This window comes from Bombyx mori, chromosome 16, assembly GCF_030269925.1.
Source record: "Bombyx mori chromosome 16, ASM3026992v2".
Lineage (NCBI taxonomy): Eukaryota > Metazoa > Arthropoda > Insecta > Lepidoptera > Bombycidae > Bombyx > Bombyx mori.
Genome location: NC_085122.1, coordinates 8,175,567 through 8,231,735, shown reverse-complemented (window position 1 = coordinate 8,231,735; position 56,169 = coordinate 8,175,567). Strand labels below are relative to the sequence as shown.

Genomic DNA, 56,169 nt, shown 5'->3' with positions numbered 1-56,169 from the left:
CATCAACGGACACAACGGTAGGCAGCGGCTTGGCTCTGCCCCTGGCATTGCTGAAGTCCATGGGCGACGGTAACCACTCACCATCAGGTGGGCCGTATGCCCGTCTGCCTACAAAGGCAATAAAAAAAAAAAAAAACACATTTTTATAAATATGAATTTTATTTATAAACCGAAAAAAACATTTTAATATTGACATTATAATTTTAGATGTTTTATAAATGCAAAAAAAAGAAACAATGGGATAAATCAATAAAATAGTAGTAAAAATAAAAATGATGAAAGGTAAAATATGTGATATTTTTATGCTTCCCTCACAGTGTTAATCACAAATTCCTTTATTTTCCTTCTGTCAATTTTAAGTTGAGGAGTCGTCGGCATTTCTTTTAGGAAAATAACTCCGCCTCTCAATTGTTTTGGATCCGAAAGCGAATCTGCAAATTTATAAAATGACACGCGTTGTACATGACAATCTACGATCAAAAGTGTTTTAGGTAAAGAGGCAACGTTTTGACAGAATAAAAGAACGAGCATCTATATATTAATACGTGAAGCAAAAACTTTGTATCCCTTTTTACGAAAATTGCGCGGACGGAGGAGTTTGAAATTTTCCACACTTATACAGAATATCGAGAAGAAGTGCACAATGCTAATATATTTTTTAAATAATGCATAAAAGATACATTAAATCAATAAAGAAAACATTACACACACCATTACCATGTATTTGACGCACACACGCATGCATTATATTTATTGTCAAACTTTTGTTCTTGACGTCTGTTGTCAAATTAAGAATAGTTTAAATATTGTTTGTCTTTATTCATAAGTTTTTATAGTGTAGCCTTGGCGAAATTTGTGATTATAGAAGTATAAAATACAATCATAATAGTGTACAAACTTACAATTCCAATTAATTATAGTCGAAATTCGACTACTGCGGGACCTCTGGTTTATGGAAATTGGCATCAAGCATTTATGTCAATCGGCGTAGGGGGAAAATTTAAAACGACTAGATACCTACTTAATTTGTGTCAAGTAATTCACGGCGCGCTTTCATTTTTATTTAACATCACATTAGAACATGGCTAGAAAGTGTCATCTGCGAAGACTCCGGAATACGTTATGAGTCGCTTCTGACCTTTTTCTGTTTGCTGGCGGGTCAGTCGCACTAAACTTTTTTTTATTGCTTAAGTGGGTGGACGAGCCACAGCCCACCTGGTGTTAAGTGGTTACTGGAGCCCACAGACCTCTACAACGTAAATGCGCCACCCACTTTCAGATATAAGTTCTAAGGTCTCAAGTATAGTTACAACAGCTGCCCCACCCTTCAAACCGAAACGCATTATTGCTTCACGGCAGAAATAGGCCGGTTGGTGGTACCTACCCGCGCGGACTCACAAGAGGTCCTACCACCAGTAATTACGCAAATTATAATTTTGCGGTTTTGATTTTTATTACACGACGTTATTCCTTCACCGTAGAAGTCAATCGTCAACATTTCTTTGGTACGTATTTCATTAGAAAAATTGATACCCGCCTGCGGGATTCGAACACCGTCGCATCGCTCGATACGAATGCACCGGACGTCTTATCGTTTAGGCCACGATTACTTCGACTACTAATCTCTACTAAACTAATCCTCATGCGATTTATATTCACCACTATGTATCTATTTACATTACTACGGTCATACTGCAATCGTATGATACCTTTAACCAAGTCCTTGATTTCCTGTTCGGTGACGCGATGTCCCTCTTTAAGCACGACACAAGCGCACGGCAGCTCCTCGCGCTGGACGTCCGTGACACTGGTGACTATGACGTCCAACACACCCGGATGCTGGCGAATGACCTTCTCTATTTCAAGCGGTGATATCTAAAATTTGGAAAAAATCCTGGCTTAAACTAGCTTATTAACTAGACTATAAGTAAGATTGTTTAGTATTGGCTGTTGTAGATGCAAATAAACTGTTAAACGCGTCTCGTAGTTCTTAACCCCGGAACCTTAGCTTTGTAAGTTTTTTTTAGGTCATGTCGAAAATCGAACGGTTGGTAAAACTAACAATAAACAACAAATTGTTATGTTTCCATATTAAAAAAAGATGTGTGGTGTCGTGGGACACCGGATAGGAACGAAGTTCCTTATTATAAAAATATTAATTTTAAATTCTATTCGAGGTATAAAGAAAATAAAACTGGAGGTTTCGCAACAACCCACGGTCATTCGGTAACGTGCGAACTTATTGTGGTACACTTCATTCACGGTTGTTTGCATAAGAGTTAGTGTATTGCGCAAACGAACGCTCTGAGATCGTGGTCAATGAATGATAAAAAAACATGTTATTTTTTGTACGTTATTACAAAGTTAAGTCGTACACGTGTGCATTACTAATAAAAATCTTACGTTACGGACGTTTTTTCTCGGTTAGGGTACCCCTCCGCATCGTCCCATAAGGAACTTCGTTCCAAAAACAAATGGATGCTGCGATATGATATACTCAAAGATCGTACAACGCTCTCCGTGTTCAATATAATAACGCGTTTAGGGTACTGGTGGTGCTGCCCCGCTTTTGTAGCGCATCAGGGATGTTTGCAGACGCGCACATAGATTGTTTTTACGCTACCATGCGTAAGAGGTGTGCATCTCTGGTAAGCAGAGTGAGGGCCAGCTCCAACAGTATCCTGAGCATGATCGCAAGCAGGCTGGACTGTGTATACATGGGTCACTGTGGTGCCATCTACCATGGGATGTTACGACAGTAATTCATTGTGATGTAAATATAACTACTAACATAGGTCTTATTAACAATTTATATGAGTCATGGTTACTTGCAATAAAAACATTATTATTATTATTATTATGATATAAATTACACCAATTTTTTTTTGTTTTTAGGTATTTGGATTTCAAATTTTATGCTATAAATTACCTGATAATTCTTATAGTGAATTAACAATTGAACTCGATCAACAAAGAAGAAATTATAATTTTCATCTCTGTACATAATATCGCCGGTTTTAAACCAGCCATCTTCTGAAAATGCTGCTTTTGTATTTTCGGGGTCATTGTAATATTCCTGTAAATGTTTTAAATAAATTGTTAAATACACGGTTTTTTATTTTTTATTTGCTCAAGTCGTATGTTTTCGTTTTGTAGAAATTGCCAAATATTACTTTCAAATCTAATAAAATTAAATAATAGGCGAAAATAACATTTGCATGGGAAAATAAATTAAGTGTAATAGTCAAATGGACTAAAACTGCTTCTAGCTTTGTTATTGGGCTTGTCTGTGGCGACAAGCAAACTGAAGTCGTTCCTACGTAAAAGGCTTCAAGATTATATATTTTTAACTTAGTTGATCTTGAAGTAATTCTGGCTCACTCTTAAAAAGTAATAGGGGTTAAAGTATGAAATTGCCATTTTATTGTAATAGGTATTTCAAATGACATAAGCCCACTGAGTTTCTCGCCGGATCTTCTCAGTGGGTCGCGTTTCCGATCCGGTGGTAGATTCTGCGAAGCACGGCTCTTGCTAGGGTTCGTGTTAGCAACGTCATCAGGTTTGAGCCCCGTGAGCTCACCTACAAACGTTAGGGTTACGCTGAAATAGCCTCTGAAGGCTCTCAGCTTAGGTAGGAAAAAAAAAAAAAAGAAAAAAGACATAGAACCTTCATGGTTTGAGATTTTTGGGTGAAACTTTTTTCAAATTGAAATCATTTAATTTCTTTTTTTTTATGTTTGAATGATTACTGGTGGCCCGGAGGCCTTTCCAGTTTCACCAGGACAGGTGGGCGAGCAAAGGCTCAGCCAGAAGGGGTGGGATTTGCTAACACCTATTCGAGCGCCTCCGAAGGAGACCTAACAACTCAAGAGCAGCTGCTTCGCGAATGAATCTACTACCGGATCGGAATCGCGACCCGCTGAGAAGATCCGGCGAGAAACTCAGCGAGCTGATTCATGGGTTAGGTTGCACGGCGAACTCTTTGTCGAGTTCGACGAGTACGGTTACCGGGGTCCCTAAGCCTGCTCCTAGTGTTAGAGCTAAAGGCGTCTAATGCAAAGATTATTGGATCTGATGGATCCGTAAGGACGTGAGATTTTAATAGTGCACATTAGCGCGTCGGTGTGTAAAATTGTATGTAATTTTTGATGTTGAATTATATTTTGACGCATAACGTATATTCTATTCATTTGGGTATTTAACCATACCAATATCAATCAATTTATGTGTATGATATAGTGCAATAGTGAGAAATAATAAATAAGTTAATTGAAGCGATTGAATTTAAATACTGTTTTACCTTAAAGATCGTGGGTCCCTTCAACCATAATTCGCCCTGTATATTGGGTTCTGTTATGTCTTTTTGCGTTGTAATATCAATCAACTGGAAAAATATTTTTAAAAAACGTTAACATTCTCATTTTTGTATAGTAATCTTAATTTTAATTTTATTCAATGAAAATGTAAAGAAAAATCTCTTTAGTTTTAAAAAGATTTTTCTTGGACGGGCTCACTCAACTGTTATTCAGTAAAGAGAGTGTGTTACAGTCATGCACAGTTATTAATATTGTTTAAAATTTTGATTTAAATGACTTTAAATGTTGTTTTCTTATTTATATTACAGGTAAGTGAATATATTGTAAGATACATTTATTATAGTTTAATTTTTTTTACTGTCAATAAAATCTTATTTATATTACAGAAAAAGCAATTAAGTCTTTCATTATATTCATTCATGCTTGAAGTATTTGAAACAATTACCTATATAAATTAAACGTGAAGATGTCAAGAAATATTAAATATAGCCGTTTGAGAAAGGGCTACTGGGAATTACAAAACAATGTTCGTACCTATATCAAAGACTAGCCTTTGGATATTACTGGGAAAGATATCATGAAAAATGTCCCAAAAAAAAATTTGTCCATTTTATTGCTTAGATGGGTGGACGAGCTCACAGCCTACCTGGTGTTAAGTGATTACTGGAGCCCATAGACATCTACAACGTAAATGCGTCACCCACCTTGAGATATAAGTTCTAAGGTCTCAGTTTAGTTACAACGGCTGTCCCACCCTTCAAACCGAAACGCATTACTGCTTCACGGCAGAAATAGGCAGGGTGGTGGTACCTCCGCGCGCGGACTCTCAAGAGGTTTTACCACCAATATTGAAATAGAAATAACACAAGTTAAGAAATAATGCAAGATTGAAAGGGCACGGGCAGTGTATGTACCTAACTTAAGTTCAGAATGAAAGCCGATACTAGCGTAGCACATCTAGTGCGTCTACATCAAGCACATCCGGCTGTAGGAGTAGGAGTTGTCTGTCCAATTTGTTAAAAATGGCCTTTGAATAAGCATTGAGCAGTCTAATAAATCAGCCCACAGATGTCCACCGCTGGACATAGGCCTCCCCCAAGCCTCGCCACAAAGACCGGTCCTGCGCTGCCTGCATCCAGCGGATCCCCGCGAACCTCAATAGATCGTCAGTTCATCTTGTGGGAGGCCTACCCACGCTGTCTTCCGGTATGCAGTCGCCACTCAAGAACTTTCTGGCCCCAATGGCCATCCGTTCTACGAGCAATGTGTCCTGCCCACTGCCACTTCAATGCCGAAATCCTTTGGGCTATGTCGGTTACCATGGTTTTCCTGCGAATCTCCTCATTTCTGATTTGATCTCCGAGCATAGCCGTTGCTCTTTGGGTGACCTTGAGCCTTCTCATAAGGCCCATTGTGAGCAGTACTTTGCAGAATTTACCACCGGATCGGAATCGCAATCCACTGAGAAGATCAGGTCAGAAACTCAGTGGGCTGAGAGAATAACTGGTGGTAGGACCTCTTGTGAGTCCGCGCGGGTGGGTACCACCACCCTGCCTATTTCTGCCGTGAAGCAGTAATGCGTTTCGGCTTGAAGGGTGGGGCAGCCGTTGTTACTATACTATATCTCAAGGTGGGTGGCGCATTTACGTTGTGGATGTCTATGGGCTCCAGTAACCAGTTAACACCAGGTGGGCTGTGAGCTCATTCACGCATCTAAGCAATAAAAAATATATATTGAGGAACCTTCGGTCCAAAGGTGTGGAGGGACTGACAAGTGGGGACCGCTCAGTCCCACGGGGGCACTCATTGGTAGCGCTACTATACTACTCTGGTTGGACCAACCTCCCTTGGCAATTTCCAACCATCAGGTGATGTTGCGTGCTATGTTGTGTAGGTGCTCGTGGGGTCCACATCAGCCCGCTCGTACATAACATGAGCTCTCCTCCTCCCTGCATCGATAATCTTCAATGCTGAGGGTCGTGGCCTCCTCTAACAACTTTCTCCTGTATTATCCTGCGCCATTCCTGCCTATCCTCGGCTGTGTGGATAGCGACGTTGACTGAAGTATTGAGAGTGGAGCGTATCTGGTCCGACCAAGGGATTGGACTTCTGTCTCTGGGCCTTCTTCCGCATACATGAGCTAGTCTCTGGGTGGATCCCTCGAGCGAAGCGAAGATTAAAAAAAATCTATGCCTTTATGAACTTACGCGATAGTTGAAGTTTGCGATTGGCTGTCCTAAAGATCCCAGTGGAGGTGATCGACTTTAAAATGCAACACTAGCCGCCTCGCTCAGTCCGTACCCAACAGTCACGTACACGTTTGGTAATGTTTTCTGTAGACATATAAAATTGCTAAATGATAAATGGACATAAAAGGGAACCAACAAAGAAATCTCTTAAACACCGTTGTACTGGGATATAACTAGCTGGACCCGTCCGCTTCGCTGGGCATTTAAAATTAACATTATTATTTCTCACCCCCACAAAGATTCTCATCATTAACACCCCCGCAACTGGTGTAAGGAGTCCAACAGTCATATAAATATCCATTAAGTACATGTATTTTCTACATGGATACCAAGTTTCAAGTCAATCGGATGCATGGTTCAATAGTTATAACAGAACATCCGTAAAAACCACTGTAGATTTATATATTAGTATAGATAATTAGTTATTGAAAATAGGTAAACAAAAACCAAGCATGTAGAAGTTTATTTGTCCTTCTTTCACGGCGAAACGAAGCAACGGACTAACATAGACAGGAGAGAGTAACATAGGTGCGGTTTATTCCGGAAAAATTACATTACCACGTAAAGCTACACACATACATATATATACTGCAGTTGACATTTGTCCTGTACCGGACTGGACCGCAGATGAAACCGCAGCCGACAGCTAGTTAGAACATATAAATGACTAGCTTTTGCCCGCAACTTCGTCCGCGTGGAAATAGTTCACAAATAATGCTTTATTTTAGAACAAATTTGGTTAGCATAAAAAACGTTATAGTGAGCCAACCTTAACATATAGACATAATTATGCTGTCGCGGACTTTTTTTAGATCTTTTAAAGGGGAATCATTCTGTCCTACATTATTTTAACGAAACTTTAACCGTTTCTGCAGCGCACGCAGCGGAAGCTCTCAAAAGGGGAACAAAAAGGGTTTTGTAACACTATTTATTGGTGCTCCGCTTGTATTGGCCTTAGCGTGATGTTATATAGCCTATAAGCTTCCTTAATAAATGGGCTATCAAATACTGAAAGAATTTTTCAAATAGGACCATTAGTTCCTGAGATTAGCGCGTTCAAGCAAATAAACTCTTCAGCTTTATAATATTATTAGTATACTTACTTAAGTAGATAGTATTATCTCTCTGGTTCCTAATAAGAAATTTGCTCCTGCACGTCCTCTGGCACTTTTGATAAACTTATACCTTACGTGTTTTATCACCCCAATACTAAACACGCTAGTTCAGTATATTTAAATACTCACGTTTAAATAATCTGATACGTCTTTTGTTAGGGGACAACCGCCGACATGAATGAATTCAAAACTGTCGAAGTCGCATTGACCTCGGTTTTCCAAAAGCGCAAGGATATAGGGCGTAGTGGTTATCAAGTGTGTTGGCTGTAAATTAAGACCATTTTCTTTTAAAAATCAATGAAATAAGGGTAAACAAATTACTTTCTTTATATCATTGATGAGTGTACGGGATTTAAGATCGATAATTACGATACCCTGCGGGTATAATAAGATCGAAGTTTCAGTAATATTGAGTCACGAATGACCTGCCTATCAATTTTTCTTCTTTTCCTTTCCATCCTGATATAGATTATTTCAGCGTTGCCCTACTGCTTAGGTGAGTTCTCGGGGCTCAAACCGGAGGTGTTGCTAACACTGACCCTAGCAAGAGCAGTGCTTCGCAGAATCTACCACCGGATCGGAAACGCTTCTCATGAACCCACACCATTGAAAATGATAGCCGATAGACATCTAAAACATAAATGCGCCACCCACCTTGAAATATAAGTTCTAAGATCTCAGTATAGTTACAATGGCTACCCCACCCCACAAACCGAAACGCATTACTACTTCACAGCAGAAATAGGCGGGGCGGTGGTACCTACCCGTGCAGACTCACAAGAGGTCCTGCCACCAGTGATTACGCAAATTATAATTTTGCGAGTTTAATTTTGATTACACGATGTTGTTCTTTCACCGTGGAAGTCAATCGTGAACATTTGTTGAGTACGTATTTCATTAGAAATAATTGGTACCCGCCTGCGGGATTCGAACACTGGTGCATCGCTACATACGAATGCACCGGACGTCTTATCTTTTAGGCCACGACGACTTCAAAATTTATTATATCTTAGATTATACCTTATATGTATTAATTAGATGATAAACGTGTTCTCTAGTCGTTGGCTTTGATGACTGAGTCCTCGTGTATCGCAATATCGGCGAGAACACGAAATGCAATCCAGCCGAGATCCAATGAATCGGTGTTAGTATTAACGGTGACCTTGTAGGTGTCGGAAATTTATCAAATCGTAGCCTAAAACCGAAAATAGGCTTTAAAGAATTATGTATAACGAGAGAAATCATATCGAGAAGTGAGCGGCTGTTTGGTTTAACCGACAATTCGCTTAATACGCTACATTTCGTCTTCTCGCATTAAAGCTGCACTAGAGGTCCCGCAGTAGTCGAAATTCGACTATAATTAATTGGAATTGTAAGTTTGTACACTATTATGATTGTATTTTATACTTCTATAATCACAAATTTCGCCAAGACTATAAAAAATATTAACAAAGACAAACAATATATTAATCTATTCTCAATTTGACTACAGACGTCAAGAACAAAAGTTTGACAATAAATAGTATGCGTGTATGCGTCAAATACATGGTATGTAGTGTGTGTAATGTTTTCTTTATTGATTTAATGTATCTTTTTATGCATTTAAAAAAAATATATTAGCATTGTGCAAAATTTCATACTCCTCCGTCCGCGAATTTTCGTAAAACGTTATTGCTTCACGTATTAATATATAGATAATGTCAAAACGTACTAATTTTGCAGGAGAGTGTTTCAAAGGCTTAACATGTGATATATTTTATAATATTAATCATCTTTTCAACATTTTATTTCTTTATTTTTTACCTGTTACATTATCTGCCTTTTAAAGTAAGATAAAATTATGTATTAATTTGGTTAATTATTAGTAGTCAAAACATAGGTTAACTAAAAAAAAATTAAAACTAAGCTACGCTCTTTTAACAGTATATATTAGAAAAATACTGGTGATTGATTGATCACTGATTGAAATACTGGGGATACCAAATGATTCCGCATATTAACTCAATTTCGAATATTATTGGAAATTGTATACTTTTAATGCAAAAAGACGATTTATCCTTGTAATTAAAGCTCCGTTTTATTTGGTATCAGTATCAACAATTCGATGTTTTTAATTGAACTTCAGTTATGTTTTCTCTATTCAAATAGTTGAAGAAGCTTTTTAGTATATTATTTTTTCCAACTTTTAAACTTTAAATGGCTCTCTTGTAAAGTTGCAAAAAATAACTCTAACTGTCACTGTAAAGTTGTCACTAAAACTAAATAGCCCTCGATATGAGTATTCATATCATAAATACATACATAACTACATAAATAGACAAAACATGTACCATTTTTTGCTCTGTTAACCACCGATTTTCTTTTTCTTTTTGTATTAATCAGCTTAAATGTTTTCATAAAAAAACATTGGAAATATTCTAGTACCTTTTATAGAACTAAAAAAAATCTTGAGCTTCAGTGAATATTGTAGTATTTATATCATTAGACGAACACTAGTTACAGAAAATTCTTTTTTTTTTCATTGTTATTATTCGTTTGAATTGTGTTGCTCAGAAGATTTTTTTTTAATAATTCTTCGTTTTTAATATTTCGATATGTCATTCATGGTATTATAATTTTATTGTACCTACATCGAAATTACGTGATTATCATTTCTCACTAAATGAGGAATTTTTGCGGTTTTTTATAATTTTTGGAGGTTTCGTTACTTTAATCGAAAATATTATAACTTTCTGTTTCTCTTTCTGTTTCCATGAAGACTATTTCGGAAAAAAGGAAAAATAATCTTGTGATTCCTGATTGAATTCTAGGGATCTTTTTAGAAGGCTCAAAGTCGCGCAGCGAGCTATGGAGAGGGCTATGCTCGGCATTTCTCTACGTGATCGAATCCGAAATGAGGAGATCCGTAGAAGAACGAAGGTTGCTGACATAGCCCGTAGAATTAGTGAACTGAAGTGGCAATGGGCCGGCCACATAGCACGAAGAGAGGACGGTCGATGGGGCAGAAAGATCCTGGAGTGGCGACCACGTACTGGCAAGCGCAGTGTGGGACGGCCACCTACTAGATGGACCGACGACCTAGTAAAAAGCGCTGGGTCTCGTTGGATGCAGGTGGCAATGGACCGGTCGCACTGGAAATCTATTGGAGAGGCCTATGTTCAGCAGTGGACGGCGATGGGCTGAAATGATGATGATTCCTGACAATCACTGAAAATTCGCGGTTTTTAAACCACGTTTTTTATGCTATTTTGGGCATGCAAAACTTCACTTACATTGAGTGTATTTCATCAACAAGAAAAAAGATATTCAAAGAATTATAATATAACATTATTATCAACAAATTGTGCATAGTTACGAATTGTAAGTATGGTCACAATTATTTTCAAGTTCATTATATCTATGGTAGGTAAGATGTGTGTTATAATGTTATTAACTCACCAATTAGACTTAATTGCCATTTGTAAATTCTTGTGCGTAAGAGCAGCCCCTTTCGGAGCACCGGTGGTACCACTGGTTTCAGTGATGAAAGCGATTGTTTCCGCCGGGTCAAGATCTGTTGGCCTTGAAAATCAATTTGATATTAATTTGTTTTTTATATTTATTGCACTAAAACATCTTATTCATCTAATTGAACTAAGACGTAAAGGTGAGAGGTTGACACCTCAATCGTAATTAGGCATAAGTGCATCGCGGTAAAGATAGTAAGAAGAATAGTAAAGTCCTTATTTCCACATCTCCTTATTTCCTTGTTCAAATAAATACCATTAATTGTGCAATTAAATGTGCCTTTTTTATTGCTTTGATGGGTGGACCAGCTCACAGCCCACCTGGTGTTAAGTGGTTACTGAAGCCCATAGACATCTACAACGTAAATGCGCCATCCACCTTGAGATATAAGTTCTAAGGTCTCAAATATAGTTACAACGGCTGCGCCACCCTTCAAACCGAAACGCATTACTGCTTCATGGCAGAAATAGGCGGGATGGTGGTACCTACCCGTGCGGACTCACAAGAGGTCCTACCACCAGTTGATGGTAGGACCAGTTGATGGTTTGATACACAAAACAAATTACAGCCATATAAATTATAAGTAATATTTAATATAACAATCTGGATTGCAATTTCAATCTTATCTCTTCATTTCAAAATACGTTAAGTAATATATGCCTGAAGCTAGTTAATTGAATACATAAAAAAAGTGGTGTCTGAATATTGACAAATTCAGAGACAAATCCAAATTCAAAATCTCTCTTTTGTTTCTCTTGAGTTTTCCAATTTTATTACAAATATCCAATAGTTTTTTCCCCTGCCCCTTCGCTGGTATGCTGCTTTGCAGAATCTACCACCGGATCGGAATTGCGACCCACTGAGAATATCTGGTAAGAAATGTAGTAAGCTGAGTCTATGGGTTAGTTCGCCTAAGAGCTTAAGAGCATCGAGAATGGATCCGTGGAATCGGAAAAGGATCAGTTGTACCTCTCATCGCCGATCATGCCTTCCGATATAAATCTAAATCTATTTTGTGGAAAACCCACGCTTTATGAGTACGTCATAACAAGACTTCGAATTATGAAACTTACTTAAAATTTTCAATCGCTTCATCATTCTTGTAGCCGTTCATGAGTTCAGAGAAATTTAAAACGTCCCTTTCATCGTTGTCATCGAAAGAAACTAATTTGACGTCACCCTCGTAAGTCTTCAGTGAATTTTTTATGTCAAGTATTTTTTTGCTCTGACTAAATATGAGTTTTGGTTTTTTTGAGGCGAAAACTTGCTCGAGTGAATCTGAAAAAATGAATAACCAAGTAAAAGTGAGAGTGGTGATATTTCTTTGGTGACATAGAGAGAAATGGTGCCTCTCACTGCGGGAACTGATCTATTACAATTAAATTAAATTTTTTGGTACAAATCAGATCAAGATACAAAAATTTTGAACTGGTGGTAAGAACTCTTGTGAGTCCACACGGGTAAGTACCACCACCCTGCTTATTTTGGCAGTGAAGCAGTAATGCTTTTCGGTTTGAATACAAAGACCTTAGAACCTATATCTCAAGGTGGGTGGCGCATTTACGTTGTAGATGTCTATGGGCTGTGAGCTTGTCCACCCATCTAAGCAATAAAAAAAAATACTTACCTACTCCCATCTCCATATTTACATTGAAAATAACAAGTCCTAGATACAAGGCAGCGTATAATGGTATTGCCAAGTCCAAATGATTGTATCCCATAAGGACGATGAGATCATCTTTCTTTAGTCCCAGCTCGGTCAAGGAAACGGCACACTGTATTGACCTTTGCAACACTGACTTGTTTGTTTCGGATTGTCCTGTTCCTCCATCAATCTGTAATTTTGACACGAAATATCCTATGGTCGAAATATCGGATAATTGTATAATGTACTTACTCCAGACTCGTGAGACTCATCAATACAGATGCGCATGGCCGAAATAATTTCTGCCACCCATCCAATCAGAATTCCTTAAGGCTTCTGCAGTTTGGTAGGTATAAAAATTAGCAGAAAAGGAAGTTTTATGGAACCTGCGTTAATTTATTATGCAAGGCAGTAGAAGTCAAAAATTGGAAGCTTAAATATTTTAATGATCTCCAGTAGTTCATAAGCCATCGGGAGTAAATGATCAAGGTCTTATAATAGCTTTCATGAATTGAAATGAAATGAACCGACCATGAATAGATACCTTTATAATGAATAGATATTTTATGAATAGATTTTTTTTTAAGATACCTTTTAAAAAGATACGACTCTCGACGATAAGTCTACGACTCGTGTAAATCGAGAAAAATACTAAGATAAAGTAAACGATAATCTGCTCCTAGATAGCTGTATAAACGTCGAACATATCTATGCGCAATAAAGGGTTTTGACCATTTATCTATTCCGTGGTTCTGACGGACTAGATTGAGTTAAAAAGCGGCTTCAACTATCTTAAACTGATAATGATATCGGAAAGTAGCGTTATGGGTAACGTCATTGCCGAATCACCTACGTTATTACAGAGACCTGAGCTAGGAATCTACTAAACTAGCCAACCTTTGATTTTCAAACTAAGCATCCGAACCCCTATGACACAGCAATTTAAATGGCAATGTATAACTATTCGATAGGCATTATTTAGACGAAATAATGTCATGGTATAGATAAAAGTTTTTGGTAATTTCGAGATACCTAATTTATTATCTTGACAAGAACCCAATTGTAAGTTCGAGAACCTACGAATAAATAAATACTTATTATTTATTCGTAGTCGAGAACACAACAGAAATGCCACTAAATATTTCATAGATTTTGAAGCTGTTTTGACGTTTGCATAATCAGGCGTTATTTTGTGATATATTTTCAATAACAGACAATGATGTGGATTTCACTGTAACATAATATATGACTTCAGGTGAATTTTAATTTCGGTATATATGTCGCAGGCAATTTGTAAGATTCCGCCGTTTACAAACGGCGTCGTCATTATAAAAACGCTCGCCGTTATGTAAAATGCCGAAGGCAAAATGTAAACTGCCGTGTCACTTTATAATATGCCACAACATAGCATCGACAATTCAAACGCCGTTTTCATAATGCCGCGGCAAATTGAAATGCTTAGTTCAATTTTTTACCACGCGCGCCACTGTTGATCGACATAATAACAACCACGTCAAAAAATAACTAAAAACAGTGCAAATATATCGTGTGGAGAAGACATTTTAGGAAAGAATTCTGATTTTAAAGGTATATATTATAGTGAATTAAAAAAAATATACAATTCTCAAATGGAAGCTGTAAAAAAGCCTTGGACAAATAGTAAGATTTTTGAGGTTATTCGGCACCTAAAAAATGCTAAGGTGGCCACAGGATCTGGTTCGCGGAGGACTCCTGCAGATTACTACTGGTCAAGACAATACGAGGTCATGAGCATCAGTGAATTGGACTACCTTATTTTAAAAAGGATAGCCCTGATCCAACCGTTCGTGTAATACCGTTAAACGAATATTCCGATGTATTGTTAGAGATTCGGACATGATGATCGAGACAAAATTCAGTATCAAACGAAGGATAGATTTATTGGTGTGAGAAAAGCGATTGATTTATTCGTATCGTTATGTCCTGTTTGTGAATCCAAACGTAACATATCAAATAAAGGTATCGTAGTTAAACCGATTATATCTCGAGATTTTAATGAGCAGAGTCAAGACCATGCTTCAAACTTCAAAATAATATGGTTTTACTTACGACCTGTTTGTTTTATTTGAAAGTGTCATATTATCCTTAGAAGTTTTATTATTGTCATGAGTATATAAAGTGTGTAATTTAAATGTTGTTTTGTTACTTAAATATTTTAACTAAGTACTTTAAGAGAACCAAAGCACATAATTTAGTCTTACTTGAAATCTTCATTAGTACCTGATTACGGAAATAAAGTCTGATTATTATAAACTGCATTTTATTATGGTCACCCTAAAACTACAACCAATGTCGAAATTATAACTATTGAACGAGTTATCATTTTGCCTTCGGCATTTTACATAGCGGCGAGCGTTTTTATAATGACGACGCCGTTTGTAAACGGCGGAATCATACAAATTGCCTGCGACATATATAAACGGATTTTAATAATTACTCTCATCTTATCGGTGTTCCAATTACCACTTTTGGGAATTTTTGTTCAAAGTAGTAATATTACCTACGGCAATTAGTAGATATTAAACCGATCGTTTGTTACTATATGGCATCAAACTAACTGATTTGCGTGACTAAGTCGAAACTTGCCGAAAAATGTAATTTTACCAATTTTGTTCTTTATATTTAATTATCGTTTCTGTGGAAGTATTTTCGGGTTAGAATTGAACTAACCCATATCTTCCCATGGGTGTAGTAGAAGGCGCTAAAGGGACTTCTTTTGAAAAAGTAGTGCTAGAGCGATCACTTGTAATCTGAGACAAGGGTAAAATCAACAGTTGAGTAACTGTTTACTGGTGGTAGGACCGCTTGTGAGTCCGCGCGGGTAGGACCCCCACCACCCTGCCTATTTCTGCCGTGAAGCAGTAATGCGTTTCAGTTCGAAGGGCGGGGCAGCCGTTGTAACTATACTTGAGACCTTAGAACTGATATCTCAAGGTGTGTAGCGCATTTACGTCGTAGATGTCTATGGGCTCCAGTAACCACTTAACACCAGGTGGGCTGTGAGCACGTCAACCCATCTAAGCAAAAAAAAACTGCTACAACTTCGTGGTCACTTATTCCTTTTTTTTGTAGAGTTTTTGATTTGGAGTGCACTCGGAACAAATGTATCTAAGTTTGCTTTGTCGACGGCTTGAACAAGTAAAATAAATAAAAATATCTTTTGTGCGCCTTCACAAGAACATAACACAAAACGCTGCACCATTTACTGTATATAGAATCAAATTACTATCGAGGATCGGGTGTGCACTATAAAATCAATCATCACCTAACAGACTGCCCGATTTTATTTACTTAATTAGATTGTTATTTTAATTTAATATTGTAATTGTCCGTTAAAAAAGAAAAGTAGCGCATAGTAATTAACTGAAATTCTTTCATTCGTACTGGTACGACCTATTGATTACACACTGTACATAATTATTTTACATTTATGTAACAGATGTAAGTATTTAGTATCCAATACAAAAAAAGCTTTCGCCTTTACTGGATTAGGCCCAACCCTGTAAACGTATGTTGAAAATAAGTAAATAAATATTTCGACAAGGATATTTTCAACATATTGTTTGAATTAAATTTGAAGGATCATCTCATGCAATGCCTTAGAGCACGAGCCAATTTTATCACCAGATAACTATTTTTCTTGTTTGTAGATTACAGAAACTAAAGGAGATAAGCTAATTCTAATAAGGCACGCCGAAGTCCGGTTTGGGAATCAAATAAAATCTGCTAACCTGCAAGACGAAATCCGGGTCGTCTTTTAAGCTCTGCAATATTAATTTGCCGAGGTGGAATCGGTCAGACGGGATACCGGTCTGAGCGACGATTCTCGAGGACAGATCATCGACGAACCAACTGACGTTGTCCGTAGAATGTATATACGGAATAAGATTCATTTTCTGAAAACAAAAAGAAAAAAAAAGTGTGCGTGCGTGCAAGTCACATACGGTAGAAGTGAAACTTATAAATAATATATAGATATACTGACTATCCCACTACACAGGAGGGGCATACATATGGACAATGTTTAGTAGACGATAGTGGCGATGCTACGAAGAGTCACACAAAGAGGAGACCGAGAACGTCTAATGTGTTCTATCTCATTCTCTCGCCGGCTGAATCCTATATATTTATGTGTTTGTGTTTCTATGGACTTATTTTTTCGTTTCATCGAGTTTGAAATCACAACGATTCTAAAGAAGTTTCACTTCAAAAGTTAAAATAGGAAAACTAGTGTTAATTTATTCGTGCATATATATATATGTAAATGTTTATGAAATGAATACATAATTTTTTTTGTTATTTTATTGTTAAAAAAGAGGGTGCGTGTACTTATGTACGCGCGTAATAAGCTATACTTTATTTTTATTAAATTTATTTCTTTTTCTTTTTATCTAAATTTTAATCAATTTGAAAAAAAAAAACGATTATGCAACATCCTCAAACACGCATATTGGACATCCCTTTTTTTGACATCGTATAAATTCGGTGATTCTCGGTACGGTTCGGAAAGTTCACCAGCGGCTATATTCAGACTCGCCAAGTTACGTCGGTCGTATTGTAATGAGCGATTTAGTGGGCAACTTCATTCTGTTAATTTTGTGTCACGGTGCGCGCGCATCGTAAAATTTCACTCTCATCAATTTTTCATAACGCGCCTGAAGAAGTATAAATTCAAAAATGATTAGGATCGGCTAAAGGCTCAATCTCTTTCGTACTAGAGTACATGTAACTGTATTGCAGATCATCACGAGGCCATTCACCCGCTCCTCTGAATGAATCGCGACCGCTGACATCTTATTTTGCTGCTGGCCAATACAGGTTTGATAAAGCACGATTGCTTCGAGAAGTACTTGAACCGGATTGCAGCTGAGCTAAAAGCTGGGCGCGGTCAGTGTGGATGGAGCTTGGATACGGCGGCGCACATGATAGCGGTCTGCTGCATATGGAAAGGCTAGCTACGTGCCCTCGTCGCACAAATAAGCGCCATTGATTTTTCGCTGCCTAACGTCATAGCCACGATGCTCCACTTCTACGAGCAGATGTAGTAGTAGATGCTTCTGAAGCAAGCGACGGTACGTGACAGAAGCGGTTCGCTCTCTTCCCGATCAATTATAATCCGTCGCCATCAACCCTGAGCCAGGGATAAGAATTATGTTCGTACCCTGGCGTCATAATTTGACAGGTAACCCTTCGAGTGTACACTTCCGCCCCTAACTTAACCCATCGTCCTTTTTCGTTGGGTGTCCTCAGGATATTGACCGCTAGGGTATAGGCCTAAAGAGTAAGAGTGGGGGAATGTCACGCCTTCGAATATTGGGAGTTGCTGCCCTTATATTTTGTGGTACAATCGGTGATCAGGTATGCATTCGAAGGGTACTTATTATTAATAACAAAAATAGAAAATTTTAACAAAAAAAATAAAACCGATTTCGACAAAATGAAATAAGAATATCATGAACGTGGTCGATGTCCTTCGGATATTCGTTATCATGGTTAACTTCGAACCACATTTTAGATACTTTGATAAATTTTAAGTGGGTCCAGCATGAGAAGCATTGACTTTGAAAAAATATCATCAAAATTGGTTCACTTAAAAAAAGCTTTTGAGATAACTAACACATTTAAAAATGACGAATTAAGTCCCTTCTCCTATTTTGAAGTCGATTAAAATTTCTTTTCACACAAATCCGGAACCAATTAAAAATTGAAATAATTCTACTATTTTTCCTCACTTAAATACCATATTTTAACGGAATATTTTTAAATACGGCGCATTTACGTCGTAGATGTCTATGGGCTCCTGTAACCACTTAACACCAGGTGGGCTGTGAGCTAGTCCATCCATCTAAGAACCAAAAAAAAAATTAATTTTAAATTCGGAAAACTTACTGATCGATGTCTGCGGTCGTGATAGCTCTCGTCTAACTTTTAGATACAGCGCTGCTCTAATAGACAAACGGCGATAAATAAAATATCTATTTTCAATACGAAATACTCTTCACGATATCTCAGATATCTGATATAATTTGATTTGCCGCTCTGGATGGATAAATGCGACGGTCTACCTGGTGTTAAGTGAATCCAGTAGATAAAGGTCTTCAAAAGGTAAATAATACCAACTCTTTTTTTTTTGATTGAGAGATTACTGGTGGCCCGAAGACCTTTCCAGTTTCACCAGGACAGGTGGGCGAGCAAAGGCTCAGCCAGGAGGGGTGGGATTTGCTAACAGCTGCCCGAGCGCCTCCGAAGGAGACCTAACAACTCAAGAGCAATTGCTTCGCGAATGAATCTACTACCGGATCGGAATCGCGATCCGCTGAGAATATCCGGCGAGAAACTCAGCGGGCTGATGCATGGGTTAGGTTGCACGTCGACCTCTTTGTCGAGTTCGACAAGTACGGTTACTGGGGTCCCTAAGCCTGCTCCTCCTAGTATTAGAGCTGAAGGCATCTAATGCAAAGGTTATTAGATCTGATGGATCCGTAAGGACGTGTCTAGGGCGTCGACGGTGACTGGCTCCTGCATGATCAGGATTCGGTGAGTAGTCAGCGGCGGCAACGATAAGGCGATTATCATGACGCATAGCCTTATCGAAGTACCGTTCCGACGCTGACTTCATGTATTTCTGGATTGATTCAAGGCCCAGGTCGTCGTTTAGGTTTTTTTTTATTGCTTAGATGAGTGGACTAGCTCACAGCCCACCTGGTGTTAAGTGGTTACTGGAGCCCATAGACATCTACAACGTAAATGCGCCACCCACCTTGAGATATAAGTTCTAAGGTCTCAATTATAGTTACAACGACTGCCCCACTCTTCAAACCGAAACGCATTACTGCTTCACGGCAGAAAATAGACAGGGTGGTGGTACCTACCCGTGCGGACTCACAAGAGGTCCTACCACCAGCAATTACGCAAATTATAATTTTGCGGGTTTCATTTTTATTACACGATGTTATTCCTTCACCGTGGAAATCAATCGTGAAGATTTGTCGAGTACGTATTTCATTAGAAAAATTGGTACCCGCCTGCGGGATTCGAACACCGGTGCATCGCTTAACACGTATGCACCGGACGTCTTATTCGTTAGGCCACGACGACTTCTGGGATTGTAGGGATTGGAGGGTGTCTATGTGTGTGCGGGCCGCGTGAGCGAACACCACACTCGCGTAAGCTATGACGGGCCTTATGCAAGTTTTGTAAAGTGTCACCTTGTTCTGAAGGGACATTTTACTCCGCTTACAGATCATGGGGTAGAGTCTGCCGTGAATGAATGCGGCACGGTCGCGGGCTGTTTTTATGTGTGGGCGGAATGTCATGGATGCATCCAGGGTGATTCCCAGGTACTCAACCTTCCTGACTCAGGGTATAGGTTGGCCGAAGAGGGTGATCGGGGGAGTGATATTTCTCCTCCTAATTCGGGAGGAAATAAGGTGAGTTTCCCCTTTGAAATAACACTGCTGTGCTTTTCGCCGGGTTGAAATACTAACTCGCACTGACTGTTGAACAAGTAATCCTCAAATCGACGAAGAGTCCCTATTTTTATCTAATTTTTTTAAAACACTTCTAAAATGAGATGAGTTTCACTAGGAGTATCAAAATAAATGTCTTAAGTTAGGTAGTGTTAAAATTTTACAGTAATTTTAATTATCGTCGAAGTCATGCATAGAAATAAACATAGCCTACAATATTTATTAATGTCAGCGCTCTGACTCGGAAGAAAATATAATTACCGTAGACCGTCTTAATATTTAGGTTCCATGTGGTTAATATGAGTTTAAAAATATACCGTAAGGCAAGTACTTAAGATAGAATTTAGAATAAGCAGTTGAAGAATGTTGGCGTACTGCGATTAATAATTTAAATAGTATGTATACTATCGAGCTCCTTATTCAAGAAAATATAAATAGTCGAAAGAGAAAATTCCTAGAAAAAAGCGCTGGCTGGAGAGATAACTTCTGATTCAAAGACCTTTATAATTTAAAATCACACGTGAGTCAAATTATAGTAAGTTATTCTTTCAAAACCGCGATAGCAGAACAAGATAGCATTAAAATTAGAGCCAACTTTCAAATTTCAATTTCAATTTAATTCAAGAAATGTACATGTAAATATCTTCTACATAATATAATAATATATTACTCTAATAGCTACAAAATAATCGGTTTTGAAGAGCCCAACGTAATAGGTCAAACATAAGGGCCGCTTTCACCGTTTCTGAACAAAACGAAGTGCCAGCGCAAAATGCTTCATTCAAACGGCAAATGAAGCAACGTTGTTGAAAAAGTGCATTAATTTCAATTAATTAAGCATATAAGTTAACTACTGATACCGGTGACTGTTATTACCGTGTATTATATCGACAATTGGACGCCCTTCGAACACCGCAGCGAACGTCATGCTATGTAATTTTCAAGAAATACAACCTCGCTGTCTCATTATCCACTAAATAATTTACAAACTACTTGAGGGAATTGTGACGACGGTGGCTTCGGAATAAAGAAGAATACACACTGATTATTGATGTTGCAGCAGTTTTCTATTTCAAATTAGCAATCAACGATATTAAAGCAACCTTCATTCGATCTTTGGGCCCGCGGTCTGCTAAAAACATATGCAGATCGTTAGGTCTCGAAAAAAAAAAACTTAATTCGAAAGATGTTCTTCGACGTTGACGCCTTTTGGTTTAATATAATTTAGTTTTATCTTTAGCTTTAGTTAGTTTACGCTTTAGTTACATTCATAGTGTAATGAAACCGCTTATATGTAACCAATCCCGTAATAAATCTCAGTTTTTTTTTTTTTTTTATAAGATAAGCATGGATGCGAAAGGCAAATACCGAAAAGAATTGAGTGCATATGAAGAGACTCACACACAGCATTGGGCGGACACAGGTTGAAGAAGAGAGAGGAAGAAAAAGAAGAAATTATGACCAACCTGGTTTTCTGCGGGTAAAGATTAAAGATTAAGATTAAAGTCACATTCTTGAAATAACTAACTGTATATACCAATCACATGGAAACTCACTTTTTCTTTTCCACTAAATTACAAAGGATAGTGGTAATTTCCGAACCATTTGGAAACCTACTTTCAGAGCGAAATATTTTTAGTATTATTCTTTAGTCTTTATTGAAGAACAGAGGAGTAAGTAGATTCAAAATCATTGTACTTTACTGTTCCACACTTCAAACCGGAAGGCGTGACTGTTTCGCCGACGGTGGTAACCCAACTAAAATAAAGTTTACCAGTTTTTTTAGCTTTACATACACAATCATTACATCAGTCAGGGACTGTTCACCGTATTAAAAGATGTAAATGATAAATAATAAGTACATTCGACAATTGATTAAAATTCTCAACACAAGACTAGATTGATAGACGTGCTGACATCAAATGTATGCATTGGTTTCTGTAATTAAAATTTATGAATATAAATATAATAGTTCCGCGATCAATCTTAATTAGATCCTAGCCATATTTGGATCAGGAAACTGAAGAAACAGTTTATCCACGTGTTAGGGCTCTTCACTATGTGGATAATCGAAGCCCTTATCAGAGTATTGTCGTGTTAATGTTTAAGGAATCATAATACGTTCTACTACCGATAAAACACACAAATGATTACCATTTATAAAGTGTCTAACTTTATTTTATTCGTCTACAGCAACCGAAAGCATCCGGTGTTGGTGGTAACAGTTAGGTAAACAACGTAGTTATATGGCAACACTGCCAGACTGTGCATCCGCCATTAAAACAAGTCACACTGAGCTCATGTCGTTCTACTATAAAATATATCTACACGCTACAACCCGGCCATCCTATGACTTCATAGTAACGAATTTTGAGTTTAGGATTATTCTAAAACGTCACTTTTGCAATAATCGATTGACTAGTATATACTTTACCGTCTTTTTCTTAATCCAGTAATTGCTATTTCAACAAATTGCTTTCTCAATTTATTTAAAATATTAAAAACTAAAGAGTTGCCATTCCACCATCAGAACAATTCAGAGGTCACGACCGAAAAGGCGTTAAATGGCTACCGGGGCCCGTATATATCAACAACGTAAATGCCACCACCCACTTCGATACATGAATTCGAAGGTGTCCGTTTTTACAGTAAATCAGCTATCCCACCCTTCAAAACGAAACGCATGACTGCTTCACGGCATAAATAGGCAGGGTGGTGGTACCTACCCGAGCGTACTTCTTAGACGTCCTACCACCAAACTTATGTGAAGTTCAATAGATATAGTTCTGCTAACGATAATTACTTAGTATTTTATAGATATCAGTTTAACTGTGCTATTGGGACCGAGCTTACTACTATTTGGTGCAGAATGAATAGTACAGAAAGTCGATTAGCTCATTGGAGACTCAGTTCCCTAGTTACCGACGTGTCGACGCAGTAAGATGTGCAATACGTATGTGATATCTGCGACAATTGTGAAATTAAAGGGTTACAGCAAAGGTGTTTACTGAATGGTAGATTTGGCTCCTCCCTCCTCCAATCGTTCGCTCACTGTTGAGCACTCTGATGCGGCAATCTGAGACCTTTTCACGTGATCTGTAGCTACATCGTTCAGTGGCATAGTGAAATTCGTCGTTCAGTTTTGTGTCCGTAGATAAAGAAAAGAATTCAAATAATTCTTTAATTCCCCTTGTTAGAAATCGCACCATCAGTCACTGGAGTTCATTTTTTCTATACGGTGCTCCTGTGTTTATCCACAGGGCTTTACTAGAGATCGTTTTTGCTACGTACAACTGGTCTCTGGAACGAATTGCGCTTTAGGTTCTTTTTGGAACACATCGAAATGTTTTTGTAATTCGTGTCCTTTTTATTGGAAAATTAAGTAAATGAGCTCACAGCTCAGATGTGTAATGGCTACCAGGTATCATTGGCATCACAGCGCGAACTAGGCCACACAATTTATGACATGAGATTTAAGTTTCCATTTTTAAAGACGGAAGTCTTTCCAGCCACTCTTCAAGCCGTAGGCCGGCATTTATGCCGCAGCATAAATACAAGATACTAGTATCCATCCGTGTCCGTTTACAATACGCCCTACCACCAGCAAATTTCAACTGGCCATGAGGGCGAGTTGACACAGTAATATTTCCAGGACCCAAATATTAACGTTGGTAACAACGAGAAAATTTTAAACATCAATTCAAACACTCTGTTAACAGAACCTAACCTCAGTTTAGACATATTTAACATACTAACACATGTTTTATCTATAACAACAAGCCCTATAAAGAACACGAGCACTATTTAACCATATTTATCGCCCATTAATCTATAGCGTAAACGACCGATTATCATATAAGTCGTGCATAGTTTTTTTTTTTTTTTATGTTGCTGCATTCGGTTGTCACCAGGGTGGATTTACACGCGGCAAATGCCCAGGGCGGCAATTTTTTTATGGCGGCAAAATTTTAAAAGTGAACTTTTTTTTTTTAATATAAGATTGGTCAGTATAATTAATTAATTCTATTAATGAATAATTTTCTGTTTAATTGATAATTCATTAATTATTTGTGAATTTTAATCTTGGCAGTTTTGGTAAAAAAAAAAAAAAACAAGTGATTTAATCAATTTATTTCCTTGGAGATTTAAAATAACAATCGATTTTTCTATTTTCTGGAATTAATGAAATTTATTTAGTTGTTTTTTTTTATGTAATATAACATTATGAGTCACCCTTACGGCCTGGCCACGGGGATCGGCGGTGCGAACAGCGAAGCGGTGGGCGAGGCGACCATTCGCGCAACACCGTTTGCAGGCCACGGGTACTCACGTTCGCCGCCGCGACTAGTAAGGAAGTCCGACAGCGAAATGTCTATATCGAAATTATCTCGATATTGCTTACAAATTAATAGTTTTTTGGTTCAGGACCTATTATTTGGAAAAGATTGTGAAGTACATGATTTGAATAAGAATCGGAGTATACCTATAGATGGAGAATTCCACAAGAAGTACGAGAAATACTTTGGGTGGCTAGACTTCCAAATAGCTGGTCTAGCTAGTATTTCAGCTATTTTATTTTTTTATTGCTTAGATGGGTGGACGAGCTCACAGCCCACCTTGTGTTAAGTGGTTACTGGAGCCCATAGACATCCACAACGTAAATGCGCCAACCACCTTGAGATATAAGTTCTAAGGTCTCAAGTATAGTTATAATGGCTGCCTCACCCTTCAAACCGAAACGCATTACTACTTCACGGCAGAAATAGGCAGGGTGGTAGTACCCACCCGTGTAGACTCACAAGAGGTCCTACCACCAGTAATTACGCAAATTATTATTTTGAAGATTTCATTTTTATCACACGATGTTATTCCTTCACCGTGGAAATCAATCGTGAACATTTGTTGAGTACGTATTTCATTACAAAAATTGGTACCCGCCTGATATTCGAACACCGGTGCATCGCTCAACACGATTGCACCGGACGTCCGTTAGGCCACGACGACTTTAAAAATATAAAATAAAAAATAAATAAAAAATATAAAAATTTCGGCGTTAATTTTTCGCGGCGAAAACAACTAAACTCATTTAATCACTGCACTATTCGCCGCGACTACCGCTCGACTCCGTGGCTCGCGCCGTCCGTATTCATGCATTTGTTTTGCTCGCCCGCCGCATCGCGCGATTCGCTCGGTACATTTCGCCGGTCGCTTCGCCGGTCGCCGGTGCGCGTGGCTTGTTAGGTACATTTCTATGCGCTTGTTTTAGTCGCTAGACGCTTCGCCGTTCGCACCGCGCGAATATTCGCATCGGCGAATGTCCCGTGGCCAGGCTGTTAGAGCCAAATTAATAATTGTTAAAAAAAAAAAAAAAAAGATTTATGGTTTTGGAATATAATTAGTATAACATATTTTAATAAAGTTTCTGCAATAAATGAGTTATTTTAATTTTGAGAAATAAAATATATAAACTATAAGCTTAAGTAAAATTCCAGTATTGGGGCGAACTTTTTTTCCGGTGCCAAGGAACAGCATTAAGTTTAAATCCAGCCTTGGTTGTCACAGCTAATTCGTATAATGTATAGACGTGTTCACCCAATGCTGAATGTTGGTCTTTTCGAATGCACCCCATTCTATTCAGTCTCTTGCGCATCCAGTACCTACCGACCACTCTGACCAGGTCATCAGTCCACCTCGTTAGCTGTCTGCTACGTCTGCTATGTCACATTACGACGTCCAGTAAGAGGTCTCCAATCCAGTAATTTTTGTGCTCCACCGACTGTCAGTGGGACGGCATATATGACCGTCTCGACTTTTTCCGAGCAATCACTTTGGCTATGTCGATGAAACCAGTTCGTCTACTGTTTCGATACTGCGCACTCTATCCCGTATAGAAATGCCTGACATAGCCCGTTCCATGGCTCTTTGCGTGACTTGCATTTTGGTCATCATCATCATCATCTCATTATCATCTCAGCCTGTCCACTGTTGAACATAGGCCTCTGCAAGGGATCTCCGGTGTGGCCGGTCCGTTGCCACCTGCATGCAACGTGACCCAGCGGCTCTTACCAGGTCGTCGGTCCATCTCGTAGGTGGCCGTCATTTGGGTTATAATTTGCTTTTTGAGCATCCATTTCTCGGCCCCTTAAACCATCATAGGTAGAACACATTGCTCGAATGTCAATGCCAATAATGAAGGCTATAAAGATCGTCGAGTACAGGAAAATGTGGAGAAGCATAGTGCATCGAGTTATCAACATTTTAAGCTAGACATTACCTTCAGCAACGAAGAGACTATCTAAGAAGATAGTTCTGTTTATTTATGTAAATAAATAAATTTTAAATTGATAAAAGGCAAATTTGTAACCTTTTTTATTAGTTTAAATTGATATTTGTGTCGATAGTACTATTAGAAGAGATTTACCATCTATTTTCGCACGAAGCAATGCGACAAATACTGATCATAATAAATCAATTTCAATTAAATTTCCGATTAACTGTTCCATTGTTTTTTTAGTCCTATTTCATTTTTTTTTTTTTGTCATGAGGAAATCGCCGGACTTCCGCCCTTCACTGGGGATGGAGGGCGGGGCATGTCGGAGTCGAACCGACTAAAACCTCCTGTCTCTCAACAACCAACGTCCAAACCTCGCATGAGACAAAACTCATGAAAAGGCAAAGGGGGGAAAGTGAAGCGTTTAGTACGGAGCACATCTCACCCATCACCCTCCCCCTCGGGACGCCGGACTGGCGGTCGTCGGCGCCACGACCACCAGCCCTCTCGGTCGGCAGGCTATCCGAAGCCCGCCTAGATGGCGCCGGTTAGAATGGTCTATCCTACGGAATACCCCGCTGGGTCAGAACCAGCGTGGGTTGAGGATAGCCGGCCTTCCATCACCCGGATGCTCATGCATAAAACGCGTGCAGAGCAGCTTGCACGTCGTCTTCTTAGGCCCCCTTCGCCGGTCCCCAGGCCGACATGTGAGGGGACCCGAAACACTTAGAGGGCCAGGGCTTGGGCGATATCCGCCTCCCTGGCCCCCGCTCGACGGCGGCGGGCCTGTGCGTCTCTCACGCGCCCCGCCGCCTCCTTCTGCGAGATGGTGCACTCGCAGAAGTCGAGCATCGCCTTCCACGACTCGTCGTCACCGAGCATCGATGCCACAACACTCGGCAACGACAAGTCGTTTCCTATTTTTGCGACGAGGACACGGCGCCACCCCTCCCATGCGGGGCAGGCGACGAGCGTGTGCTCCGCCGTGTCCAAGTCGCAACCACAATGGTGGCACTCTGCCGTCGGCTCGGCTCCGATCCGGTGCAGGAACTCACCGAAGCAACCATGCCCAGTGAGCACCTGCGTGAGCCGGAAAGTGAGGCGTCCTCTGTCACGATTCACCCAGTTCACAAGAACCGGGCGAACCGCCTCGACGGTCCTACGACCAGCCGAAGCCCTATTTCATTTACCTGTCTATAATTTTGGGAACAAATTCGAAACATACATATTTCTGAACTTCAAATAGGGGAGAACGCGTATTGCACTATTCGCAAATACGTAATCAGAGTGCATGTTCTCGGCTAAATTCAAACTAAATTTATTCCTAATTTATAGTCAATAAAATTAAAATTCCAATAACTCATAGAACAACCTCAATCGAAAGTTACTCGGAATATAAAAAAAAAGTTACATACATAAAAGTAATATGCAGTGTATTCATTCCCTTACAAAACAGCAATCAAATAAAACACGTGTGTGTAGTATCACTGTGCCTGTGTCACAAAGAACTTTAGAATGATCGGACATATTGCCGTAAATCATCACCAACATTAATCGAGCAGTAATTAAAAATCTATCGAACGTAACGTCTATTTACCCTAAAGATAACGTATAATCTTGTTTGAATAGTTCGAAGTAACTTAGCTTCTTTTGTCACAAGTAAGTAAAGTTTTATTTTCATTGCCTTCAATCAGACATATGACTTTATAGCTTGATGATAAGTAGACATGTTCGTCGACATTAGCAATACTGGGATACGGACAAGCTGCTGTCCATAGAAAATTTATTATAATTTGGATATTTAGTGTCTAAATAATAAGATAGCAGTTGGTAAAATTTTAAAGCAATTTTAATTGCGGTAGAAATATATGTGGTTAGTGAAAGCCGCAGGAGCACACAATACCAAAGACTCCTCCGTAGAGAATATTGGCTGACAGTACGGCTGGTATCACTCATGTCCGTCGCTGACGATAACCGTTTACCGTAACATGAGTCGTGAGATTTATGACAAAACGAAAACAAAAACACTGGCTTACCTTTCATCGCCAACATTTATAACTGTTTCAATTCTATACTGCATACTGCACTACTGTATTTTATTACACCACTGTTTCAGTTCACCTGTTGCAGATAATTTGAAGACCACAAATATAATCATCTAAAATGTCTCAAGAAAGACGCTCGAATGATTCTGTTCATTGGTACATGAATGAGTTGAGTTCTAGAATAGTTGCCGATTCGGGCAACCCTAATGACAGATTCCATCTGGGTAAACTGATACTGCAAAGTCTGAGAGATGGTCCAGATTTTACGTTACAGGTAAAGAAGTTTCGATAATTATATTATTAGTAAACTTTATGAGCTTACGAGCTTATGAACAGTTTCATTAAGCGCGATCATTAAAACAAACAAAAAAATGTTCAGTTTTCGCGACTCGTAAAAGTTTTTTTTTTTATTGCTTAGATGGGTGGACGAGCTCACAGCCCACCTGGTATTAAGTGGTTACTGGAGCCCATAGACATCTACAACGTAAATGCGCCACCCACCTTGAGATATAAGTTCTAAGGTCTCAGTATAGTTACAACGGCTACCCCACCCTTCAAACCGAAACGCATTACTGCTTCACGGCAGAAATAGGCAGGGCGGTGGTACCTACCCGTGCGGACTCACAAGAGGTCCTACCACCAGTGAAAAAGTTAATTAAAACTGCCTTTTCGGTATTACGGTTACGGTATGCGGAGTAGGGTATGCGCGGGTATGGTATGCGCCATATCAGACCATATTACGACAATATTGCACAAAACAAACTCTTATAAGTTATTTGTTGTTTTACAATAACAAACGATAGCTAGATATTATAGCACATTCATACATACATTATAATATAATACATACACATTTTAATCAATTTATCAGCGTTAATAAGATTCGTTGCCGATTATTTATAACAGGGCTTTTAGCAAATGCATTATGAAGTCAAAATAGAGACAATGTTATCTTGACAAAGCTACTACTGCTTAGTTTAAGCTTTAGCTTGAAAATTATTTGGGACAAAAGATCCGTGAGAGTCAAAGTCTTAGGCCATCCATCCACCAGGCTCTCCTTCTACGTAACGAGTGATCGCATTACTTTAATCACCTCATTGCATGAATATGGCATAGATCACTATGGTCCCAGACAGTAGTTCACGTGTTAGTATGGAACAACCGGTTCAAGTCCAATTAATATTTAAAAAGTAGACAGACCTAAATATGTTTGTTTTAATAGATCGATGGAGCTACGGATGAGGCAGAGTCTAGTGGATCCGTTCTAGAACGTTCCATTCGCTGCGCCATCGCTCTGAGGAAGAAAGGACTACAGAAGGGCGATGTTCTCGTGCTATTAGCTCCGAACCATATCGATTTGGCGATACCGTTTTATGCGGCTTTGTACAACGGAGTGGTTATCGCTGCGGTTGACAGAACTTTGTCGATTCGTAAGTCTATTTTATGCATAAGTAATTGCTTCAAAGAATTAAAAAAAAAATACTTTCGTGTCATTGACATTCTCAAGTCGCTGCCTGGGTTTCGCTTGAAGATATTTCATAACGGCAAACAGTAAGATAAGAGTTCATTGTTGAGTTATGAAGTCGTGGCCTAAAGGTTATGACGTCCGGTGCATTTTTATCTAGCGATGTACCGGTATTCGAATCCTAGGACAAATTTTTATAATGAAATAAGTACTTAACAAATGTTCACGATTGACTTCCACGGTGAAGGAATAACATCGTATAATAAAAATCAAACCTGCAAAATGATAATTTGCGTAATTACTGGCGGTAGGACGTCTTGCGAGTCCGCACGGGTAGGTACCACCACCCTGCCCATTTCTGCCGTGAAGCAGTAATGCGTTTCGGATTGAAGGGTGGGGCAGCCGTTATACTGTAAAAACTGAGATCTTAGAACTATATCTCAAGGTAGATGTCTATGAGCTCCGGCAACCATTTCACACCAAGTTGGCCGTGAGCTCGTCCACCCATCTATGCAATAAATAAAAAAGGCAGATGATTTACAGTCAAAAATATGTCTGGAATCAAACTATTGATTAACACTACTGCTTGGATGTAGAAAGAATTTTACGACATTATCTCAATCAATTGACAATATAAATTCTTCATATTTCATTGACAATGCGAATGAATGGGTCAGCCCTAATTTTTGCAGGTTTTACGTATTCATCGAATTACATAGATATCCAAAAGTAAAAAAAAAGATGTTGTCCCGAGTAATTTAGGTATCGAATATAGAATTAAATGTTTTTTTTGGAATTAAATATCCTAAATAATTGAATTTAATGGACAAGATACTAAGGTTTTTTTTAAATTACTGCAATCTCGTGTCTGAAATTGGCTCGATCATTATGAGGTATTCGGTGTAATTTATGTTTTTTTTTGTTTTTGTAACCTCTAAAAATAATTTGTGTCATATTAAAGTAATTATTAAGGTTTTCTGTCGTGAATGGATCTAATCTTTTTCGTCGTTTCCGATATTTATATAAGGGGCATCAAAATTGATTTTACATGTGTGTGTGTTACATGTGTGTGGCTCACGACCTACCTAATGTTAATTGGCTCCGAACTTAAAGACTTGTATGTGAATACCACAAGCCGTCTCAAGGGACAAGTCTAACTTTCGTAGGTACTTGTAATATGTATGTATGTATTGAAAATTTCAATATATTTAAATATTAAAATTTTCATAATATAAATGTATATGTATATAATAATATTCCATCAACATGGAAGTCGTTCGTGAACACAAGGTATGTATATCTTAGAATATATTTTTTTCTATTTTTTGCTAGTACTCTAAGAGGCTATTCTAGTTACGCACGGCGGTAGGTGAGCTCGCGGGCTCAACCTGAGAGAATTTGCTAACACTAACCCTAGCAAGAGCAGTGCGTCACTGAATCTACTGAGAAGATCCGGCGAGAAATTAAGTGGGCTGTGTCTATGGGATAAAAAGTAAAATGACTTTTGGGATCGTACGGTAATGAGAGCAGGGAGAAATTGCTCCATTCATTAATTGCACATAGTTAAAAACAACTGGGACTTCGTGTTCATGTCCGAAGTTTCAATCCATGGGCTCGGGAGGTACAAGATGGGCCCTAAGCTCTAGTTAAAGGAATAAAAATAATAGTCCTATCACATAAGTACTGATGATAGAGCATACAATAGTATCTACGGCCCATTGAGAGTAGTGCTCTTCAGCGTAAATCGACTATACCTGATTTAGCTTCCTTATTTTGGACAACGTAAACATTTCCTTTTTTCAAAACTTTCATTTACACGTCCTTACGGATCCATCAGATCCAATAACCCTTGCATTAGACGCCTTCCGCTTTAACATTAAGAGTAAAGACCCCGGTAACCGTACTCGTCGAACTCGGCAAAGAGTTCGACGTGCAATCTAACCTAAGCATCAGCCCGTTGAGTTTCTCGCCGGATCTTCTCAGCGGGTCGCGATTCCGATCCGGTAGTAGATTCATTCGCGAAGCAGCTACTCTTGAGTTGTTAGGTCTCCTTTGGAGGCGCTCGGGTAGCTGTTAGCAAATCCCGCCCCTTCTGGTCGAGCCCGGCTCGTACACCTGTCCTTGTGAAACTGGAAAGGCCTCCGGGCCACTAGACTAGTAAGCACTCATCCATAAAAATAAAAAAAAACGTGATACACAAACTGACTGGGCATTTCGCCTCCAAGACATTTACGAGTAGAACTCATGCAGGTGCACGCAATTCTTAACTTTATTGTGCTTGTTTATTAAGATAAAATTACCGAATGGTCTAATTTATATGTCCCTGAAAATAAACGTCGTTTAAAAAAAATATCGTTTTTTATTAACCAACGTTATTTACAGATGAATTAAAAGCAACCTTCTTTGTTGATTCGCCGAAGCTGGTCTTCTGTCAGAGCGAGAAGGCCTCGGACGTGCAAATTGTGATAAACGAATTGGAGTTAAATACTGAAATCGTGACGTTCGACAAAGGAGACTACCTTTGTAGTCTCCCGGAATTCCTGGAGAATTATGACGATGGTACCACCGTTGACGAATTCAAGTATGAGTTTTATTTATTTATAGCTTTATATACTAGACAGTATAAAGGCGGACTTAATACCATAGGCATTCTCTAACAGTCTACCTTAGGGGAGTGCAGAGATGAACCTTGGTAGGTGTAGTGTGATAGTGATATTACTTAAACATATGTGTATAACAATGTTATGTATATAATATACATAACATTTATAAACTATCCCCCTTAATTCCGCTTTAATAGTAAGATGACGACCGACATGAGTTGAGTTGAGCGTGTGACCATTTTGCGGTAAAACTGTAAAGTGTTATTGCTAGAATTTTAAGTTGGATTGAGTTATTTACGTTTACTAATATATTATTATGTTATTTGTCTGAAGATTAGAAACACAATGTAAAAATTAATTAAATTCGATATTTAAATATATCGTGGCCTAAAGGTTAAGACGTCCCGTGCATTCGTGTTGAGCGATACACCGGTGGTCGAATCCCAGGCGCGTACAAATTTTTCTAACGAAATACGTACTTAGAAAATGTTCACGATTGACTTCCACGGTGAAGGAAGAGTATCGTGTAATAAAAATCAAACTCACAAAATTATAATTTGCGTAATTACTGGTGGTAGGACGTCTTGTGAGTCTGCACGGGTAGGTACCACTATCCTCCTAGTTCTGCCGTGAAGCAGTAATGCGTTTCGGTTTAAAGGGTGGGGCAGCCGTTGTACTGTAAAAACTAAGACCTTAGAACTCATATCTCAAGGTAGGTGGTGGCATTTACGTTATAGATGTCTTTGGGTTCCGGTAACCATTTACACCAGGTGGGCCGTGAGATCGTCCACCCATATGAGCAATAATAATAAAAACCACATTTGGAAACTATTACAATATAATCGACACTTTAATCTCACGTCTGATAATAAACTTTTTTAACAAAAAATAAAAAATATAATTCGAGAAAATAAAATCTGAAATTCTTAAAATATGTAATCCAAGTCATTTAAATGCGCATCATTAAGCATAACTAAAAACTAAATGGCGACCACATGAGACGACCCAGTTTTAATTTAAAAAAAAAGGATCATCAAAATTGTGTCATGTAGAAAATGGGTCACAGGTAGGTAACACACATAAACATGAATCGATTTGAAAACTTCCTCCGTTTTTTAAGCCGATTAAAATATCGTCATACTTATCTACCACAGCAAAAGTCGCTTTTTACCCTTAAAATTGTAATAAAAGTTATAATTGTTCCTAATTCTAGAGCTGAAGATTTCGATCCTGAAGACACGGTGGCTTTCTTCATAGCTACGAGTGGCACCACCGGTTTGCCTAAAGCTGCCGCTGTGACCCACAAGAATATAGCCATTACATCACCTTATTTGTGGTAAGTAACGATGAGAGATCAATAAGACATGTTATATAAATGGTACAATAATTCTATAAGTCTGGCCGTCTATTCTGACCGGTGGGCGTGCGGGAAATTGCATTAGGGTAGGTAGCTGCTTCACCGATTTGCAGCCTTTTGGGTTCTTATTTGTTTAAAGCGACAAGATTTATATAAGTAATTTAATTTCTATACGCCCGCTTCACTAACACTGAAACGATCTAGCAAAACAACATTGTACCTACTGGTTCCCATATACATATATTATGGAATTATTAACAATGACATGAAGTCATGACCGTTTTGAAGTCGTCGTGGCCTAAAAGATAAGACGTCCGGTGCAATCGTATCTAGCGATGCAACGGTGTTCGTATCCCTCAGGAGGGTACAAATTTTTCTAATGAAATATGTACTTAACAAATGTTCATGATTGACTTCTGCGGTGAAGGAATAACATCGTGTAAAAAACAGTTAAACCCGTAAAATTATAATTTACGTAATTACTGGTGCTAGGAGCTCTTGTGAGTCCGCACGGGTAGGTACCACCACCCTGCCCATTTCTGCCGTGAGCAATAATGTGTTTCGGCTTGAAGAGCGGGGCAGCTGTTGTAACTATACTGAGACCTTACAACATAAATCTTAAGGTGGGTGGCGCATTTACGTTGTAGATGTCTATGGGCTCCAGTAACCACTTAACACCAGGTGGGCTGTGAACTCGTCCACCGATCCATGCATTCAAAAAAAACATACATAGATGAAGAACATACCTCGCATTCCCCTAGACTGTTGTATCATTTTTTTTAAATGGTTTTGAGTTTCAGTACTGCAGTCATCGGTCGTGTTTTTTTTTTATTGATTTGATGGGTGAACGAGTTCGAGCTCACAGCCCACCCTGGTGTTAAGTGGTTACTGGAACCCATAGACATCTACAGCGTAAATGCGCCACCCACCTTGAGATATAAGTTCTATGATCTCAGTATAGTTACAACGGCTGTCCCACCCTTCAAACCGAAACACACTACTGCTTCCCGGCAGAAATAGGCAGGATGGTGGTACCTAGCCGCGCGGACTCACAAGAGGTCCTACCTACAGTAAAAGTCTGCCTTCGGTGATGTTTGATTGCAGGTGTAGATCCTTTAATTTTCCGACACCTACTCGAATGGCAATGATTGGTTCTCCAATACAATGGTTGACAGCTATTATAAATTTCGTTGCTTCGCCGATATTAAAGTACCCTCGACTCCAATCGTCGCTGACTGTAACTCCAGAGCATGCATATCACCTTATCAACACGTATAAGGTACGTATACATTTCTGGCTTGGTTAAGTCGTTGGTATATTTACTTAAGGTGCAACTAAAACCGCTATGTAAAATATTTTTGGTTCTCAACCAAAATCCCTTCAGAATTAGGTATTTGTTGCATTTTATAGATCACTAGCTGACCCGGTAGACTTCGTAGTGCCTCAATCGATAAATAAAAGACATAAGCTTTTGTATAAAATAAACTTAAAACAAACAAAAGGAATCCGTCTGACGCGGGACACATCAAAGGAAAAACAAAATTGTTATTTTTATTTAATTCTGAACATTTTCATATTTATCTACCTTTTAAACCTTCTCTGGACTTGCACAAATAATTCAAGACCAAAATTAGCCAAATCGGTCTAGCAGTTCCCGAGTTTTAGCGAGACTAACGAACAGCAATTCAATTTTATTATAACTATAGATTATATATTATATAGATTTCGACTTGGATGTAGATTACCGTGCGTTTCCAGAAATCTTTTTTGTCACATGTCATCTCCGGCTCTGGAATGAACTCCCCTTCACCCTATTTCATGAGCGCCAAGACATATTCTTCCTCAAACGAGGTCTGAGGAAAGACGTCACGAGTAGGTAGGGAGCTACTTAGCAGTTCTTGATGTTCATAAACGTCACTGACTACTTAGATAGATGGGCCGTAAGTTTGCCTGTCTATAAAGATAAGTTTAATATTTAAATTCTTATTACAAATTAATAAGATTAAAATTAATTAAAAGCTATGTTCTCTTGTTCAAGATTATTTACGCCGTTTTTTTAATATTGCAGCCTTCGTTTGCGATATTCAGCCCGACAATGATGACAACCCTGATGAAGCCGGAATGCCGTGATCAATGTGACTTATCATGCTTCGACATCATCATGATGGGTGGTAGTGCTGTCCCGCTCGAGTTAGTAACAGAAATCAAAGTAAGTGCCTATATTATATGATTAAGATATATGATTCACTCGACGGTCGATGTTCACTAATACTGCCGTCCGTATTCTACTTCTATTTTATTTTTTCCTTTTGAGAGCTTTCGCTACGTGGAAACGGTTAAAGTTTCGCTAAAATAATGTATGACAGAATTGTTCCTCTTTAAAATGCCTAAAAAAAAGTCCTCGACAGCATATCTCTATATTTTAAGGTTGGCTAACTATAACCTTTTTTATGCTAACCAAATTTGTTCTAAAATAAAGCATTATATTTGTCAAGGAGTTTTTATAAAGATGATATTAATCCGTGTCCAAATAAATGCAATACGTTATTCATTACAAGTATTTAATTTTAAAGAAATTTGCCCTTACTTAATTTTAATGAGTATCTCGCTATGAGTATTTTAATGAGTATGAGAATATATGGCAGCTTTAAAATAACATCGCAGCAATAATGATCAAGCGCGTAATATTGATGTACAAGGTTGACGGCCGGCCGGTGCGCGGCGGCACAGGACAAGAAACACCCAAATCACTTTAAGATAGGCTTTGAAGCAGCGGCTTGGCTTTGCCCCTGTCATTGCTGACGTCCGTGGGTGACGGAGATAATTACTCACCACCGGATGGGCAGTATGCTACATCTGCCTACAAGGGCAATAAATTAATTAAAAAATCTGAATATGACTTTCGAAGACTCCATTATATACTTACATACATACAAAGCTGATAAAACCGTAATAGTAAAAAAAAACATTTTGACTTTCAATATTTTAAGCATTTGATGCATTTCACATTTTACCCGTTAGCAAAAAGTAGCTTCCACGTAAAATAATATGTTTGTTTACTAATTTCAGAGCGTCAGCCCTAAAACCGAAGTGTTGAATATATACGGCATGAGCGAGTTGACCGGAATTGCATTTTACGGTGACAATCCTGCTCCTGGATCGTGCGGGAAGCCTTTAGGATGTTTCCAATATCGAGTGAGTAAATTAAACTGGTGATGTCTGGTCTAAAGTAGCACTAACCCATCTATTCTCGTGTGTCGTTTAATCTCCTAAGGATTCACTAGAGAATAGGCAGCGGCACTTCCTGAATAATATACCAGATAACTGTGATTGCCAACCGGAATTTATTAATGATACTTTATGTTGAGGGTAGGCACTACTCACTTATCTACTTCTGCCGCGACTTTTTGGCGGGAACGCGAGGAGTGAAGTTGTGTGATTTGTTTTATTTTGTCTATTTAGTGTTTCTTCGGGTTTAAATGTGTAATAATGGTGGTTTATTAACCGTTTAATATCTGTGAAAGTGCACAAATGTGGGAAAATGAAACAAAGCCGCTGGACGTAACTTCTCGGGATCCTCCAGAAAGTCAATTGAAAAAATCTTAGTAAATGACCACCATTTTACTGAGATTAGATTTCATCTCATATCATCTCATTTAATTTCATCCCAGTTGATTAATGTCTCAAATTAATCATTTTCATTTCATTTCACTCCATAATATCATTTTTCATAAAATTAAGAATATACATTAAAATAAGACATGACTTAAAGGTCTCAGTTACCAGGTCATAAAATCTCTTAAAAAAAAAAACTTCTGCCGCGAAGTAGTTTTGTTTCGGTTTGGGGGGTAGGTACAGCCTTTATCTATGTATTATACCAAAATGAATTGCTGTTCGTTAGTCTCGCTAAAACTCGAGAACGGTTGGACCGATTTGGTTAATTTTGGTCTTGAATTATTTATGGAAGTCCAGAGTATGTTTAAAAGGAAACTAAATGAATGAAAATGTTCGGAATTAAATAAAAATAACAATTTTGTTTTTCCTTTGATGTCCCCCCCGTCGGACGGATTCCTTTTGTTTGTTTTAAGTTTATTTTAAAGAAAAGCTTAGGTCTTTTATTTATCGATTGAGGCACTACGAAGTCTGCCGGGTCAGCAAGTTATATAATAAAACGGAAACTTTTACCTTTCAAGACGGAGGGTGGCATTAAGTTTGTAATGTCTATTGACCCTGGTAATACTCGATGTGCTATGAACTCGTTCACTCATCTAGTGCAAAAAATTAAGCATAAACTTGTTGTTTAGTTGTTCTGTTTGAAAGTAATTATTTTTTCTGGTTACTGCCATCTTAGTACAATGCGTTAAGGAAACGCTTCAAAAACCTAAATGGGCAATGAACCAATTCCAAATGGAAACCGATATTATTTGATAATTCTAATATTCAATGGAAGGAATGACTGCGAATACGCTAACGATGCTAATGATGCTAACGGCGAGTCGGGTTATTGACTCTTAAAATTTGTAAGCCTTCCATTGCTGGCTGGATTACACTTATTTATCTAGGTTTCAAAGTCGAAGGATTAACAATGCAGAAACACATTGAAAGCAAACAAACATGCTTATACTAAAACTATACTTAAAATAGATTGACGTATCAAATGATTTATATACTATTTATTTCGAATACACAGCTAATAAATGTGGAGACACAAGAAGATATTACCGAACCGAACATTCCTGGAGAACTCTGGATGAAAAGTCCTGGCATTTTCAAAGTATGATGTATTTTCATGAAAATAGTTTGTAACTACTTTAATAGCATAACAATTTTTTTCGGTCTACAAATATCATACCGTGGATCCTGCCGCTCTTACTACTAGCCATTACAAAGCGGCACGACACGGAAACCCTCTTGTCGAATCCGCCGGTAACTGCATACCCAATCCTGCGGACCGAATGGTAAAAAGTCGACGTCGCCCTAAATACGTCATTTCAGATCCTCCCGATCCAATAACTGTGCTTTTAGGTACCTCAAACATCGGTCACCGTTAGACTAGTAAATTAACCCACAGACACAGCCCACTGAGTTTTTCGCGGGATCGTCTTACTAGGTCGCGTTTCCGATCCGATGGTAGATTCTGCGAAGCGCTGCTCTTGCTAGTGCTAGCAACGGGTTAACAACGTCCTCAGGCTAGAACCCCGCGAGCTCACCTACTCGCTAGGTAAATCTAGTATGACCCCTCGAGGTCACTAAAATAGGTAGGAAAAAACAACAGGTATGGAGTTATAATAGGCATATTATTACTACTTGCAACTACGCTTAAGTATATTTGAGGAAAGATGAGAATAAACAAACTGTTTGCCAAAAATATATTTTAATTTTAGGAATACTACAAAAACCCTGAAGCAACTGCTGACACGTTCGCCGAGGATCGCTGGTTCAAAACCGGCGACACATTCTACAGGGACGATGACTGGAATTTCTTTTTCGTCGAACGCATCAAACTCCTACTCAAATATAAGAGCAACCATGCAAGTAGCTTAATACTATGGAGTTAATGTAAAATAACCTACGCACTAGCTCTATGCTTATCATGCCTTAATTAAGTTTGAAAAACAAGCTAAATTTGGTAAGGCGCAAAATACTAACTCTATGCTTAATACTAATTCATCATGCCTTAATTAAGTTTGAAGATCAAGCTAAATTTGGTAAAGCGCAAAATACTAACTCTATGCTTAATACTAATTCATCATGCCTTAATTAGTTTGAAAAACAAGCTAAATTTGGTAAGGCGCAAAATACTAACTCTATGCTTAATACTAATTCATCATGCCTTAATTAAGTTTGAAGATCAAGCTAAATTTGGTAAAGCGCAAAATACTAACTCTATGCTTAATACTAATTCATCATGCCTTAATTAGTTTGAAAAACAAGCTAAATTTGGTAAGGCGCAAAATACTAACTCTATGCTTAATACTGATTCATCATGCCTTAATTAAGTTTGAAAAACAAGCTAAATTTGTTAAGGCGCATTCTCATCGCACGGTGAGTCCGCCGGCCGAACATCCTTAAGGTGAGCTGCGTGTTTGGTTCAAGTGTTGTCTGCCGTAGTCTCCCTACTATCTCGGGCTGGGATCGGACGTTAGAGAATACAGGGAGGGTAGGAGAATACAGGGGAGTTGCTTAGTGGTCGGGTCTTAATACGTCCTCTGGGCGCGGGAACCTCGTAGGAGGTTGGGCTCACACTAGCAGCGTTATAGTGGCGACTTCTACTGGGAAGCAATGCTATGGGACACGTTAATAATCTTCATATTCACTGAAAACTTCGACTTCATGACAAAAATGTTCAGGTTGCAGTATCTCAGCATTATAAAAACTCCGGCCGGCGACATTTTTTACAGCGATAAGATTTAGGAGTGCTCTTTTTAAGTTATCATACTTTTATTTAAATGTGAGAGTATTCTTATAGGTGTAAGTATTGGGAAACAATCCTTTTACAACAGTTTAAATGGAAGTAGGAAGTATGAAAGTAGTTTAAATGAAGTAGTTGTAAAGTGTGGGTAGGTAGCAATCATCACACTTTTCGATTAAGGGGTGGGGTTGCCTTTGTTCGTATTATGAATTGATGAATGAGTTGGTATAAGGCTACCACTTGTAATAATTTTTAAGCTGACTGTAAATTTTTCGAGTACCTGCCCAATATTGTCACAGCGACCCTTTATATGGATGGGCATGCGTGATACTGCTTTATCACAAGGGTGTTTAATAATTGTAACGATGTAGGTACTTAATATTTTTCTAGAATCTCGGACAAAGAATTAGTATTCATTTTTTTATGACCTTCGCAGGCAGTGCTTGTGGATGCTAAATCACGCGATGTTAATTGATCATTGTCTCGTTCACATAATTAATACAGAAAATCTATTATTGAATGAAATTAAAGAACACAGTCAATTGTTATACTGTTTAGATATCACCTGTCGAGGTGGAGGCGGTGATCCGTCATCATCCCGGGGTGCTGGACGTGGCAGTAACCGGGATACCGGATCCCGAATGCGGGGACCTTGCGGTAGCGCTCGTCGTCCGTAAAGACGGCCACGAAGTCAACGCTGAAGACATCAAGGATCTAGTTAGAGGTACAACTTCATTATAACCTTCTAGGCTGTGGTATTTAAGTATCAATTACTGGCAATAGGTATTGAGCTCTTTCATGATAAGGACTTTTTTTATTGCTTATATGGGTGGACGAGCTTACGGCCCACGTGGTGTTAAACGGTTACTGAAGCCCATAGACATCTACAATGTAAATGCGCCAACCACCTTGATATATGAGTTCTAAGGTCTCAGTATAGTTACAATGGCTGTCCCACCTTTCAAACCGAAACGCATTACTGCTTCAAGGCAGAAATAGGCAGGGTGGTGGTACCCGCGCGGACTCATAAGAGATCCTACCACCAGTAAAATTATCGTCGAAAAATTATCCTACTTATACTTAAGTAATCCAATTATGTCAAGGTTTTCTTCTTACTGATAAAATTCTAATATGGCTTATATTTGACTAGCGACCCGTCGTCGCTTCGCTTCGGAAACTGTAATTTATTATTGATTTCTCCACCATTTAATGGATGTTATTATACATATAAACCTTCCTCTTCAATCACTCTATCTATTGAAAAAACCGCATCAAAATCCGTTGCGTAGTTTTAAAGATTTAAGAATACATTGGGACAGACAGATATAGGGACAGAGAAAGCAACTTTGTTTTATACTATGTAGTGATATGACGGAGTTCGGGTTAAAGAGGAAACCCTGCCTACTTTTGGACCATTTAAATGTATGCCCTGTTTGTTGGATAGTGACATTACATAACTACAGTGCTTAAGTTACTTTCTTTATTAATTCAATCGTTAAAACTATCTAAATTGACAAATCGTTTTCAAACATCCAGAAATTTGCGAGAAAAACAACATAGCAGCAGATTTACATACATATAACAAAAAAGTGGTTCCCAGTCTTAAGTCTTACTGATGGTAGGACCTCTTGTGAGTCCGCACGGGTAGGTACCACCACACTGTCTATTTCTGCCGTGAAGCAGTAATACGTTTCGGTATGAAGGGCGGGGCAGCCGTTGTAACTATACCTTAGAACTCATATCTCAAGGTGGGTAGCAGCATTTGCGTTGTAGATGTTTGTAGACTCCGGTAACCACTTAACATCAGGGGGGTCGTGAGTTCGTCCAGCCACTTAAGAAATAAAAAATTAAAAAAATTCTTAAAAATAACAAAACACAAATAAAATTTTAAAATGTAAACATATTTATATGTTGGGTAAACTTTGAAGCACAGATTGGAAATACCTAAATACGTCACTTTTTAAACAGGTATTTTTTTATATTAGCTGTCCCTCGCGTGCTCTGTTCGAGGTTTGAAATGAAAACATGTTTAAAATTAGGGTCCTTTTACTTTTATAATATGAAAATATAATTTCCAGAAACATTGTCGGATGGAAAACAACTCCGGGGCGGGGTGATATTCGTCCACGAGATACCAATGACGGCCTCAACTAAAGTACACAGAAGGAAAATAAAAGAAATGGCTCTTGAGATGGATAAAGAATGAAGATTGGAGATAGATTTAGTAAAGGCTCTTCATAAACACGTTGTAGAACTTTTACGAAGATAACCTTACGAGCAATTTTAAATAAGGCCACTAACTGTCATTGAAGCACGCCTTGCTTAGATAATTGAAGAAGCTCACAGTGCACCTAATGTTAGGAGTTTCACAGACATCACAATATATCACCTATCGGGGCAGTAATAGAGCTAGGTTCGTAAAAACTACCCGCGCGCGCTTACAATACTAATTATTACTAGTAATTAATAATTATTAGTAATTAATAATTACTAGTAATTAATAATTACTAGTAATTACGCAAATTTATAAAGTTTGTTGCTTTAATTTTTGTTACTATTATTCCATCATCGTGGAAATCGGCCGTGAATAAGTGCTAAGTATGTTTTTTCTTAGAAAAAAAATATGTAACGGTCAGTGGAATCTGAATAAAACGGCATTGTCACAACGAGATAGTACACAGGACGTTTTAAATTTACTTTTTTATTTACTTCAGTGCTTTGGGCCATGATGATGGTAATCATGTCCCAAAGTAACCGTGGTATTAATTAATAAAATACTTTCGATATTTACAATGAGTTTGATGGATGTACTATTATTATTATTTAAATTGCGTTTCGTAATATATTACGCTCGTTAGAATTATTATTATTATTTTTTATATTGAAAAGTACGAAGGTTACCGCCATCATTGATTGACCTCTACGATTATGTTAATTTTTGTTTCATAATATAGGTAGTTATGATTTTTGTTGTTTTATTATTATGATAGATATACCTTAGAATAATATTTTGAATTCACCTCGAATGCTTTAAACTTTATATAGAAAACGTTGAATCATAAAATTTTATCGTTTTTCTCAATATTATTTTGATCTCTAGATTCAAACAGAATTTCGTATTTACAAAAAAGTAATAATAATAATAATAATAATAATAACTCTTTATTTATATAACACCTTAATATGTACACAGTAAAGTAATAAAACAAAAGTCGGTATATAAATCGGCGGCCTTATCGCTGAAAGCGATCTCTTCCAGGCAACCTTGCAGGGAGAGGAATAAGTTAACTGTAAAGTAGTTACTATTTAGTTGTAGATTTAATTATTAAAATGTTACGGCACCGTAGCACTGACTAATCCGTATGCAAAATAAGCATCTAATAAAGTAATTGTCAAATACCGAAATGTTTATTATTATTTCCGTCAATTAAATAACCAAAGTGAAATTTAAGAAAATCTATATCTACTGCTCTTCAAGTCCTCCTCCTCCGTGCGTAGTATTCCTCAGTTCTGAGGGTCGTTTACTGAGCATTTTTGTTAGGACTATGTTCCTCCATTCACATCTGTCCTCCGCGCAGTGGATCGCGACATTGATGCTGGATTTCAAAGTCGTCTTAATCTGATCGGATCAGCGCATGGGACTACGCCCCCTAGGCCTCTTTCCTCCCACTTTGTCGGTGATGAGAAGTCTTTCGAGATTGTCATCCTTTTTCCTCGCAACGTGACCGAAAAACTCTAAAATCCTACGTACGCAAATGGTGGAGAGTCTTAAGGAGACGCCTAGTTCTTCCAGGGCTTATGCGTTTGTCCGATGCGCCGTCCAGGGAACCCGCTCTTCAAGTATACGTTATTATTATTTATTATTACTATTATTTATTATTACTATTATTAATAATAAGTTATTATTACCTTCAATGAATAAGACTGATTCACGGTCAAATCTAAAATAAGTACTAGAATTTAAAATGTAATAAGTATAGTGTCAGTTAGGGTTTTAACTTTACCATGATCATTATCATCATCTTCATGGATTAGTCTACAAACATCCGCTGCTGGACGTATTATTACAAGACTTAAGATATTTACTATCTGACCTAGCAAGAGCAGTGCTTTGCTGATTCTACCTCCGAATCGGAATCGCGACCTAAAAGATCCGGCAAGAAACTCAATACGAAGACAGTTTGTGGTTAATAATCGATCAATAAACTTGAGCGTGTGGCCATTTTGCGGTTAAACTGTGGTGTTATTGATAAAATTCTGAGTTGGATTGACTTCTTTACATTTACAAATATCTATATGTTATTCATCTAATGATTAGTAACACAATATAAAACAATAAAATTCGATATATACATATTTTAAATGTAAAATGCTGTTTTAATTTTTCAAACAAGCGCTTCAAGGAAATTTACCGATAGAGGCGTGATTCTAATTAACACCTTGTCATTGTATGGGTATTTGAATTAAAATGTACAGTTCAATGTACAAAGGTAACAATCACATTTTTAACAATCATTCTATGACATAATAAGCTAAAATGTAATGTAAAATTGATGTACTAGCTTTTTTTTTGATTCCCTGATTTTTGGCCCGAATGGTATAGTACGCTCAGCCCACCCGTGGGCCGCAAGGCGTTCAACGTGTTATGAACCTTTCTCAATCTCTTTTGAAAAATTACCTCTGAAAATGATCGAAAGCAAGACGATAACAAAATATAAATAAGTTCTGTAAACGCAATATTTTTACCCGTGTTTATAGCGTTTTATTTATCGCCGAGTTTGGTACGATACCGTCAATAGTCCAAGCAATTGCCGGAATAGATTAAATTTGTTGGGTTTTGGTCACTTTAACGAATATCGGAGCAGAACATTATAAAGGCCGTTATTGAGCCCTTTTTGATAAATAAATTTTTGATGAGAGTGAGAGAAGTGATTACACATAATTTCGAGATCTTAAAGATACAGAAATTCCCCAGTACTTGAGGTAAATTTTATTTTAGGTGTTCCATTGGCTTTCATAGCATTAGATGGCTATACATCGCTGTAAAGTGCCGCCGCTCTCCTCATTCCTTATGTCATCAGGACAATAAACCTGTAAATTACAGTTACGACTGAAGACATGATTGCTTCCCAGCAGAAATTAGCAGCTAGCCCTCGAATGAGACTTGATCAGTGAGAATATTGAGTCCTGTGTTCAGCCAATGTTAAACGTATCCGTCAACACTATACGATGGTAGAAAAAAAACTTTATTTTTGTCAATTTATTCCATAATTATGACAACCCAATAGAACGACAGGCAATCAGTAGGACGCTCTATTAGAAGCTAAAAACCGGTTGTCGAGGAAGTAATTAAGTAACTTCTATAAAGATTGTGATTGTATTAGAAGGTCAAGCCATGGCGATCAACACTGCAAAACGCTATTGCTAATGTGATATTATTATATTGAAATGTATTTATTCTCATGTTGCTCTAAGTTTTGGCATTTTTTATGACCCTCCGCCTGCCTGACGTCAACCCTCCTTGGGAATGCTTTTGTTGACCTTGGGCCTAGGTCGTATTGGCTTTGGTCAGGCTTTGGCTCTTAGTCGCCTTCTACGACACCTATGAGCTAAATTTGGGTTGGGGGTATTCTTAAGGCGCCCACCACACGCGATTGCATGCAGCATGAAGCAATTATACATAATATATAATTTCTTCACTCACTCCTCTCTTACACATATCGTCCAATCCATTTATTTCTTCTTAGGTCTACCTCTCCCTCTATATCCTTCCTATTCATAGTTAGCACTCTCTTACCAACTTCATTTTCATTTCGTCTCATCACGTGTCCATACCATCCCAAACACACACTTCTCAGCTTCTCTGTCATAGGTTCTCAGCCAGTTTCAGACTTTCTCTAACATCATCATCAACAGCCCACAGTCGTCCACTGCTGGACATAACATATTCATTCCGTATTGTATCAATTCTCGTTACTCCACACATCCATCGCAACATTTGTATCTCTGCTGCATGCAATCGCGTGTGGTGGGCGCCTAAGAATACCCCCAACCCAAATTTAGCTCATAGGCTCTATCATAATAGAGGAGTAGGGAAGGAGAAAACATGTTGCGCCGACCCCAAGTGACTGAGAGAAGGGCAGGAGAATGATGATGATGATGATGATGACGATGAGTACGGTAATTCGTCATCAATTTAGTATTTTCTTCGGTTTTCGTGAGTCCTAAACATAAACTTTACTTTTACGGTTTAATTTTGCGTTTTTTATTGTCATTATACTATTTCGGATGATAAGAATATTTTTTCGTGGTCGCAAACGACTAAAGCGTTATTCCTCGACATTATAATATTGTGGTAACTACAGCTTATTTTTCGAAAAAAATATTTGTAGACTTTCATTTCATGTCAGACAGAATGAGCTACTAATATCATAAGATCTGGTAGTTTGTTTGACTCGGAAGAGGTTATCTATTAAAGTTAGGATGTTTTGTTTTTATTTCCATTGTCTCGCGAAAATCATTTCTTTGTTTCCTTTAGCGTTAATTTCAATTTTGTCAAATCTTATAAATTTGTCGGCATGTTTGTCCAATTTTGTTACATAGCCGCTAAATTATGTACTGTACTTCTATTTCTTGAAATCACAGTCTTGTGTCAAGATGGCCATATGACATTATGGCGGGAAATGCGCGTCGACGCCATTAAAAAATATAAATTTGAAATGATCGTATTAAGTAATGGCAAAACCATGGGCAGCTTTCACTGTAAGTATTAGTGATTGTAGAACGTCTTGTGAGTTCGCACAGGTACCACCACCCTGCTTATTCCTGCCGCGAAGTAATGCGTTTCGGTTTGAAGGGCGGGGTAGCCAATGTACTGTAAAAACTGAGACCTTAGAACTCATGTCTAGAGGTGGATGGCGGCATTTACGTTGTAGATCTCTATGGGCTCAAGTAACCACTTTAACACCAGGTGGGTCGTGAATTCGTCCACCCATCTAACCAATAAAAAAATAGAAATATATTTATATTTATTTTCTATATTATTATTACCGAATCTAAAACGATACATATTAAAACGGAACGTGTCTAATTATTTACAAGTCTATCACGCGTGAGCGAGCAGTTACGCATTAAAAAAATCAAGACCCACAAAACCCAGCGTAGTGAATGTTTCAAGTGTATGTTGTATTTATTGAGTGTTTGCGCTCCGTGAAAGGTGGTCTTGTGTGCGGTTCAAAAATGGAAGACTTTATTGGTGTTAAATATAAATTGAAATCCTCGGACAATTTCGACGATTATCTCAAGTTTATCGGTGAGCTGTTTATTATTAATCAAACGAAAAATCGCTAAAAAGAATTCCACAAATCTAAGCCCAAACATTATTGTTATTGATGTTATTTTCCTTTGGCGCTGAAAATGCCTACTATATTTAACGTTATTTAAAGTTTAATACTCCGAAATCATTTTGAAATCGGGTCCTATTTTGTTTCTTTTTTTAAGCATTACTAATTTTACAACAAAAACTACAAACAAAAATATAATTGCTTAATAAAATACTGATGTATTGTATGCAATCTATACATATGTACATACTTTACAATCGCAACTAAACAAAGTTATAAGTTCGTGATAATGAATCGTTTCTAATCTAATATTTAAAATAGGTATCAATAAGTATCAAGATAACAGTTATTAATACGTACGACCAGACTAACGACTAAGGTCGTTTTTGCTAGTTTTTATTAGGTGTTCTCTCCAAAAATGAGCCTTAATGCTTAAAACTTAAGCATCATTGATGTGTGACGTACTTTTTTCTAATCTACAAATCTGAGGTTCCACTGATGTTGCAGAAGTCGGTCTACTGAGCCGTAAAACAGCCAATGCAGTCTCACCGGTTTGCGTGTTGACCCGCGACAATGACGGCGTCTACACCCTGACCATGACAACAACCTTCAGAACTGTAAAAATGTCTTTTAAACTCGGCGAGGAGTTCATAGAAGAACGACCGGACGGTGCCAAGGTAGAGTTTTCACAAGAGTTTCGCAAGTCTTCAATTTAAGATGTTTATGGTATATATATTTTTAAGAGATTTTATGACCTGGTAACTGAGACCTTTAAGTCATGTCTTATTTTAATTTATATTCATATTTTTATGAAAAATGATATTACGGAGTGAAGTCATATGAAGATGATTAATTTGAGACATTAATCAACTGGGATGAAATTAAATGAAATGAAATGGGATTAAATATAATCTCAGTAAAATGGTGGTCATTTACTATGATTTTTTCAGTGGATTTTTTGGAGGATCCCGAGAAGTTACGTTCAGCGGCTTTGTTTCATTTTCCCACATTTGTGCATTTACACAGATATTAAGCCGTTAATAAACCATCATTATTACACATTTAAACCCGAAGAAACACTAAATAGACAAAATAAAACAAATCACACAACTTCACTCCTCGCGTTCCCGCCAAAAAGTCCAAGATGTTTATGGTTTTTGTCTTAACTGATAGACATCAACAACGTAATACCGCCATCCAACTTAAGACATGCATTCTAAATTCCAGTTCTATAGTGGTCTATAGTGGCTTTCAAAACAGAACGCATTATGTATTGTTTTGCGGGATAAATTGGCAGTGGCGATGCCTATCTGTGCGTGCTACCAGATTCCGCCTATGAAAGGTTTCTTTGTAGCTGGTTCACGAAAGTTGTACTAAATGAAGTAACGAGTGTATTTACAATTATTATCTCTTAAAATACAAACACGTACAAGAATTCTTAACACTAGTAAAATATACATGGCTTTTTTATGAGGTATACAATAACAATATCCCTTGACTTTTATGCTAGGAAAACCTGTGTTACAAAAGTCAGTGGTTCAGTGCTAGGTCACCAGGTAAGTAATTTAACCAGGAAGAGCGATCTGTAAGAATATAGTACGTACGTGTGAGTGTGTGTGTGTGCGTGTGTGTGTGTGTTTGGTGTGTGTTGTGTATGTGTTTGTGTGTGTGTGTACATACACAATTGTGTCCTACAATAAAGTATAATAAAATATTACGTTATAATAATATATGATCAAAAAATTAACTATATTATTTGCTTAATATATAAAATAGAGGACGTTCGTAGGATACAAACCCTTTTTATTATTTACGATATGATAATGTTCTTGCATTTGTGAGGTGTTTTTGAAATAGTCTGACGTCATTAGTGGCTACTTCACTGTAATTGTTAACACCTTCGACGTTCGAACATATTAAAAACTTGAAGTAATGTGTATATAAATTAAATGTATTATGTATGTAGGTGTCAATGTTTTGTTCGTGTGCAAAACAGTTAATTTTATATCTGCAACTGGGTGTATTTCTTGCAAAATGCTATCACGCAACGACCAAGCTTGTTAAATTACCACACCTCACTATTAAGCTAGCTAGCACTAGCGGTAGGCAGCGGCTTGGCTCTGCCCCTGGCATTGCTGAAGTCCATGGGCGACGGTAACCACTCACCATCAGGTGGGCCGTATGCCCGTCTGCCTACAAAGGCAATAAAAAAAAAAAAAAAATTAAACAAAGAGGGCAGCATAAGACCGGTTGGTCTGACAAGCCACAAGGTAAACCTATGTCGAGCAGTGGCCGTCTCAGACCTCACAGTAGTGTAATGCTTCCAGATCAATTTACATGTGACTTTATAACATCTTTCAGTCGATTTGTATACCAATTTCTTTTGTCAACATAATTGCGTGCCACGAGATCAATGACCGCGTGCGATACTTATTTTTTGTATAACAACATTGCGTGTTGTAAAAAAATAGTTGATAGAACAATTAAAATTATGATCATTATAATCAGTTAATGAATTTTCAGTACTATTATTAATTTTAGGGTACGTAATAAAATTTATATTAATTTTAAATTCCAGGTGAAATCTCTTTTGACGATCGAAGGAAATAAACTAATACAAACTCAAACAGAGAATAACGGAAGAAAGTCCACTCATGTACGTGAATTCACGAAGGATAAACTAACTGTGGTGAGTTGTTTATTACTACAGGTTTTACGGGTTTGAGGAAGCGAGATTAACTTTGTACGATATTGGATAACGCGGTCCAATTTGAGTATTGGGATCAAACATAAATCGGACTCTAACATCAGAGTTGGGACGTACTGGGCCTGAAGATATCGATTTTAAAATCGAAAGGAAAAATCAATTATGTATATAGAGCAATGAATCCGGCAAACAGCGCATCGCGCTAACCAAAATTCATAATCAAAGTATCTTTTTACATTCGAGTGTACTATATTAAACAATTTATATTACAATTGCGAAAGGTTTTTTTTTATTTCTTAGTGTGTAAACGAGCTTACAGCCCACCTGGTGTTAAGTGGTTACTGGAGCCCGTAGAGATCTAAAACGCAAATGCGCCACCCACCTTGAGATATAAGTTCTAAGGTCTCAGTATAGTTACAACGGCTGCCCCACCCTTCAAACCGAAATGCATTACTGTTTCACGGCAGAAATAGGCAGGGCGGTGGTACCTACTCGTGCGGACTCACAAGAGGTCCTACCACCAGTATGTTATTCCTTCACCGTGGAAATCAATCGTGAACAATTGTTAAGTATGTACGTATTGCATTAGAAAAATTGGTACCCGCCTGCGGGATTCGAATTTATGTTTGAATGTAGTTTTTCACATAAATATGTTTCATCATATGTAGGTATTCGAAAGAAATTATAGAAGAAGATAGTTTATAATCTGGACTGTTACATAATTTTTGATAAACATGAAGGTTTCTCTGTTTATTTCTTACTGGTGGTAGGACCTCTTGTGAGTCCGCACGGGTAGGTACCACCGCCCCGCCTATTACTGGCGTGAAGCAGTAATGCGTTTCGGCTTGTAGTATAACTATACTTGAGACCTTAGAACTTATATCTCAAGGTGTGTGGCGCATTTACGTTGTACATGTCTATGGGTTCCAATAACCACTTAACACCAAGTGGGCTGTGAGCTCGTCCACACATCTAGGCAATAAAATAAAAAAATTAAGACGTTTGATACCCAATCACGCAAAAAGAACACAAGGAAATTCGATGAAATTCCAATCAAAGATAGCTTAAAACTTGGCTTAGAGCATATTATACTTTTTATCATAGAAATGATAAGACCGTATTACCGAGTAAATCTAATAGGTAGGTAAAATAATAAAATAAATACTATAATGTATTCGCTGCCTTCAAATTTTTACGTACGAATAGATCTACAAATAGATTGGTAGTCTATGGACCAGAGAGCGACAGAAGCAACCATCCTGAGAAAATACAAATCAATTAATTCATTTAAAAATTTTAATTGAATGATATATACAAGTTCCAAACAACAACATATTTAGTATACCTTCAACCTCGGTTCTGGTTCGGTGAGCAAGGACACCCAGTGGAAGATCATCACCTTGCCGTTTCCGATATAATTTCAGATAATTATAAATTTAATATGAGCAGTAAGGACATTATTAATGTATTTATTTGTTTTAGAAAAAAAATTCATGTTCAAAGTTCATGAGCCCGTAGCTTATGTGGCTGACGGACGCATCCTCATAATACTCCAAGATCGTAAATTGGATGTGCGAAGTTTTTTTTTTTATATTGCCCTTGTAGGCAGATAGTGAGTGGGTACCGTCGCCCATAGACTTCAGCAATGCCAGGGACAGAGTCAAGCCGCTGCCCAACTGGCACAACCAACTGGCACATTACTTATTATTATACTTATCATTACACTGGCGGTAACAAAAATATATCTATATTAGTAAAACATATTTTGCCGAAGGCTTTCTCTTTGTTATGCCGTGTCAACAATACCTTATATCAACAAATCAACGGCTCTTTGTTTTGTAACAAACATAACATAAAAAAAACATGAAATCCGATATTATTATTTCTTAAGCGTAGGTCATTAGTATTTTAGGTTGTAGGTAATTAGTAGTAGTAGTAGTTATAGTATTTCACAGTAGGCAGCGGCTTGGCTCTGCTCCTGGCATTGCTGAAGTCCATGGGCGACGGTAACCACTTACCATCAGGTATACTCGTCTGCCTACAAGGGTAATAAAAACAAAAAAATACAGCCATAAAACGTTCTTTGAGTCCGCAGAGTTTTGTACCACAATCCTGAATATTTCAACAAAGTTGTGATCTTTACCAACACATTAACACGTAAATAATAATTTGCCAATTTAAAAAAAGTATGTAGTGGTAGGTGGTGGTAGGACCTCTTATGAGTCCACACGGGTAGGTATCACAACCTTGCCTATTTCTGCCTTGAATCAGCAATGCGTTTAGGTTTGAAGGGTGGGGCAGCCGTTTTTAACTATACTGAGACTTTAGAACTAATATCTCAAGGTGGGGGCGGCATTTACGTTATAAATGTCTATGGGCTCCGATAGCCACTTAACACTATGTCTAACTATTATAGTTATGTCGCAATAAGTGTTCTTTTATTAAAAAAAAAAAACAACGTCAAATATCGTTGAAATTTTTGTTAAAGTCCCGAGCGGAGTCGGAGCGGGCCGCTTGTGTAGAATATATGCAATATCCAATTAGTATTTGGCGTCAAAATATTAACTGAATGCATTAGTAAATCTGACGCAACATCAGAACTCGGCAGGAAAACAAACTTAATCAAGATAATGTTTATTTTTTGCCTTGATCGTTTGCGATGACCGTGACGATGTCAATATTAGTTTTTTTTTTTTACAATATTAGTAAACACCTTAAAACGTTAATTTATGTCCAAATAGATTGAATTGCGATAAATATATTAGCTTCATTGGAAGGCTAGTTTCCAATTCTGTACTTTAAAGAATTATAATACAATTTTATCTTCCCCCACGAAAACTATATTTATTTCGCGTGGGCGAAGTCCTGCGCTTAGCTATAAGGATGGCCCATATTCTGTTCCATGGTTCGAGCTATTTCGCATTTCTTTTGCGGCTTAGTTTGGTGGGCGATCTCATGGCCTATTAAAGTGGTCACCGGAGCCCATAGACGTCAACAACATAATGGCGGCCCTCCACCCTGAGAGCAGAGTTCTAAGTTATGTCTAGTCTTACAGTAATGCTTCAAACTGAAACGCATTACTGTTTCACGGCAGTAACAGGCAGGGTTGTGGTACATACTCGATCGGGCTCACAAGACGCCCTACCATCGTGACCGGTAATCTGTGTTTCATTCTTTCTGAATAACAAATTTAACGTAGAAGAAATACCGTAGAAGAAGGGAATCTATATATTAATACGTGAAGCAAAAACTTTGTATCCCTTTTTACGAAAATTGCGCGGACGGAGGAGTATGAAATTTTCCACACTTATATAGAGAATATAGAGAAGAAGTGTACAATGCTAATATTTTTTTAAAATAATGTATACAAAATACATTAAATCAATAAAGAAAACATTACACACACTACCATGTATTTGACAAACACATACACTCTTTGTTTATTGTCAAACTTTTGTTATTGCTTAAAGTCTGTAGTCAAATTAAGAATAGGTTAGTATTGTTTATCTTTAATATTACGAGTATTTGTCTATAGTGTAGTCTTGGCGAAATTTCTAACAATAGGACCATATTAATAATGTTGAAACTTATAACTTTAATTAATTAAAGTCGAATTTCGACTACTGCGGGACCATTAAGTGTATTAATTTATGTAGGTACATACGTTAATATCGTTTACATTTCTTTATACAATATACATGGATACTATACATTATCACTGTACTATATCGTACTAATCGCGAACGAGATTTGAGTTTAGCTCGCTGAGTTTCTCGCCGGATCTTCTGAGTGGGTCGCGTTTTCGATCCGATGGTAGATTCTGCGAAGCACTGGTCTTACTAGAGCTATTGTTAGCAAATTCTCTCCGGTTGAGCCCGTGAGCTCACCTAACCGTCCGGGCGTAGCTAGAATAACCTCTTAGGCTACCAGCGAATTGGTAAGGAAAAATACTTGAGTATATCTATTAATTTAATGTCTACATTATTGTTACAGACGACAACAGCTGAAGGCTGGGACGGACGCTGCATACGAGTTTACGAAGTGCTCCCTTAAAAACAATTATTTTATTGCCTTGCAGGTAGATGAACATGCGCCCCACCTGATGGTAAGTAGTCACCGTCGCTCATGGACGTCGGCAATGCCAGGGCGCACAGCCAATGCTTAGGACTCTTGCAAGCCTCGTTCGAAAGAGCCCTACTATCATTATCATATCAAATAAAGATATTTGTACATATTTTTCTCTAAATACTTAGATTGTGTAAGATCAATTAAAAATTGTTACATAAATTCCTTGTAATGACATGTAATTCTTATTGAGAAATAAAAAAAAAAACATACGTTGAATATATAAAAAATTTTTTACAACCTCTTAAATAATAAAGTAGCATTTTAATTAAGAGTATTTTTTTATGTTTGGGGCATTATGGGTGGGTCGGAGGCCTTTCCGGTTTTGCCATGACAGGTGGACGAGTAAGGGCTCAGCCAGACAGAGTGGGATTTACTAACAGCTACCCGAGCGCCTCCAAAGGAGACCTAAAAACTCAAGGGTAGCTGCTTCGCCAATAAATTCAGCGGGCTGGTGTTTAGGTTAAGTTGCACATTGCACTCTTTGCCAAGTTCGACGAGTACGGTTACCGAGATCCTTACTCCTAGTGTTAGCTCTGAAACTGCTTCAATCGAGTGTAAGCGTAGAGTTACGTTTTTTAATAACGCTATGTTGAGTCTATCCGGGCGATGCTCGATGTTTATAGGGTAGTGGAGTCGGGGTCAGCGGAGCGACGATATCGAAAGCGAGATCATCGACTAACGCGTCGAGGTGCCTGCTATTAGGGGTTGTGGTGTGCGAATTCCACCTGATGTGTTTACAATTTAGATCGCCCGCCAGAATGACAGAGTTTCCCAAGTCGAACAACGCCTCCATATCACTACTTATCACGATCGTAGCAGGGGAAAGATATACGGACGTGATAACGATCGGCACGTGTCCGGTCAGTGAGATTCGGCATACTGATGCTTCGATGTTACAGAGCGCGGGGGTTCGAGTGGGACGCAATGCAGGGCTCTTCTATAATGACGGTACCACCACCACGGGCAGTGAGTCTGTCGTTCCTATCAATGTTATAGTTCCCGATTTAAGGGTCGCAGCGCGCGGGCTTTAGTAGGGTCTCCTGCACCAAAAATATGTCAATTTGATGGTCACGCAAAAAGTCACAAACCTGATCACGTTGATTAGCGAGACCGTAAGCGTTAAAACATCCTATCGTTACGGATAGAGGCTTTATTTTACTTATGTACACCATTGATTACCGGCCGAGTGAGGGAAGGATGTACGTATTTAACGACGCGTATACGTCAGCGTATTCTTGCACAACGGCGATGAAGTGTTGTGCAGTGGAGGCGGCGAGGGTGGCGTCACCCAAAGCATTAACGCGCTCGAAGTTGATCGACTGTAAAAAGTCGATAGCTAGAGCGAGATTGTCAGACACGGTCGGAAGACAGGTCGCGGGGGAGGGACAAATCGCGCGGGGGGGGGGGGGAGCTACAGAGGAAATTGCAACCGTGTTCGTGTACGGCAATAGTTTAACCCAGGCCGAGACGCTGGGCACCGGCGCCGGCACGAAGGCAG

At 38.2% G+C, this 56,169-nt stretch overlaps 3 protein-coding genes across 4 annotated transcripts; 2 read left to right on the top strand and 1 right to left on the bottom strand.

The window, feature by feature from the left end:
• Window positions 1-300: 300 nt before the first annotated feature.
• On the bottom strand, window positions 301-16,764 carry LOC101736191 (luciferin 4-monooxygenase). The gene is made up of 9 exons (XM_062673168.1): window positions 16,603-16,764; window positions 12,815-13,022; window positions 12,261-12,465; window positions 8,701-8,875; window positions 7,810-7,944; window positions 4,301-4,384; window positions 2,930-3,076; window positions 1,710-1,875; window positions 301-431 (listed from the first exon to the last, which is right to left on the bottom strand). Exons 1-9 carry the CDS (start codon window positions 16,762-16,764, stop codon window positions 301-303), a joined length of 1,413 nt encoding a protein of 470 aa, XP_062529152.1.
• An 11,315-nt stretch (window positions 16,765-28,079) lies between these two features.
• LOC101743461 (luciferin 4-monooxygenase) lies at window positions 28,080-43,895 on the top strand. 2 transcript variants are annotated; one of them, XM_012692657.4, is made up of 12 exons: window positions 28,080-28,270; window positions 28,742-28,930; window positions 29,879-30,086; window positions 32,504-32,702; window positions 33,938-34,060; window positions 35,186-35,360; window positions 36,150-36,290; window positions 37,151-37,276; window positions 38,772-38,855; window positions 39,466-39,612; window positions 41,052-41,217; window positions 42,572-43,895. In XM_012692657.4, the coding sequence occupies exons 2-12, from the start codon at window positions 28,775-28,777 to the stop codon at window positions 42,697-42,699; spliced, it is 1,653 nt and encodes a 550-aa protein (XP_012548111.2). In that variant the 5' UTR covers window positions 28,080-28,270; window positions 28,742-28,774; the 3' UTR covers window positions 42,700-43,895. The 2 variants fall into 2 exon arrangements, with proteins under 2 accessions (XP_012548111.2, XP_021205392.2); XM_021349717.3 differs by having other exon boundaries at window positions 28,728-28,930.
• A 3,376-nt stretch (window positions 43,896-47,271) lies between these two features.
• On the top strand, window positions 47,272-54,898 carry LOC101743601 (fatty acid-binding protein). Its single transcript, XM_004928795.5, has 4 exons — window positions 47,272-47,805; window positions 48,344-48,513; window positions 50,415-50,525; window positions 54,537-54,898. The coding sequence occupies exons 1-4, from the start codon at window positions 47,661-47,663 to the stop codon at window positions 54,594-54,596; spliced, it is 486 nt and encodes a 161-aa protein (XP_004928852.2). The 5' UTR covers window positions 47,272-47,660; the 3' UTR covers window positions 54,597-54,898.
• The last annotated feature ends 1,271 nt before the right edge of the window (window positions 54,899-56,169 follow it).

Bases quoted from the DNA above. Each gene is read 5' to 3' on its own strand.
- LOC101743461 (XM_012692657.4), top strand. From the start codon at position 28,775: ATGTCTCAAGAAAGACGCTCGAATGATTCTGTTCATTGGTACATGAAT. The intron at 28,931-29,878 runs GTAAAGAAGTTT...TTGTTTTAATAG, and splicing joins GTCCAGATTTTACGTTACAG to ATCGATGGAGCTACGGATGA. The intron at 41,218-42,571 runs GTACAACTTCAT...TATAATTTCCAG, and splicing joins CATCAAGGATCTAGTTAGAG to AAACATTGTCGGATGGAAAA.
- LOC101743601 (XM_004928795.5), top strand. From the start codon at position 47,661: ATGTTTCAAGTGTATGTTGTATTTATTGAGTGTTTGCGCTCCGTGAAA. The intron at 47,806-48,343 runs GTGAGCTGTTTA...CTGATGTTGCAG, and splicing joins CGATTATCTCAAGTTTATCG to AAGTCGGTCTACTGAGCCGT. The intron at 50,526-54,536 runs GTGAGTTGTTTA...TTATTGTTACAG, and splicing joins CGAAGGATAAACTAACTGTG to ACGACAACAGCTGAAGGCTG.
- LOC101736191 (XM_062673168.1), bottom strand. From the start codon at position 16,764: ATGAATCTTATTCCGTATATACATTCTACGGACAACGTCAGTTGGTTC. The intron at 13,023-16,602 runs GTTAGCAGATTT...TCAAAATTACAG, and splicing joins ACCCGGATTTCGTCTTGCAG to ATTGATGGAGGAACAGGACA. The intron at 4,385-7,809 runs GTGAGTATTTAA...ATATTTTTCCAG, and splicing joins ACGTATCAGATTATTTAAAC to TTGATTGATATTACAACGCA.